The sequence below is a fragment of the Mastomys coucha genome, unplaced genomic scaffold, assembly GCF_008632895.1.
Source record: "Mastomys coucha isolate ucsf_1 unplaced genomic scaffold, UCSF_Mcou_1 pScaffold9, whole genome shotgun sequence".
Classification (NCBI taxonomy): Eukaryota; Metazoa; Chordata; class Mammalia; order Rodentia; family Muridae; genus Mastomys; species Mastomys coucha.
In genome coordinates, this window is record NW_022196915.1 from 17,158,741 (window position 1) to 17,230,197 (window position 71,457).

At 45.3% G+C, this 71,457-nt stretch overlaps 1 protein-coding gene across 2 annotated transcripts; it reads left to right on the top strand.

Moving 5' to 3' along the window:
- The first annotated feature begins 6,079 nt into the window (after positions 1-6,079).
- Rft1 (RFT1 homolog) lies at positions 6,080-43,549 on the top strand. 2 transcript variants are annotated; one of them, XM_031362099.1, is made up of 13 exons: positions 6,080-6,187; positions 10,238-10,323; positions 12,089-12,205; positions 13,137-13,326; positions 14,650-14,751; positions 18,915-19,052; positions 26,299-26,377; positions 29,215-29,265; positions 30,109-30,239; positions 31,582-31,726; positions 35,392-35,497; positions 42,488-42,737; positions 43,163-43,549. In XM_031362099.1, exons 1-13 carry the CDS (start codon positions 6,125-6,127, stop codon positions 43,328-43,330), a joined length of 1,626 nt encoding a protein of 541 aa, XP_031217959.1. In that variant the 5' UTR covers positions 6,080-6,124; the 3' UTR covers positions 43,331-43,549. The 2 variants fall into 2 exon arrangements, with proteins under 2 accessions (XP_031217959.1, XP_031217960.1); XM_031362100.1 differs by lacking the exon at positions 6,080-6,187 and adding an exon at positions 9,205-9,249.
- The last annotated feature ends 27,908 nt before the right edge of the window (positions 43,550-71,457 follow it).

Sequence of the window (71,457 nt, forward strand, 5' to 3'; positions counted from 1 at the left end):
CATTTTGTATACTTTTTCTTTTTTGGTCTTGATATATAGCCCAGGCTGGGCTTGAACTCATGAAGATCCTGTCTCAGCTTCCTACATGCTGAGATTAAAGATGTATACTAGTGTTTCATGGGTTTTCAGGCATGCACAACCACCCCCACATCCACACATGCTCATCTAAGAACTTCCTCATACTGCGTGCATTCAAGCTTCACATCCATAGACATAAATTCACAAGCATGGTTATTCACATGTGTGTACATATGTATCTACACATACTATCTCAAAGCATATTCTGGCAAGCAGAACAAACAAATTCACACTGACCCATTTGTAAACGTATGTGACTGATTCCCCCTCCCCATACAGCGTTCCTCTGTGTAACCCTGGCTGTTCTAGATGTCCCGAAACTCACACTGTAGACCAGGTTGGCCTCCAACTCAGAGAGCAGCCTGTTCTATCTCCAGAGTGCTGGGATTAAAGGCATGCACCACGATGCCCAGCTCAAAGATTTATTTATTTATGTATTTTATGTATATGGTGGGTACTTTGTCTGCAGGCACATCACACATCAGCATAGAGCATCAGACAGTTGTGAGCTGCTATATGATTGCTGGGAATTGAACTAGGGACCTTTGGAGGAGCAGTGAGTGTTCTTAACCACTGAGCCATCCCTCCGACCCTGGTGTTGTTTTGGGGGCCAGGGTCTCACTCTACAGCTCAGGCTGCTTCGAACTCACACCAAGTCCTCCGGCCTTATCCTCCTGACTGCTGAGATTACAAATGTGTACCACCAAGCCCTTAATTTGTATTCATTCACATGCTTGTGTTCATGGACTTGCTGTTCTCAGGACTGCCAGCTCAACACTGGCCACAGGCTGCTGGATACAAGAATTCTGCACCAAGAGTAGCTACAGCCAAATACTAGGTCCACCTCCAGGCTCACCAAGTTCCCTCTTCTGGGCTTCACTGACTGTTTCCTCTGTCCTACATGTCTCTCTGTTTGATCAGCTCTTCTTATCCTTCAAAAACATCCCCTGAAGGGAATCTTCTTTGATGCTTCAGCCAGAAATAACTCTCTACCCACTCCATCCCTATGTTGCCCTTGCATGTTTTTGGTACCTCAGTCTGTCTGCTCTCACCTGGGGTTCTTTCCAAGAGAGACCCTGAGGTCTCAGAGGGGAGTAATAGTGGCCCATTCTCTCTTGTACCCCTTCCAATCCCCAGCTCAGAGCTCTGGATCTGGAATGAGCCATATTGGTACTGTGGGTATTAGAGGCTACTCTGCACAGATTAATGCTCAGAGAAGCCAGGCTAAACAAGGGTCTTATGGCTGCCTACCAAGCTTCTCACACCACTCCATAGAAAGACGTGTGATCCAGTAAGTGTTGTACTAACAGTACAACACTCTCATTTAGGCACTGTCTCCAGGCCCTGATGTCCTGACCACTACCCTGGTAGCATGTTTCTATTGGAGAGTTGAACAAGCCCACGACAGCTTTCAGAGTTTGCTTTACCCACTTTGGGCAGACAGAGGGTTCAGACCACTGAGGCAGATAGATTTCTCAAGGTGCTTGAAGAGCTATCTTCAGGGAGCTTTTCAAAATTCTGCCCAGAGCATCATAACCAATCAGGGTAATATAAAGTTCCAGGCCAGCCTGGGCTACAGGGTAAGTAAGACTCATGGTCAAGGACAAAACAGACAAATACCACAAAACCAATGCAGATACCCCAAATCCTTCCTGAATTGTAACTGCTGAGGTGGAGCGCAGTGTTCAGAAGGGATGGCCCAGTTCACATTCCGGCGTTTCCAATCACCACTCCTCAAACAAGTCCCCTAACTTTGCCAAATCTGTTCCCAGGTCTGTAAAGCAGAGGGGACAGTGGTCTTGTTGGGCTGCTAGAGGAGTTCAGTGTGATCATGAAAGTACCCAGCATGCGGCATTGTAGACTCAACAACATGGGCTGTTATGACCACAGCAGCCTTGTCATGCCCTGGGACTTTCAAGTGAGGAACAAAGTGTTGATGTTCTCTATTTCAAGGAGGGGCCCTGTTGAAGGTTTTCTAAACAGTGGAAAGCCTTGGTCTGGGAGGACCCTTGTCCAGCAAGCCATGCCATCTAGTGGCTGTTATGTAGGACCGTGCCCAGTCCTGGTGCCTCCACTCAGCCGAGGTCCTGGTCTCAGCTTGCCATAGCTTTTACTCTGTCTTCTACCCACTGGCAGCCTCCCATCCTGCCCCATTGTCCTGGAAGTCTAACTGGCTCAGCACCAGCCCTGGAACCTCCCACTAGTACAGTAATGAAATATGAGTCCCAGATCAGGGTAAGTTCCCTGGCAGGGAGGTCACCTGGCACAGAAACAAGCGGAGGGAAGGAACCCTGAGAAAAACAGCTTGTTTAGCGACCACCACTTATAGTCCCGAATTCTCAAGGAGTCTTTTTTATTCTTTCATGATTGATTCCAATTTGGGATTTTATGATTTTTTTTCTTCAGATTTCACTTTTTAGTCTCTTAGTAGAATTTAAGCTACTTGTGGGCCAAGCTTGTCTGCTAAAATGATTACACCTACCTTAACAGAACAGACAATATCTATATTTATGTCTATATTCATATCCAGGTCAGTAACATAGATACTGGGGCATAAACTCAGGTCTTCACACAAACTTGGTTTATAGTTACTGAGCTATAAACCTAATGCTAATATAATATCTCTTTAAAACAATCAGAACTGGCCATGCCCTTCTCCTCCTTCTCCTCTCCTCCTCCCCTCCTCCTCCTCCTCCTCCTCTTCCTCCTCCTCCTCCTTCTCTTCCTCCTCCTCCTCCTTCTCTTCCTCCTCCTCCTCCTCTTCCTCTTCTTCCTCTTCCTCCTCCTCCTCCTCCTCTTCCTTCTTCTCCTCCCCCTTCTTCTTCTCCTTCTCCTTCTTCTTCTTTTTGGGGAGGTCACAAAGGTTTGGGGGTAGAACTAGGAAGTGTTACTAGGGTGCATTATGTGAATCAATAAAATGTTGGATTTAAACAAACAGGGAGTCCCCCAGTTGGTGAGCAGGAGAAGTCTGTCTGATGGCCAAACCTCACATTCTGAGTCTCATCTCTCAACAGAGGCCTTTTCGCCTAAGATGAAGACACAGAGGCTTTGAGCCATGCAGTCAATGCTCAGCAGTGCTAGCTACAATGATGCTCCAGGAGGCATTCGCGAAAGCTTAGGAGTGTTCTCTGTCAGTACATAGGAGGCAAATCCCGATGTGCTGACTCTGCCTGCTTGAAGCTCCAGCTGGTTCACTAGAGGTACGTACTTCTGCCTCTTCACTGTGATACAGTTCTATGAAGAGCTAGGCAAGAGTACAAAGTGCTTTAAGGCACTATCATAGTCAGCTTGAGCTGTTGTAACAAAACACCATAGACTGGGATGCTTAAACAACAAATTATTTCTCTAATCCTAGATCCTAGAAGTCCAAGATCAGGGTGACAGTCAGTTTGGAAGAGGGGACACTTCTTGGTTTGTAGATAGCCACCTTCTTGCTGTATCCACTCATAGTGAAGGAGAAATTATCCTACCCAAATATTTTTTTATGAGGTACTGAGGGTCAAAAACATGTGTTTGCACATGGTAAGCAAGCACTGCATCTCTAAGATATGTCACTAGCCCTCAGATATCATCTTTATATGTCCACTGATCCACCATAGCAGCCCTCAAATATCTTCTTAATATGATCACTGACTCACTTTAACCACCCCTCAAATATCTGGGCAATGGCCCTACCATAAAGGCTACATACATCTTTATTCCAATTACTTCCCAAGTACTCTGTATGTCTGTATGTGCATACAATCACATTCAGGACTGTCACTATGTGAATTTTGAGAAGACACATGTAATCCACAGCAAGTACAGACTGTGGGCAGTTAGGGGTCAGGAGGGGGACCCTGGAAAGATGAAGAGTACTGTCAAGGAAAAGATTTGGGCAGAGACCATGACTAAAACTAACAAACAAACAAAAACCTGACCGGGCAAGAAGTCCAGGTTTTTTGTTTGTTTTGTGACAGAATTCCACTATGTCATTCTGGCTGGTCTGGATGTATGCTATGCAGACCAGACTAGCCTCGAACTGAGAGATAGAGCTGTCTCCTGAGTACTGGGATGAAGGGATCCAAATGTGAACATCTAAAAGGCACTGATAAAGACAGTGATGGGCTGGTGAGATGGCTCAGCGAGTAAGAGTACCAACTGCTCTTCTGAAGGTCGTGAGTTCAAATCCCAGGAACCACATGGTGGCTCACAACCACCCATAATGAAATATGACACCCTCTTCTGTGTACTCATTTATAATAATAAATAAATCTTAAAAAAAAAAAGACAGTGATGAAAGGTGATAAGCAGTGGTAAGAGAGTGAGGAAGGCCTAAGAGTTTAGAAAATGGTGGTCCTGTATGTTAGGGACTTCTGGGGGAAAAGTATAAAACACTTCTAGTCTATCCTTTGACCCTGATTTGTTCTGCCCAGGCCTGTGATATGCAGATTCGAACAAGGCACTTTACATCTCCAAGGTTTACTTTTCTCTTCTCTGACAACCAAACACAAGTATCAGAGCTTTGGGAAGGTTTCTATAAAACTGCACACATGAAAATGCTGTGCCTGACTTTTAGTCCTCAGTTCTTCCTTTGCAAAATGGGGAGAAGTCCTGCCCAGCCCAGTTGGTGGAAGGGTTATGTAACTACATTTGTGTGAGAGTCAATGGCAAGAATCTAACTGATGAGTCTCTGCTGAACACTTAGAACTGATGGCACTGCTTATTTGTTTTGTTTTGTTTTGCTTTGCATCCTAGGCTGGCTTCAAACTCTTTATGCATCTAAAGATAACCTTAAAATTCTGATTCTTCAGCCCTCATGGCTGAGTATTGGACTTTAAGCACACAGGTGTATATAGTGCTGGGACTGAACCTAGAGTCTCTTGAGTGTTAGGTAGGCATGCCATGGACCCCCAGCCTCTGACCCCATTGTCTAATACCACAGTATTTGATTTATCTGCAAGAGAGACAGTTATAAAAGGAAACAACTTTCATTAAAAAAAAAATAAATAAAAGCAAGAAGAGGGCTGGTGTTGTAATGTCTGTGGTAGAGTACTTGCCTTATATTAATGAAGCTCTCGGTTCAATCCCCAGCACTGAGAAGCTGGGCAGGGAAGATGTTTAGCAGGCCTGCAAATTAGCCTAGCAGGTTAAGAGCTTACCATGTAAACCTGCCAATCTGAGTTTGATCACAGGACCCATGCAAAGGTGAAAAGAGAGAACTGACTCCCGAGAGTTCACTGATACACAATTACACTATGCAAAAAATTATATATATGTATATATATGTATATACATATATATACATATATATATGTATATATATATATATATGTATATATATATATCTTTATAATTAGAAAAACAAAACACAGCACAAAGACGATGGCAGCTCATCTTCTGGAGACAGTGGATTGGGAGTTCAAGGCCATCCTAGACTCCCTAAGTGAATTCCAGGCCAGCCTTGGCTACACAGAAAGACCTTATTTCAAAATAACAGCTGGAATCCCTGCACTTGGGAATCAGAAGCCCGCAGATCACTGAGTTCGAGGCAAGTCTGATTTACATATCGAGTTCCAGGCTAGCCAGGACTACATAATGAGACCCCGTCTTTAAAAAAAAAAAAAAAAAAAATCAAACCAAAAGACATCATTTGGGCCTGGGAGTGCGCCCCAGTTACCCCAGTGTTTCAGAGGCTGCAAGTTCTAGGCCAAAATGGACTACAGGGACCTGCGTTGAACACACTCTCAAAACAACAACAAAAAGAAAAAAGAAAGGGAAGGATGGAGGGAGGGAGAGGATGCAGGGAGGAAGGGGAGTGGGGGAGAGAGGGAGAGGGGGAAAGAGGGAGAGGGGGAGGGGGGAGAGAAAGCAAAACACCAAGCCTAAACAAAAGCAAGAAGCAATTGAGGCCCAGCTTCACAAGCTGTTTGGATTCGCAGATTCGTGTGCTCCGCCCCCGCTGTCAAAGACCCCAATCAGGAACGAGCCTTCTCGTGATGTCATTTTTCCGCGACGAGGGCGGGCGCCGGCCGCATTTCCTATTCTGAGTCCTGGCTCTGAGGCTATGGGCAGCCAGGAGGTGTTGGGCCAGGCGGCTCGGCTGGCCTCCTCGGGTCTCCTGCTGCAGGTACTCTGCTGCGCCCGCTCCAAGGCGTCGTGCGACGGCCAAGCCTCACGGGGAGGCTGCTCAGGGTCACCTGCACTGCACAGGGACCACGGCGGCGGGGAGGGGCGCCGGGTCTAGAAGTTAGGAGACTGCGGTCCCAGTCTTGGCTGATTACTACAAACATGCCATTTTCTTTCTGAGCGTTGTATTTCTGTGTGGTAATAGGAGATAGTTTAAGCAAGTGGTAGAGACGAAGGCTACTTTAATCTGATATTTTAAGGGGTTCATTTCTTGAGTGTTTCCACTCTTGGTCCTCAAAACACCGTTCAACTCTGATTCACATTTAGAGAGACCATATAGCATAGCTAAGAACAGGGATCCGGGTTCAGGCATTGCTTGCTGTGTGACCTAGGACAAGTCACTTGAGTCCCTGACCCTTTAGTCCCTTGTTGACAAAAATGAGTGTGATAGTATCTAATTCAGAAAGCAATTTGCAAGGATTGTTTGGGATCACTTGAATAAGCGCACTTAGCACAGTTCCTGTATCCTAGTGTGCACTTAATAAACTACATCTGCTATGTGTCCTTGGACAGACTATTTTTTTGGCTTTTAATTTTTTTATTTTGCAGATGACACTTGCCAGTTCATCTGCATGGTCCAGAATCCACCTTCATCATTATCTTAGAGAGGCACAAAGAGATTAGGAGAGAGAAGCAGGCTGAATTAGATTTAGGTTAGATGGCTGCTTTTTAACTTGGATTAGGTCTTTCATCCCAACACTCAAGAGGTTGAGTTCTCTGTGAGTTCCAATCTGAGCTCCAGTCCAGATAGGGCTACATACTTAAAATCACTTGACTTTTTTTCTGAGCATCAGTTTATTCTTTTCTTTTCTTCCTTCCTTCTTTCCTTCTTCGTCTTTGTCTTTTTATTATTATTATTATTATTATTATTATTATTATTATTATTATTATTAAAGACAAGATCTCTCTATGCCTCCCTGGCTGTCCTGTAACTCACTGTGTAGACCAGGCTGGCTTTGAACTCAGATCTGCCCTGCCTCTGCTTATAGGCGTGAGCCACCAGTCCTTGCTTTTGATTTTTTTTTTTTTTTTTTTTTTTTTTTTTTTTTTTTTTAGAAAAGAGATTGCTATGTAGTCCAAGCTGGCCTTGAATTCTTGATACTCTTGCTGCAGTTTACAAGTGCTGGAGTAACGAACATACCCCTACCCCACAGCTTCCTCATTTTGAATGGGAACAGTAACTTGGCTTTACAGGGTGATCAGGAAGATTAGATGAGATAATCTCTGCTGTGTCCTGGTGTGCTGCAAGGTGTGAGGTAAGTGGCAGTGTAGGGATAAAATAAGCTACATATAAAGGATATAGAAAAGTGCCTTGCATACAGTTCATACAGAATCAGTGTTGGCCACTCTTCTTTTAACTTCACTTGTCTAGTTCTTTGTTTTTCTGTTTCACAGTATAGGTTAGTTCAATGTGTTATACATGGTGGTTTTTTTTTAAGATTTATTCATTTATTTTATGTATATGAGTACACCGTCACTGTCTTTAGATACTACAAGAGGGCATCAGATCCCTTACAGATGGTTGTGAGCCACCATGTGGTTGCTGGGAATTGAACTCAGGACCTTTGGAAGAGCAGTCAGTGCTCTTAACCTCTGAGCCATCTCTCCAGCCCCATAGTGTTGATATTTTCTACCTTTGGTAATACCTTACTACCTAGATTGGTGTTGTAAGACAGAAACAGGTTATAGCAGGAGACACACTGGAGTAGAAATCTGTGTGAAGCTAAGCTGGGCCATTCGTTTGTTGTTTGATATTAGGCAAGATTCCTTCATTCTGAGTTCTGTTTCTGGTGAATTTGCCTGGCTGTCATTTGCTGTTGCGATTTGAAGCTAGGTTCCATGCATCCTAAGCCAGTACTTTATCACTGAGCTATAGTCTTAGTCCTGATTGTCTTTTGTTGTTTTGTTCTTGAAACAGGGTCCCACAATGTAGCCCTGGCTAGACTAGAATTCTCTAGGTAGGCCAGGCTGGTCTCAAATTCAAAGAGGTTTGCCCACTATTACCTTGTAGATACTGGGATTAAAGGTTTGTGTCACCGCGATTAGCCTGCTTGGTTGTTTTTAAGGGTCAAATAATTAACAGATGTAAAAGCTTTTATACGTGTAAATTTTTTTTTTTTTTTTTTGGTATTTTTGAGATAGGGTTTCTCTGTATAGCTCTGGCTGTCCTGGAACTCACTCTGTAGACCAGGCTGGCCTTGAACTCAGAAGTCCACCTGCCTCTGCCTCCCAAGTGCTGGGATTAAAGGCGTACACCACCACCACCCAGCTGTAAAATTTTTTATGAAAGCAAATGGAGGCTATTTGTTAATAAGGGTCCACTGGGTGGACTTAAAACTCTGAGTAGCCCAAGGAACCTGGACTTTATTAGCCCAAATCTTTATTCAGACCAACTAGAAGATACTGATATAACTTGAGACCGTTGAGTGCCTTGGACAATAATAACTTCTTAAATGTTCAATTTGTTTTTTGTTTTGTTTTGTTTTCTTTGAGAGAGGATTTCTCTGTGTATCCGTGACTGTCGTAGAACTTGCTTTGTAGACCAGACTGGCCTCAAACTCAGTGATCTGACTGTCTCTGCCTCCTGAATGCTGGGATTAAAGGCATGTGCCATGACTGCCTGGCTAAATGTACAATTTGCAATCAGCATATATTATTGTACAAAATGGTGGGTTTTATAATTTTGTGTGTATTTGTGTGTATGTGTGTATGGATTTTTAAAAATCGTAAAATGTAGGTTCCTTGAGTGTTTTAGTTCAGTTCAGTCCTTTTTTTTTTTAAAGATTTATTTATTTTATGTATAATGAGTATACCATTGCTTTCTTCAGACACACCAGAAGAGGGCATCAGATCCCATTGCAGATGGTTATGAGCCACCAGGTGGTTGCTGAGAATTGAATTCAGGACCTCTGGAAGACCAGTTGGTGCTCTTAACCACTGAGCCATCTCTCCAGCCCAGTTCAGCCTTATATACTTCCTTAAGTTACAATGCTGATGCTTAAGGTAGCTTTGCAGCTACATTTTATTATGTAATTTGTCTGAGCTAGCCAGGATATAAGTTTTATTGCCTTTAGTTTTTACATTTAAAGAATGTTTTCACTTTTATAATCTTATTTTAGCTTTGTAATCAACCTTATAATATCTTTAGCCTTGTTTGACAGAGAAAATTGAAGCTTATAAGAGTTAGAAGATGCTCCATGCATTTAAGAGCTAAGTAATGGGTGGAGATTCAGCTGAGTACTTTGTCTAATAAAACTATGAACTGGCTTCCAGCCACCAACACTGAGTGTGGAATTTGGTGTGTATATATGAACCTACATGATTCCCACTCCCATTTTACATTATCTTATTACTACAATTGTTATTTAAATGAAAAGTGGCAAGTGTTCAGTCTACAGTGTTTCCTTTGTAAGACAAGATTAAGTAAGTAAGCAGGAGATTAAAATGTCCTTAGAATCCCTAAATATTGCCAGACAGAGAAGAAAGATTCCTAGGGTTCCTAGTGAGCCTGCTATACTCTGCAGGCTCTTGCTTTACTGTGTACAGTTTCTAAGTGGGATTTGGGGAGTGTCGTCTTTTGATTTTGTCCTCCAAAAATGTGTTAGGCTGCATCCACAGCTATCTTGGGACTCAAGTGGCCCATGGCCCATAGGTTGGAGAAAGTTTTATCTAGAAGCCTGACAGTGTGAACCACTATCACCGTTCTCTCTCTGTCCCTTTGACTTTGAGCCTGAAGATACAGTCTGCTCAGGCTTCTCACCTCTTTAAATAAGGAAGATTCCCAGATACCTTCCTGGGTTGTTTGCCCACTGCTCAGGAGGCTGAGAGACTCTAAGGAATTATAGCTCACAGAAAGCAAGTATGTTGAGGTGAGCATCTTAGAGAAGAGTCTTCATAGCCAAGCGGCTCAGTTATCATCACATCTGGAAGGACAGCTACACGGTTCTCATAGTCAACACTTTAGATGTAACTCAAATGTATTTTCTTACAGGTCTTGTTTCGATTAATCACCTTTGTCTTGAATGCATTTATTCTTCGCTTCCTGTCAAAGGAGATTGTGGGCATAGTGAATGTCAGGTAAGAGGAATGGACCCTGGCGCTCTCCACAGCTCCCATCACCAGTCACGGGCTTTTCCAGATTGTTCCCATGTGCCCACTCAGATTTTAGAGGCATTTGCCTTTCCCAGGAGCAGAGCATTTCAGCAGTGGCTGAGGAGTGCAGGGCGGGGGATGATCAGGCACTGCTGTGCTTAATGGGCCCATGCAGTGTTTTCCATTAGCAGCCTTCAAATGCACATTTCCCCCCTAGTGTTCTGGTTTTTCTGCTCTTAGGGCCCAGGAGAAGAGTGGGAGTAATTCATCACAAACCTTGTCTCAGGTATAATCCTGTGTTCTTGTCCTGCTGACACAACACAGGAAGCAAAAATTGTGCAGTTCATGAGGATGTGCCTCAAAATTGCAGGGCTGGGGACAGCCAGATGCCTTCATTTCTGCCTCAGTGATTTTGTAGTTGAGCTGGTAACTGGGATCAGAGCTTGCATCCTTGTGATGAATTCTGTGGAAAGTAAACTTGTTTTGTCTTGTAAAACTCAGCTTGTTTCTTCTCTGTTCTAGGACACCCACACTTATTTTGTCTTCACAAGTGACACACACACAAAATGTATGAAATTATGTCTTTAGAATAGCTCAGCTTCTTAGGTGTTTCTTTAGAGCCTGATAAACAAAGACAGTGTGTTCTAGACAGAATCTCACGCCTGCTATTTACCAACCAAATGCTCATTGGAGGTTTTTCAAAAAGCCTAATGGCAGTTCTCAAACTTGGGACTGGCAATGCAGCCACCTGGAGCTTTGTACTAGGTAGGGTTCATGATCTCTGAGGCAGTGGTAAGACAGAGAGGAACCACTGAGACGTACTATTTAAAAAGTAGGAAGATAGAGGGAGCGGGTATTTCTCCCCATGCATTCTTCCCCAGCTTGCCAGGTGTCCGCCATGACAGGCTTTGGCATCTTCCACCACAGTAGGGCGTGGCTTTGTCTCCTCATCTGCTGTGCTGGGTGGGCTGCTGGGGAGTAGGTGCACTTGGACCACATCATCAGGCTGCTGCAGAGGCAGGGAAACCTCAGCTGCTTTTCTTTAGGTGCAGGAAGACTGGCTCAGGTGCTGGCCACCTGCACAGTACTCAGGCAAGTCTTCCTGATGGGGGTTGCAGCAACCTCTGTAATGGCGGCCTCCCATGGCGTTTGTCCTGAAAGTCTTTTGGCTAGGACCACTGTGTGGTAGAACCCCTGCTTCACTCAGAGGCTCCAGTGTCACCAGGAGGTCCCCTTATTATGTGGGGTGCTAAGCTTGTCTTTTTTCTCCTTACAGTCAGGACCACACCTCACCCTCTGCCATAAAGCTGCAGACTCTGATCACTGCAGCCCTTGCTATCTCACAGTCAAGTGTGCCTAGCTTGATTCTAACTCAGATTTTCATGTGGTTCAGACTGATGGGGGTCTTGTAAGAGTTTGAGTTTGTTTCTCTGAAGTGCTAGAGATGCAAGGCACGTGCTGTACCACTGAGCTATATCTTTAGTCTCCTTTGTACTTTTTTATTTTGAGATAGAGTGGAACTGGGATGCAGGCTGGCCGTGAACTTATTGTATAGCCCAGCAGGCCTTGAACTTGTGGTCTTCCTGCCTTAGCCTCCCAAGTAGCTGGAATCACAGGTCTATGACATCAAGCTCACCACAAGTGGCTTATAACCAATGACTTTTCTTATTCCTGTTGCTAGGAAAATCTCAAAGGTTCTTTCAGTAAAAAATGTTAAAAAGCCTTAGCAGTTTCTACATTTGCTTTGCAGACTGACATTGCTTTACTCAACTACCACCTTCCTGAGCAGGGAGGCCTTCCGAAGAGCTTGTCTGAGTGGAGGTGCCCAGCGCAACTGGAGTCAGACCTTCAACCTCCTGTGGCTAACGTGAGTTGTGCCCAGAGTGTGGTGGTGAAATGACAGTACCCGTTTACAGCAGTACAGTTACCTCCAGACTGGCTTTGTAGTGGGTTTGGGGGCTAATTTTAGTAGCAGAAGGGGAGAGTGTCTGGGTTGGAGATGCTGCTTGGCCCGTTTCTCTCCGTAGCCAGGAGGGTTCTGGCTGGGGTTCCTGGACTAGGTTTCTGGCCTGCTCCTGGACTGATTTTATTCCTCATCCTTATACCCTGTAGTTTCCCTGGAGCCTTTAGCAGCTACTTAATATTTTTACAAAGTCTGTCAAGGCTTTCTTTACATCGTTCTTCAATTCTTTAGAATGTTCTTGTAGACCAAGTATGTCAGCTGAAAATTAAAGTGGTTTTCTCAGCTGAATCCTTGCAGCAAGGCTGGTGGTCTTTCCCAGTGCCCCCCTTGCATAAACCAGTGTAACTCAGAGAGATGCCTGTCAGAAGGGTTGGCAGGTGTCCATTTTATTAGTAAAATGGCCGTGCCTTGTGATACACACATGAAATGAATACTGTGCTGGGGACTATTGGTTATTTGGGGTGCAAGACATTGTATAATGTCTGATAGTCAGTCTAAGCATGGGCAACAGGTTTTTTGTTTTTCTGGAAAGTTCCCTTATTGACTTAGTATAAACCAGTGGATACAGTGTAGGCTTTGGAGTCAGATCACGAGTGGGTGTTGCTTCTGGTCTTGGCCACTTGTTTATAACCTTGGCCATGTTACCAGCCCCTTTCAGCCTCAGGTTCCTTTTAAATGGGGAGAGTGATTGAGGATTAGAACATTCTCTACTAACAGATTCTTACTATGGTAATTATTTTTATTATAACTATTCTTTTCATTCGCTATTACTGTTTTAATGTATTTTTATACTCAAAACTTTGTATATTAAAAATTATCTTTTCTATTCTTCTAGTGTCCCCCTGGGTATATTTTGGTCCTTATGCTTGGGCTGGGTCTGGTTGCAGTTGCTTGAAGTGCCTGATCCAAATGTGGTCCCCTACTATGGAACTGGCGTGCTGTTCTTTGGTCTCTCAGCAGTTGTGGAACTTCTGGGAGAGCCTTTCTGGGTCTTGGCACAAGCACATATGTTTGTTAAGCTCAAGGTTAGTGACCCTCTTGTGACTAGAAAATGTGAGCAATAATGGAAAGTGTGGGGTTTTGTTGTTATTATTGATTGTTTTGGGACAGGGTCTTACCATATAGTCCAAGCTGACCTGGAGCTGACAGAGATCCACCCACCTATGCTTTCTGAATGCTGAGATAAAAGGTGTATGCCATCACACCTGGATGCATTGTTTGTTTATACATTATGCGTATGGGTATTTTGCTTGAGAATATGTCTGTGCATCATTTGGGTGCCTAGTGCCTCCAGAGACCAGAAAAGGAGGTTAGATCTCCTGGAACTGGAATTATAGACAGCTGTGAGCCACCATGTAGGTGCTGAGAACTGAAACCAGGTTCTCTGGAAGAGAAGCCAGTGCATTTCACTGCTGAACTCTTCAGCCTCCAGATCTGGGCTATTTTAAAAAAGCTTTTCATAGGAAAGAATGATGTTTCTAGATTTAATTGTAGAGAACTAATTGGGAAAAGGTAACATGATGAATTTACTATTTTAAATTTGTCAGATGGGCTATGCTAAAGTTTGTTTTTGCCAATTGAGGCATGGTAGGAAACATGTATAATCCTAGTACTCCAGAGGCTGAGGCAGGAGAATAGTGTATTCAAGGCTAGTTTAGGCTATATAACAAGATTTTATCTCAAAAAGCAAGTAGATGCCAAGGACATGGTTCAGTCAGTTGCTTGCTATACAAGAATGAGGGCCTGAGTCTCTATCCCTGTACCCGTATTGTAAGCCATGACTGTAATCCCAGCCATGGGGAGGCACAGGCAGGAGGATCCTGGGACTTACTGACTAGCAGTCTAACCAAAATAGGAAGTTCCAGGTTCAGTGAAAGACATTTGTCTCAAAAAGTAAGGTAGAGAGCCATAGAGGAAGACCTGACCTTGATCTCCAGCCTCTGTGTGCCCACACATGTGCACCTGCTGCACACACATGCACATGTATGAAAGCATTGGGCACACACACAAACACACACACAATCTGTGGTGGGGTGGTTACCTCTACCTCACTATATTGTAAGTGAAAAACAGGTTCTGTATTAAGGAAGATAAGAGTTAGAATAAAAACTTAGGAATGCTATAAAACATTTCATATTTTTCTGGTGATCTTGTTTAGTTGTAAATGATGTTGATGTTTCTTTTCCTCTTTTAAAATACATTATTTAATGCATCCATCTTAAGACATAGCACCCATTACAAGAAATAAGCATTACTGTTGATGCTTATGCCCAGCCATGCTGAAGTTTGTGTTCATTATGTCTTTTCATACCCACTCGTTGGTAATATGGCACCTTTTGTCTGTGCAGGTACTTGCCGAGAGCATGTCGGTCATCCTCAGGAGTGTCCTGACAGCTTTTCTCGTCCTGTGGTTGCCTCACTGGGGTCTGTACATCTTTTCTTTGGCTCAGGTGAGAATTATGGCCTTACCCTTTACATCTCTGTCTTCCCTTCTTGTTCCACTAGCATGTGACTTATGCTCCCGGTATTCATGCTGTGGGATAGTTGGAAACTCTAGAATCTTGGCTGGCTAACACTCTCCAGCTGTGCTGTCTGTCCTGCTTCACATACTAGTGTCCTTAGGGACCTGGGGAGGGCCATACGCTTTCTGATATCCAACACCAGAAATTCCTGTTAGACATTTTGTGAGCAGGTCCATATCAGAATGATCTTTGATTGTCTAAGAGTCTTATGGGAGAATGGGGGGGAGCAGGAGGGTGGAATAGAAATCAAATTGTATGTGTATTATCTTCCTTGATTTTCAATTAGTTATTTGCAGAATAGGAGGAAACACTGCCAAGTATATTTTAAACTTAGATTGAAATCTCACATAATTCAGAGAGAATGAATTAGTCCAAGCAAGCACATTTTCAGTTGTAGCAATTTCAGCTCCACCTTACATTCTGGTACAGCCCACAGTTCTAGCTCTAGTAAAGATACTGCTGGAATAAAAGTACTGTTTTTAAAAATGAGACCTAAAGCTGGGCATGCTGGCACACACCGTAAGAGACAGGGGCAGACTGATTTCGATGAGTTCAAGGCTAGCCTGCTCTACATAGGTCGTTCCAGGACAGCCAAGGCTTCATAGAGAGACCCTGTCTCAAAAACATAAACAAACAAACAAACAATAGTAGAAATGAAGCCTAAGGTCAGGTATTTACCACATATCAAAAAGACATGCGAGCGAAGTGGCTTGCAGTGGGTTCTGTTTTGTTGAGATAGGCTCTTTTAGCGCTGTCCAGCTAACCTTGAAGTCAGTTTACTTGGCTTTGGTTTGTAGGCCTTTCCTGTGTTTTTGGTTTGGTTATTTGGTTGGTTGTGATTTTTTTGTTTTAGGGACAGGGTTTCATACTGGTGCCCCAGCCTGGCCTTGAACTTGTAGCACTGCTCCTACATAAGCCTGGAAACTTCGAGGAATAGAGCCAAGAACTCCATGCCTGGATGTCTACTGTGTAGTTTTCATTAGTGGTTGAGAAGGCAGATGAAGATGCTGCTTAGTAATGATTTACTTGACATTCTTTCCTATGTCATCTGAAAAATACTGATTTTTTTTTTATGTAACACAAAAAGACTAGATATAAAATTAATTAGGAATGATGATTGCCTGAAAAACCAATTTGCAAAGAGATACATAGTTTAGAGAAATTAATTATCTAAATTGGTTGTTTTTCTATATCTTTTTGGATCTAGAACTGTAGCTTTCACCATTATCCTTGTTTTTAAGCATTCTCACTCATAGAGCAAAAGGCCCTCAGAAATGCCCAGTGTAGTTTGCTCTTACTTTGGGAAAGGCACTTGGCACCAAGTGTTTTTTTTTCCTTTTCTTTTTCCTCTTTTTGGTTGTTTTTTGTTGTTGTTGTTTGTTTGTTTGTTTTTGAAGATTTATTTATTTTATGTATATGAATACACTAGCTGTCTTCAGGAGAGGACATTGTGTTCCATTACAGATGGTTGTGAGCCACCATGTGGTTGCTGGGAATTGAACTCAGGACCTCTAGAAGAGCAGTCAGTGCTCTTAACCGCTGAGCCATCTCTCCAGCCCTCTTTTTGGCTTTTCAAGACAGGGTTTTTCTGTGTAGCCCTGGCTGTCCCGGAACTGACTTTATAGACCAGACTGGCCTTGAACACAGAGATCTACCTGCCTCTGCACCACCATGGCCTGCTAGCACTGTTTTTGATAATACAGTTTCTACCCATGATAGGGCCATAGTTCAAGGAGGGAAACAATGCATTTGTTTCCTTGCCATGAGACTTTTACAAGTTCCATAGGACAATCATGGCTGAATGTGTATGAGACAGTGACACAGCAGCGTGTGAGCCCTGCCCAGGGCACTGAGAGTCCCCTTATCAAACCTGTCTCCAAGGTCTTCCTTAAACTGCCCATAAAACTTGCCTTAGAATAAATAAGGAGTGCTTATTCCTGACAATAAAAGACACAAGCCACTCAGTTAAAAACTGGGCAAAGAATTTGAACAGACATTTCCCTAAAGAATATATAAAACAAATGGACAAAAAGCACATGAAAAAAATTTCAGGATCAATTATTATTAGGGAAATGCAAATCAAAATCATAGTGAAGGCCTGGCCTGGCCTTTAACCCCAGGCATTCAGGAGGCAGAAGCAGGTGGGATTATAGGAGTTTAAGGCCAACCTGGTGAGTTCTACATAGAGAAAATCTGACTAACAACAAACAAACCAACCAATAAATAAATAAAAGCAAAACCACAGTGAGGTATTGTTTCGTACTTACTAGGGTGGGTAATTTTTTGTTGAGTATAGAATAACAACTGTAGGTAAGGTTGTAAAGAATTGAAACTAGTACATTTCTGGTCTACACATAAAATAATCCAGCTTCCGTGAAACACAGTATGATAGTGCCTCTAAAAATTAAACATACAGCATATGCCAGCATCTCTCTCTTAAGTATATATACCAAAGAGAGCATTCATAACACTATTCATGGTAGCCTAAAGGTAGACAGTCTCAAATGCCCATTAACTAATGATTGAGTAAACAGAATTTGGTATCTCTATCAAATGGAGTATTATTAAGAGCTGCCATGTATAGTGGCATACGTGTCGTTGTAGCATCTGGAGACAGAGGCGGGGGGGCAGGACTAGGTAGGGGTCAGCCTGGTCTACAGAGTTCCAGAACAGTCAGAGGTCCACGGTACGAACAAAACATACTAAAGGAAAGAGGTAGTCAGGCATGAAAGGCCACACATTGTATGATTCCATTAATATATAATGTCCAGGATAGGCAGGACCACAGACAGCACAGTAGTGGTTGCTAAGTGCTGGAGGAGTGAATTGTAATTGCTTAAAAGGTACAGTTTCCTTTTGGGGTAATGAGAATGTTAAGGAATTAGGTAGTGGTGACTTTTCAATGGTTTGACAACAATGTAAGTGTACTACAAGCCTCTGGATCCTCTGGTTATAATGGTAACAGTTACTATGTGATTTTCTCCTGATGGAAATAAAGGGAAGGTCCTGTGGCTGTGGTACCCTGCCTTCAGATTGCCACGGTTTTCCAGAACTCAGCTTAGCAGGAGGGTGAAGAGAGATGGAGAAGCACACTCGTCATAAGCACAGGGGTAGTGGCTGCTGTGGCTCACACTCAGACTGCTTGGTTAAGGCCATGAGGCCTGAGTGAAGAAGCCTGGTGGATGGCAAGCTTCATGATTGAGATTAGAGCATATAGGATACTAAGCCTACGAAAGACGACTCCTTTTCCCTGCCGTGTGCCTGCCTTTTGACAGGAGTTCCCTTGTATAGACAAGTAGAAAAGGGGGCTTGGGCTAGGCATTGCTGGTGCTCACTCTCAACCCCAGCACTTGGGAGGCAGAGGCAGGCGGATTTCTGAGTTGAGGCCAGCCTGGTCTACAGAGTGAGTTCTAGGACAGCCAAGGTTACCCTGTCTTGAAAAATCAAAAGAAAAGAAAAAAGAAAAGGGATTTGGAGGTCCCAGTCCTGGAGCTAGGGTGTACTGTCGTTCTCAGAAGGGGGCTGGTAGCAAGGGGCTCCTTTGGATACTCATTTCCAACCTTCAAACAAAGCTAGCTGGCCACTACTGACCAAAGGCAATTCTTTTGTCTCAGTAGGGTGGAGGGTGAGGTAGACCTTCTCACAACCCCACCTTTTCCTCTTGGAGCTCAAAATAGCTGTCACCCTGCCAATGCCCTGGGTGGGAAGGAGAGCCAGTAGCTCAATTCTGCTTTGTAATCATAAATGACACAGGTTCCACGGTTTATGGAAAACCCAGTCCTAAATATTGGCAAATCCCCGCTGTCGGCACAGTCAAGAGTTTGCTGGGTGGGTATCTGACGTTGTGCCGTTTGAGCTCGTGGCTGTCTGCCTCGGAAGTTGTGTTCTCCAGGCAAGTACAGTGCCGGAGCCTTTGCAGAGGAGCCACGGTGGCGCTGGCTCTGAGTGAGCGGTGGGCTGCGCTTTGGAAGGTGAAATTAGTTAGGACACTTTCATGTCTTGATTGACCTTGGAGATAATATTGATAGTTCTGTTGTAATTATGCCTCTCTCAAAGCAGTTCAATTTCAACCCTTTGTTTTCTTGTTTAAGCTTCTCTACACAGCTGTTCTGGTGCTCTGCTATGTGATCTATTTAATAACATTACTGCGTTCCCCAGAATCAACCAAGCAACTGACTCTTCCTGTCTCCAGAGTAACACAACTGCTGCCCAGTATTTCAAGAAGCAGGGTGAGTAATGCATTTTGTTCACAGATGATGGTTATCCTGGAGATAGAGAACTGCAGCTGGCTTATTTTATCATAGGGAAGATAAATTTGCAGATTGTATTTATTGAGTGCTTGCCACGTACTAGCTCAGGATTTCCAAATCTTAGCACTGGTGACTTTTGTGCAGGGCAGGCTTGGTTATAGGAACTGTTTTATGCACCCTGGGATGTTTAGCATTCTTGGCTCATCATGCCAGTAGGTCTTCCCCCCACCAATGCAGCACTTACAATACCTCCAGACAACTGCCACATCTCCTTAGAGGCTAACCTATCACAGTAGAGAAAACCTGTGCTAGGCCCTATAAATCCTTCATGTACCTCATCCAGTGCTTGCAACTCTGAAAGGTTAACATTTTCACTCTTCATGCATTAGGGTTAAAGAGCTAAGGCTGAGCAAAAAGTACCCGTCCAGGGTGAGGGAGGAACGCAATTAGAAGTCCACAGGGGATCAAGTACCCATGTTTCCACTCCTGTGTCTTTCCTGGAGCCTTTTTCTTGGATTGATCTCTGGCAGAGACAGTCCAGAATTCTGAGAATGCAGGGATAACCCCCAGTAGTTGTTGACTCATTTTGGACCTTTTTGAGACAGTCTTGCTATTTATCCCATACTGGCCTCAAGCTTGCAATCCTCCTGCCTCAGCCTCTCGAGTGTTGGTATAAAAGATAAGAAAGATAATGTCTCGCTTTGTTTTGTTTTGTTTTGTTTTGTTTTAATCTTGGAGTGGGGCGCCGTTTCACATGACTACTTTCCCATCAGACTAAAGGAGAAAGCTGTATGCTGGCATGCAGGAGTGAAGCCTCAGCGTGCTCTACCCTCCTTCCCTCTCAGGGGCTTTGCCTTGCGTTTCCCAGCTCTGATGGAGTCAGTGCTACTGCCAGCCTGGAGCCAGAGCCTCTCAGGGGACAAAACACCATGCTGCTGCTTCATGCTGAGCACATGTCTTTTTCTCAGTACCTGTTTACTTGGTTTTTTGTTTGTTTCTTTGTAGTAGAAAGATATCCACTTGACTTCTCTTTTGTGATTACTTGAGAAGGTAGCCAGATATGTGGGAACAGAGTCTCTGAATTCATGGAGTCCTGTTACATAATGGTAAAGAAGGCCCAGGTATTATATGTCAGAGCCCACTGTGTTCTCACTTGTTAACAAGGAATGCTCTGTTCTCATCAGCTGGTCCTTAGCAGACCTTAACTGAGGACAATTTTGGCCACCGTTGTGTCTCATGTGTGGGCATAGATGGCTAGGACTCCAAATTAGAGGAGTCTCTCCCACACCAGAGTCTCCCAGTGCCCACTGTGACCTGACTAGCTTTTCATATTGACCAGCCTCTGTTCTCTAGCATGTTTTGGAAAGGAGTGTTTGTTGAATTGTTAATAGTTGCTTTACTAGCCGGGCGGTGGTGGTGCACGCCTTTAATCCCAGCACTTAGGAGGCAGAGGCAGGCGGATTTCTGAGTTTGAGGCCAGCCTGGTCTACAGAGTGAGTTCCAGGACAGCCAGGGCTACACAGAGAAACCCTGTCTTGAAGAAAACAAACAAACAAACAAAAAATACAAAACAAAAAATACAAAACAAAAAATCATTTCTTTACATGCCAAATAAGGGTAATAAGAATCTGTTCCGTAGAAGGTCTTGAGGGCCTAATGAGATGGAGCCTGTACAGGCTTACCACTGGCCTGGCACAAGTCAGCATCACCATCTGAGGCAAGGCTGACACCCTTAGCAGTGGTGTGAGTGCTTTATGCTTTAGCCGGCAGCTCACACTGAAAGCACCTGCACCCGTATCACTGGGACAGACGGCCCCATCCTGAAATGGCTGGCTCCATGCTTGGTGGGATTCGGGCTGCAGATATCCAAGAAGGAACATTTCTAGGCCTCAGAGAGTTTCCTGTTGATTTGGGAGGCAACTGGGATAGATCTAAAGTCTGCAGACTCTGGCTTTTTGTTTGTTTGGTTTTGTGTTTTATGGTTTTGTTTGCTTGTTCTTTTGCCATGGCCTAGTGCTACCTTTTGAGCTCAGACAGTCTTGTCTCATTGTCCAAGGTGTTGGGACTTTTAAAGTGAAACCATTGGCTTATGTGACTCATGCGGCTCTCTGAAGCTGTCAGGAGCTCTGTGAAGCCATTTGTACTTTGAAAAGAACCATTTAAGATGAGCGTGATAGCATAGTTCCAGGTAGAAAAATTACTCAGGCTTGTTATTTTTAAAGGGGTAAAGAGAGGAAGGGGTCTTTGGCTAGTTGTAGTGGTGTATGCCTTTAATCCCAACATTTGGGAGGCAGGCAGACCTCTAAGTTCAAGGACCAACCTGGTCTGCATAGTGAGTCCCCGCCCACAAAATGACAACAAAAGAAATACAAAGAAGAGACTAGCCTGCATTCAGCTCTCCCACAAGCAGCATACCTGCCTGGCTCCTTAGAGCAGCTTTCTGCACTAGACTCATCTATAAAACTATTCAGAATCACATGCAAGAAAGATCAGCTGGACCAAACAGTTTCCTTTCCTAGTCTTCTAGAATTCCATTTTTTTAAATTAGGTATTCATTTGGATTTATAATAAACTAATGGTACCTCAAATGATGACCGCTTTGTATATTATTTGGCATGTCTGAGTAACTTGAACTATTTAAGTAGAGCTGTAGGGTTCACCACAGCAAGCATGTGTTCAGCATGACTCCATGTTGAATACACTGTGGTAGAGAGACCTGATACACTCAGCCAACCACACTGCAAGACTGCATTTAGTGCCATCAGAACAGACGATCAGGGTGGATGGAGAGTTCTATATGCGAGCTTTCAGGAAGGCTTCCTGGAGGAAGCTGCTTTTGAGCTAGAGCTTAATGTGGGTGAGTGGGCAGAAGTGAACTGAGAATGTGGTGATATATAGAATCACGGAAAGAAAAAAGACATACTCAAGCCTGTTCTATGGCCCCTCTTGGGTTGGGATTGAAATATGGGAAGAGTAGGGGAATTGAGTAGACCAGATAGGGAGAGGGAAAGAAGGGTGGACATGGCATGTGGGCTCTCAGCAAGTGGCAGTGACGTCAGTAGAGTGGAGTGTGACCTTGTTAGAGCAGTGGAACTTATGGATGGTTTGGTTTGGTTTTAGAATGCAAAAAGATTTGCTATTTTTAATTTTTTAAAATTAAATTTGTTCTTTAACAATTTTGTGCAGGTATAATACTTTACTGAAAGGCTTACCCTCTCCCAGGTTCCTACTACCCTCATCTACCCTGCCATTTCCTACAGACCTCTTTCTCATTTCATGACTCAGATGGCCACATTCTCAGTCCCAACCCTGAATGCTCCGTCCACCTTGGCCGTCTGCTCCAAGGACACTAAATGATGCAGTGTGGCTGGATGAGTGTGTCAGGTCTCTCCACCACAGCAATTCAGCATGGACTCATGCCAAAGGCATGCTCACTGTGGTGAACTCTGCAGCTTCATTTTATTTTGTGACCCACTGAGTTTAGCAGGGGTTTCTTTGTGGCCATGGGTTTGGAGTTATTGTTGAAACCAAAAGAGCAGACAGTGGTTCTCCTTCTCCCAGAATCTAACAGGTCTAAGGTAACCCAAGCTAACCTCTAACTATGTAGCAGACAATGCCCTTGAACTTGTGAATCTCTTGTTCCCACTTCTTGAGTGCTGGGTTACGGCATAGGCTGTCACACACATCTGAAGGTATTTTTAATGGTGCCAAGTAGAGGAGCTTCGTGGTATCTTGCTTTTCTCTCATTCAGTCCCCTACCAGCTCCATCAAATAGGACTTGTTTTTCTCTTTTGAGACAGGGTCTCACTATGTAGCTGGCCTTAGGCTCTTAGTCCCTCCTGCCTTGGAAGTCGAGTGCTCTTTCTATAGGCATGTGTCACCATGTCTAGCTGACCTTAAATATGAGGTAGAACTTAATCTCATTTTGCAGATGATAAAAAAACAAGGCTTAGCAAAGTTAATTATCTTGCCTAAGGCTGTTGGGCTAAGTCAAGAAGCAGGTTAAGCCTTAGACTCCAAGCTTGATGCCAAAGCCTAAACCTACAGTGAAAGGATGTATTAGACAAGTTGTAAGACATCTCTGTGGGAGGCATGAAGTGATGAGGACCGTCCTGAGATGGGTGACCATGGGAGCTTGGGTAAGTCTGGGGCAGTCAGTGGCCTGTAAGGACTGGGTAGAAAGAGAAAGGGGGAAGGGGCGTGCTGTATGGGGTGGTGGAGGTGATGGGCTGTGGCCTCTGCTTTCCAATGACTTATCAGTGTGGGAGGCACACAGCTGATCATCCTGAATCACAGGAGCTTAGGAAGGGACCGGTGACTCAGCAGGATGAGCCTGGTTCTCTCAGCCTTTCCTACAGTTACTGCTGATCACCTTTCACCTCCCAAGCCTCAGTGTGTCCATTAGCACAGCAAGGCTTTAAAATGTCTGGTTAGGCACGCAGTGCAGTTGTACCAATCCAGCTTTGTTATCTAGTTTCCTTCAGCATCCCAGCAAGACTGCCTCTGAATACAAGTCCCCAGAATTCACTTCTTCTCTTCTATCTCAGTGGTCTGAGAACCAGAGCCTGAGAGAGGACTTCCTGTGAACGTGTCCTTAATGAACACTTGGGCTATAGAAAGTAGTGTGGCCATTCCTTCTGAACCACAGGCCATCAACACTGAAGCATTAGAAGAGGAAGTCCTTGATTATAAGCTTCCAGATTAGAGTCACTCTCCCAAGGACTTTCTCTTTTGAAAGCTGAATTATTTCCCCAAACACATTTACTACTTACTGGGAGGCAGACAGGCTTCAATAGGAGCATAATGGAGTCTGGACGGCTGGCTCAGACCTCTAATCCCAGCAAAGAGAGTGAGGAGAGATGCTGCCTGCAGGTTTTTGAGGCCAGCCTGGGCTACCTAAGTGAGACTGTCTTGGCAGGAGACACACCACACACACACAGACACACACACACACACACAGACACACACACACACATACCACACATACACACACACACACACACACACACACACACACACACACACCACACATATATATACACACACACACACACACCACACATACACACACACACCACACACACAAACGACCCAACAGCCCATGGGCAAATTTCAACTTTTTATTTCCTTTGAAAACAGCACAGGAGCTATAGCACAGATCCCTCAGAGGACAGCACTTTGCCAGGACAGGGGGGGATGTGAAAGAGATCCACACCTTCACTCACTTCCCCAGAGCTGCCCATGGACACAATCTGTCTGAGGATTAGTGGTCCACAGTGCCCTCTTGTGGTGATGTCTGGAAGCTCTTGTTCTGGAGAAAAGCAATGGTTGGGCAGTGTTAAAACATCGTGTGACTCAATTCCTTCTGCCTGGGGAAGGCTTACTTCAGGGCTACAGATGCTTTGACACCTGCTCAGAGCTCACTGACCCCCGCAGACAGTGCAGTCTAGTTGGCCTCAGGCCTGCGTTCACCTTGTCTGTAAGAAAAGGGAAGAGGAATCAGGGCTGAGAGGAGCCCTGTGTGCTTGGAGGTGTTCTAGTCATCTAGCCTGAGCTGCGTGGGACTGTAGAGCATTTTAGAATAATTGAAATTGAGGCAACAGTAAGGTTAGAATATTCACTGCAATTTAAAGGTTAGAGTGGAAAAAATAACATGACATGCTGCCATAGTTCTTCATATTCAGCACACGGCAAAAGTGGTATTTTGAGTTAAGTATACTAAAACTGGAAAGCAGGATGTGATGGTATGCCTACAATTCCAGCACTTGGTAGGCGCAGTCCGGAGAATCAGGTATGCAGTGTCATCCTCAGCTTAGCTACATATTGAGTTCAAGGCTACATTGGCCACATAAGACCCTACCTTAAAAATAAGAACAGGGCTAGCTCATCTGTTAAGGTTTTTTCTTGGTTTCAATTTCCAACATCATATGAACCAGTTATGGTGGTATGGGACTGTAATCCTAGCACTTGGGAACTGGAGGCAAGAGGATAGGGTGTTCAAAGTCATCTTTACCAAGTGAAGTGGCTCAGTTGTTAAAGTTGCTCTTGCCAAACAAACTTGGTAACCTGAATTCAAACCCTGAAATCCATGTAAACATAGGAGAAAACTGACTCCACAAAGGTGTCTCCTGGCTGCCACACATGTACTGTGGCATGCATGCTCACCCACCTGTATCATGCACACACACACAAACACACACACATACACACACAACACACACACACACACAGCATTTTGTTTTGTTTTGGCCAGACTGTTAGCTACTTTATAGGTTCCTGTTTCTATCACCCTTCTCTACCCTTACCCTTCCAACCCCCAAGGCTAGGTAGGATAGAAAGAAGGGTAGAGGGAGACGGAGCAGGATCAGTAGTGTTAGACTGCCTCCTGTCCATTAGGGGTATCAAGGCCCTTGGGGCAATTTTGATATTTGTCAAGATATCGTCATATCAAGCAAATCATAGTCTGCCACTATGGACAATCTAAAGCAGCCCCATATCCCACACCTGGGATTAAGACAAAAACATATTCCTATAACATTTCTATGTTTTTAAAGAAACCAGAATTCTCACTACATGTTTTAATTAGCTAGGTATGGTGTTGTATAATATTTGTAATCTCAGTAGGCTGAGGTAGGCGGGTCATAAATAAAACCAGCCTGGGTTACATAGTGTAATGGCTAATATTGATTATCAACCCAACAGGAACTAGAATCATATAGAAAAGGAACCTTTGGGCATGTCTAGGTTAGGTGAATTGGGATGGGAAGGCCAGTGAGTTGGGATCTGGGAGTTTCCATCCAAGGTCAGTTGGTCCTGATGCTCTGGGCCCATGTCAGGGTAACACACTGTGGCAAAAGTGTGTGACTGAGCAAAACAGTTTCCTTCTGACTGGGAAGGGAAAGAAGGGAAGGGGCTGGGGTCCCACAGTGCCCTTCAAAGCACACCTTTAGTAGCCTAAGCCCTTCTCACTGGGCACCACTAAAAGACTCTACCACCTTCCAGTCAGGTCCCACTGAGGACCAGACTTTCAACACATGGCCTTAGGAAACATTCAAGCTTCAAATTTTATTTGTCATATACATTTTCTGGTATTTTTGGATATCTTCTGTGTTCTTAGCACTGATTGAAGATTCAGTGGGAACTATTCAAGTTGGGGCCTTATGGACCTCTCAGGCTTAGATTTGAAATGCTGGAGATTTTGTTTTATGCTTTGTTTTTCTTTTAGGCATTTGTCAATTGGAAGGAAGCTAGATTGACTTGGAGCTTTTTCAAACAGTCATTCTTGAAACAGATTTTGACAGAAGGTGAGTAAAGTAAAAGTTCATATTGAACTGTCGGGAGATCATAGAAGATACAAAAGGATTCCACGGGACCACTGACACCAGAGCACTTGTCTGGGGCCCCCAGCAGAGGACCCTTAGAGATGTGCTTGCTTTATTTGCTTTTAAGTAAGACAGGGAACCAATATTTATTTAGCTTTATGTTTTACTTAAGTTGTCTACTTTAAATATCTCCACAGCCTTACAGAAGATATTCTCTCTCTCTGTTTAGGGATGTGGAATTGAAATCCAAGTCTTTGTTAGTCAGCTTTCTGTTACTGTGGCAAAATACCTGAGCTCATCAACTTAAAGGGAGGAAAAGGTTAGTGCAGCCTGCAGTTTTAGCTCATGGTTACTTAGCTTTGTTGCCAAGGTGACGCAATATGTCATGATGCTAATGTATAGCAGAAGAGGCTGTTGGGAAACAGAGTTTTAATATGTATGCTCCTGTGACCTGGCTTTTTTCTAGGCTCTATCTCCTGAGGGTTCCGGTAGGACCATGTGCTGGGCTCAAAGCTTAAACTCATGGGACTTTGAGGAACATTTCATACCTAAGCTGCAACAAAACCTAACTGGAAAAGCCCATGTTAAATCATTTAATACATTTATTATAAATGAGTTATATATGGCAGAAAATTAGAGAAAACCATAATCTCATTATCATATTCTAGCTTTTTATACATTTTATAGCCATTTTAAGAACGGCTTTGTTTGTGGTAGTGAGAGCATATATGCTCTCCCCTTCCACCCCACGTTTCCTGTACACTGTCAAGAGCTGAGAACAACGACAGATAAGCAACATGCCATGGCCTCAAGAAGCTTCTCTTGCCAAAGCCACTGCTGTGAGGTACTTAGCTGGTACATGCTGGGGGCTGTGCTTGGAGATTTAACTCAGCACAGGTTCTGTGAGAGCCCTCATTTACTAGAGCTCTGTTAAGGAGCCAAAGAGGAAAAGAGATGTGGATATCTGAGAGGTCTCCTGCCTAAGGGAGCTCTAGGGATGTGGAGGAGAGCCCATCATCCTGCCAGAAAACAGGGAGGGGCCTGAAAAAAACCCAATCGTAGGCTGAAGAAAGGAGGCCAAAAGAAAGCTGGAGTTAGCATATAAAAGGCCTCCAATGCAGAATTAAGGAACCTGGACACTTTGCAAGTATGAAGGAACTATTTGAAGACCTGAACTCAGGGATTGACAGGGGATTATACAATTGTCCCTTGGTATCAAGTTTTGGTTCTTAGACCAACCCCAGATATTTTAAAGTCTAAGGTGCTCATGTCCCTTGTGTAAAATGGTGTATTTTTTGTATATAACTTAGACATACCCTCCCTATGCCTTAATTGTACCTAGTACAATGCAAGTGCTATGCAAAGCTATTGTTATACTATTTGTTTAGGAAATAATTTATTATTTATCATCATATTAATAAAAGCATCAAGTAAAGTCATGTTCAGTTGAAATGCACTTTTTGGAATATTTTTGATTTACAGTTATTTGAATCATTAGAATCACAAACTCTCAGATATGGAAGCTGGCTGTATTTATAAAACCTGGAACTGTTTGAAGTTAGAGGGTTAGAATAGCACAGGGATAGAACCTGAGAAGTCCTTGTCACAGTTGTCTTTACAGGGAGACAGGACAGAGAGTCTTGAGAGAAGAGAGAACTTGGCCTTGTAACGATTTCTTTTTGAATTCCCAGGAGGTCAGAGCTTGCACTTTGGGGCTGTGGCCACTGTTTGGTGCTCTGTCTCTGTCATGGCCAGGGCATTTCATTTTGGAAAAGAAAATTCAAGCCAGACATGGTGACATGCACCTTTAAAAAAATCCCAGCTTTTGAGAAGCAGAGGCAGGTGGATCTCTGAGTTTCAGGCCTGCCTGGTCTACAGAGTGAGTTCCAGGAAACACAGAGAAACCCTGTTTTGGAGAAAGACAGAGACAGACAGAGAGACAGAGAGAGAAAGACAGAGACTGAGAGAGACAGAGATAGAGACAGAAAGAGAATCTGGCCTCCCTTAAGACTTGGAAGCCATTTCCACCTTTAACATTTGAGCAGTCTCCCCTTATTTTGTTGTTAATAGTATGGTTTTGAAATAATTTTTGCTTGTTTTTAATTTGGCTTCAAGAGTCTGTCAATAAAGACCTCAGCGGTTTCTGAACTGTTGCCATGAGATATTGCGAAATCAGTGTTAGGACATTGAACCGATCTTTAATTTGTTATCTGATGTTTCTCTGAGAGAATTTGTCAGCTGGAGCCAAGCATGGTGGCCCACATCTGTATGGCCAGCACCAGGAAGGTATGGCAGGAGGTTCATTTTTGAACTCAAACAAACAAACAAACAATCCAGGCAGCAGGGGTGGGGGATATTTACTAATTGAAAATATTGGGGCTGGAGAGATGGCTCAGCAGTTAAGAGCACTGACTGCTCTTCCAGAGGCCCTGAGTTCAAATCCCAGCAACCACATGGTGGTCACAACCATCTGTAATGAGATCTGATGCCCTCTTCTGGTATGTCTGAGGACAGCTACAGTGTACTCACATACATAAAATAAATAAATCTTTGGGGCTGGTGAGATGGCTCAGCGGGGAAGAGCACTGACTGCTCTTCGGAAGGTCATGAGTTCAAATCCCAGCAACCACATGGTGGCTCACAACCACCAGAAATGAGATCTGACGCCCTCTTCTGGTGCATCTGAAGACAGCTACAGTGTACTTACATATAATAAATAAATAAATCTTAAAAAAAATATTGACAGATCGTAGAGAAAAAGAAAGGAAAAAAATGAATGCTGCATTTGAAATGCTGATCACTTTGCTTTTCTATTATAGGAGAGCGATACGTGATGACATTTTTGAATGTACTAAACTTTGGCGATCAGGGTAAGATGTAAGTCTGTAGTTTTTTAATTACAGATGAACACCGTTAAGAAGTACTAGGTCTTTGATGATAACCTGTTGTGTGACTTGAGTGCAAGTCTTGTTAGGACCCTCCTTCTCTGCCTGCTTTCTCCAGATCTCTGGTAACCATTTTGGGGGTGGGGTTTTAGAAAGGAAGATACAGTGGCTCATCTTCATGGTCATAAAGATCTGCTGCCAGTCAGTGTGCTTGGATAATCCCTCAGGGTTTGTTTTATATTTATTTTTCAAGTGATACCAGAGTCATGCAAATAAAAGTAACAAAAGAGGAGAAAAAAGAAGAGGAAGTCTAGAAGGAAGCATCGGGTCAAATTGATAACAGTCCAGTTCGTATCGATGACATATTTTAAAGGGCTAATGATAAATGCGCCTCTGTCTTACTGTATTAATGGCAGGGTCGTAGTTGTAATGTTGTATAGGTTTTGCAAGATGCTACCATTTGGTACATAGATCTACCATTTCTTCAACCACATGTGAATGTACAATTTTTCTCAAAATTTGTAAACTTGCCTGGGGCAGCAGCTCGGTTAATAGAGTGTTTGCCGGCGTGCACAAAGCAAGTGCACAAAAGCGAGTTCAGCCCTTGGAAGTAGGTGTGTGGTGCAGGCCCTAGCATTTGGGAGGTACGGGTTGGGGATCAGAAGTTCAAGTTTTTCTTGGTTATATAGAGAGTTCAAGGCTGGTCTAGGCTACATGAGACCCTGTATCCAAAAGAAAAAAAGATTAAAACATTTAAATATTAAATTTGAAAAATAATTTTCACATAGTGCTGTTAATGACTGTTATTTCTCCCTCTTTGTTTTGTAGGTGTATATGATATAGTGAATAATCTTGGCTCCCTTGTGGCCAGGCTAATTTTCCAGCCGATAGAGGAGAGTTTTTATATATTCTTTGCTAAAGTCCTGGAGAGGGAAAAGGACGCCTCGCTTCAGAAGCAGGTGAGTTGGCTCTCACATCAACTCTCAGGTGACCTGGCGCTTCCTTTTGATCTCCTCCTCTGCTTTCTCCTGTTGGGCTTTGTGTTTTGGGTCAGAGTCTTGTATCCCTGGCTGGCTTTGAGGTTGCAGCCAAAGTTAATTCTTGAAGTTCTAATCCTCCTGCCTCCACTTCCTAAGCAGTGGTGCCAGCTTTTGACTTAGTCTGCTGTGGGCAGGACCCAGAGCTCCTGGCAGTCCTTTGTATCTCAGCCTTTGTCCTTCTGGGTGACCTTACTCTTTGTTTAACTTATTAGTTCCTGGGTTTTTGTTGTTTGTTTTTTTGAGACAGGGATGGCTTTGAACTTTTGAGCCTCCTGCTTCAACTTCCCAGGTGCTGGGATTTTAGAGTGTGTCACCATGGGCAGTTTGTGCAGTGTGAGGGAGCAAGCTCAGAGTTTTCTGCATGGCAGGCAGGCACTCTACCAGTTGAACCAGATCCCTAGCCCTGTAGCCACTGAAAATTCTGGCTTACTTTCAAAAGCTTTTTAACTTTTATTATTTTTTTTAATTTACCATGTATGAGATGCATGCACATGAGTATATACACATGAGATGAAGGTGTCGTGCATGCACATGTAGAGACCAGACAAGACCTCAAATGTCTTTTGTATTTTCTTTGCTTTGTGCCTTGAGATTGCATCTCTCACTGAACCAGAAGCCACTATTTTGCCTAAGCTGGCTGGCCAGCAGGCTCTTGGGGTCTGCCCATCTCCACTCCCCAATGCTGGGGATGCAGGGACATGAAGCCATGCCTGGCTTTTTAAATTTTTATTTTATTTTATTTTAACATGGGTGCTGAAGATCTGAACTTAGGTCCTCAGGCTCTCGTGCTTGCAGAGCAAGCACTCTTACCTGAGGGGCCTCTCCTCTGCCCCTTCTGACTTATTCTAGAATTAAAAGTTATCTAGATCTGCCTTTTACATGTCTTAGAAGATATTTTTCAAAATACAACTTATACCCAGTATCTAAAAGTAAGATCTGGTTCCCACTTGGGCTGAGGGACATTTTCCTAAGTGTACATTGACAATGACAGACTCTCAGGCCATCAGTCAGAAGCACAGACCTGGCTGTAGGTGAAAACAGGATAAAGCCTGTCTCCTCAGCAACCCTGCATTGCCAGTGTTGACAACTAAGCCTCCCATGGCCTCTCCCTTTCATTTGCTAATTGCCCTAAAAACAAATAAGGGCCCCAGAAAGGCAGCAGAGCCCTTGCTCTCCAGTTGCTCTCAAATGGTGCTGGAAGCAGGCCTGAGAGGCTCTTCAGGTGGATCCCAGCTCACTTCCTTCCCTTTCCCCGGCCCAGGATGATGTTGCTGTGGCTGCTGCGGTTTTGGAGTCCCTCCTCAAGCTGGCCTTGCTGACTGGACTGACCATCACCGTTTTTGGCTTTGCCTATTCTCAGCTGGCTTTGGACATCTATGGAGGAGCTATGCTTAGCTCAGGATCCGGTATGTGCTGGACTTTGTAAGGGGTTTGTTCTGAAGAGAAATCAGAGTGTCTCATGAAATTCAGACCATACATACAGTGACCTCTGAGTCATTATGGGGAGAATTTTTGACTAGTTGGGGCTTTGGGCTGTTCCTCACTATCAGTGCACAAGCAGGGTACAGTCAGGGGACTTCACCAAGGAGATCAATTCTCTACCCTCACTTCAAGGAGTGCTGAATCCTCCTTGCTGTTGGCTCTCCTCTCAGGCCTAAAATATATTTTGCCAAGTATTTACCTGTGTCTCCTCTAAATGAGGCGAGTATGAGTCTCTCCATGGTAGTAAACACATATGAGGATAGTCAACCCCGTGCAGATCTCAGGGTGTGATGAATCAGAGCCTTGAAAAGATAACCCATAGTTCTTTGCCTAGAATAAAACTGATCTCAGCAAGTAAAATTATATATTTAATCTACTGACTTGGTTTGGAAGGAGAAAAACGTAGACTATATCTACATTGAAATACTTGGTTCCCAGGCTGCTGAGAATTCCACTGCACTTGCTAGTCTTTGTGGATCTTCACCCATTTCAAAATGTGCTGATCTCTAGGCTGACCATGCATTTGCAGGTTTTATCCTGAGATGAGCAGGATGTCTTTACTTTCTCAGATCACTAGACAGGAACTGGAGGATTCTCTGCTGCCCCATCTCAGTATAAAGAGCCTTGTCGGGACAATTTTACACTTTCATGTTTCAGTTGCCACTGTGGGTATTGGAGAAAAAAGGACCATGTTTCTACACCATAGCAAAGGTTGTTAAAGTTGAGGAAACACCCACTCTGAAACCTGTGGTATATATCTTGGGATGTGTGCCTTAAGCAGTACATGTCCATCAGGCAACTGCTGGGAGGCTTCATTAGGAAGTTTACATGCAGAGACTGGGGATCCAACTTTTACACCAGTGCTGCCTCCTTCGAAAGCAATCTCCAAAAACTAGCTTCTGCTTTAACACAGCCACAAGATGTTGCCAAGAGGGGCTGGCCACTCACTTAGTAATTAATCACAGAAGTTAAGTTAAGTGCCGTTGTGTGGTCTCTCTGCCTCCTAAGTGCTGGAGTCAGGGCATATGCCACCACACCCAGCTCACTGCCTTTCCCTTGACCCAGATGCCCCCCAACAAGTCCATGTGCTGTCTGTGTGGCATCAGCACCTGGGCACACATAGCCTGTTGGGTTTCCCTCTTATACCATTCTCTCCTTGCTCTGACTAATGCTTTGTGTCCAGATGAAATTTTTTTTAAAAGATTTATTTATTTATTACATGTAAGTACACTGTAGACGTCTTCAGACACCCCAGAAGAAGGGGTCAGATCTCATTGCGGATGGTTGTAAGCCATCATGTGGTTGCTGAGATTTGAACTCATGACCTTCAGAAGAACAGTCGGCACTCTTAACCGCTGAGCTATCTCTACAGCCCCCAGATGAATTTCTTATGACAAGAAACATTCACACCACTGTTCTTCCCATCCCATCCCAACAAGTTCTCCTGATCACTTAACTATTTCACAATACCTGACTTTGCCTAGAAAGGATTCCTGTACTAGGCAAAAAACAGTGTCATGTCTTCACAGCCTGGCCTTATCACTTTATTTGTCTATATATGCCTGTATTGGTTTATTTAGGTGCCAAGAGTTGAATTCAGGGCTCTGCAGGTGCTAAGCAAGCATTCTCACCAATCTTAGCCCAAGCTCCATCAGTTTTTGTTGGTTTTGTTGTTGTTGTTGGTGGTGGTGGTGGTGGTGGTGGTGGTGTGTGTGTGTGTGTGTGTGTGTGTGTGTGTGTGTGTATGTGTGTCTGTGTATCTGTGTGTCTGTGTGTCTGTGTCTTTATGTGTGTCTGGACCTCAACTGTATAGATCAGGCTGCCCTAGAACTCAGATCCACTTGCCTCTGCCCCCTGAGTGCTAAGATTAAAGGCATGTACCATGATACCCAGAAATCCTTTCTTTTTTTTTCTTTTAAATTTATTTATTATTGTAAATAATTATACTGTAGCTGTCTTCAGACACACCAGAAGAGGGCGCCAGATCTCATTACGGGTGGTTGTGAGCCACCATGTGGTTGCTGGGATCCGAACTCAGGACCTACAGAAGAGCAGTCAGTGCTCTTACCCACTGAGCCATCTCTCCAGCCCCCAGAAATCCTTTCTTTTCTTTGAATAATTTTGTTTTAAAATTTCATGTGTATGAATGTTTTGCCTGTGTGTATGTATGTGCACTGCATGCATGCCTGGTGCCATTAGAGGGTACAAGAGAACACTAGATCACCAGAATTGAGAGTTTTAGACAGTTACCAGCTACTAGGTAGATGCTGGGAACCACACCAGGTCCTTGGAAAGAACGGCAAGCGCTCTTAACTGCTGAGCCATCTCTCCAGTTCCCTTGAAAAATACTCTTGCTTAGAAGTATTACTCTGTGTGAAGGCCCACAGTTTGCTTATCTGAGTTTCTATTGTTGGTCAGTTTGGGTGACTATAAATAGAATCACTGCACTTTCTATGAACACATGTGTTCATTTCTGTTGGATAGATACCTAGGGTGGAATTGCTGGGTCATAGTTTGAATGATCATTTGTTTTATTAGAAATTGCCCATTCCTCATTCAGGGAGCATGGTGTTGCGTGCTTGAAGTACCAATACTCAGGAGAGAGAGGCAGAAGGATCATCTTTGTCAACGTAAAGAGTTTGAGGTCAACTATAGCTCCATGAGAAACTGTCCCCTCAAAACAAAGCAATGCCAATAACAACAATGAAAAAAAAAGACAGAAAAAGAGGGAAAGAGGGAGGGAGAGAGAAAGAGAAAGAGAGAGAGAGAGGGAAGAAAAAAGAAACTACTTGTTCATCTCTTTTTAATAATAGCCCTCTGAAAAGAGAAGAATCAGTTTATTGGTAAAGCTTCTAGTCTGTGGTCTGTAGTTTTTAAAAATGACTATTTATTTGTATGTGCATGTGTGCATGTTTGTGTGTGTGTGTATAGGTATACAGATGTGTGTGGATATATACTTGTGTGGAAGTCAGGACAGCTTTCAGTGAATTCTCTTCTTCCATTATGTGGTTCACAGGGATAAAATTTAGGTCATTGGTCTTGGCAGCAAGCACCCTTACTCACTGAGCCATCCCCCTGGCCTTGATCAACAAAGTTTTTAAAAATTCATTGCTGGTTGTAATACCATATTACTTTAATTTAGGAAAAGTACCACTGGGAGCTCTGGTGCTCTCTCTGAGTTGTGAAGATTCTGTCATAGGAGTTTCCTGCTGGTCCTGGGCCCTGGGCCATTCCCAAAGGAATTTCAACCTGCTCAGTTGACAGTTCCCTTAAGACATAGAGCCACTGGTGTCTTCAGTGCTCAACTACCCAGTGTCCCCTCTGTGCTGACTGAAGATGCTCGAAGTTTTGCTAGATGGCCAGATGAGCTTTCAGCAGTCCAGCAAGAGATCTGTGCATTTATGCCTCACTGTCCATTTGATTTTATCTGAGTGTTGTAGTCAGTGCTGTGGGATGCTAGGAGTCCTTAAGTAGGCATGTAATCTGCCAGTGCTACCATTAGGTCCCATGACCCCGTTCTTTGAACACAAGCTAGAGCTAATGGTACGTCCCATTTTGACCCTGGAATCTGTGCATTCTTTCCTTGTAGGCCCTGTGTTGATGCGTTGCTATTGCCTCTATGTCCTCCTGCTTGCTATCAATGGTGTGACCGAGTGTTTCACATTTGCTGCCATGAGCAAAGAGGAGGTTGACAGGTGGGTAATCTAGAAGGTGCACCTTTAATCATGGTCTTTGGCCACAGTTAAGTAACTTGTGAATCTTTTTCATTCCATTCTGAGCATGGACTTGTCTACACTTTTCTGAGAGGCCACACGAGACCACTAGTGTGTAACCTCCTAGGATCACCATGGCCCTGGCACAATTAACCTGGTGTTTCCCACAGTGGGGCTAGGAGGCCAGTATTCTGCTTCCTTTAATGGGGGTGCGGTATCACCCTGGCAGAGTTGTATTTGTTCAGGTGTGCAGTCAACCTTAGGAGAAGCTAGCCATCCATTCCACTACTTCCCTGCTCAGATCCTGAAGGATGCCTCAACTCCAGATGGGATACTTGATTGCCTTTCTTAGGGGTTAGAGAGTTTGCTCAGCAGTTAAGAGGACTGGCTGTTCTTCAAGAGACCAAAGTTCGAGTCCCAGCATCCACATGACAGCTGACAATCATCTGTAACTCCAGGGATCTGACACAGCAGCCTCCTTTGGCCTCCTTGGGCAATGCATGCATGTAGTGTGTAGAGACAGGTGCAGGCAGGCAAGTCACCTGTACATCTACCTGCTACCCTCTGTGACTGTAACACATTATCTGGGGACACTATAGTTGCCATTGCATGATGGCCATCACTGTGGCCATAACACTCTAGCTACCATGCAGTGGCCATCACATGATGGCAATCACATAGTAACCATCATACAATGGCCGTCAAACAGTGGCTGTCACACACTGTCAATGACATAATGACTGTTAACAGTGGTCATCTCACAGTGGCTATAACACAGTGGTCCTCATGGTTATCACACAATGGCCATCTATGATAGTCATTTAGTCAGTGTGTGTGTGTGTGTCTGTGTGTGTGTGTGTGTGTGGTATATGTATATGGTATGTATGTGTGTAGTATGTGTGTGTATGTATGGTGTGTACATGTGGTATGTGGGGTGTGTGTGTGTGTGTGAAAATTCTTGTCCCTAAGAAATGAATTTGTAGTTCTTCAAGGACCTTGGGGATTCTGTGACATCTATCCTAAGAAGGCGGCTCAAAGATATATTATTTCAATACAAGCTTTTCTTCTCTCTTAGCTTCAGATTGGGATCCCTGCCCTAGGAGGGATTTTCACCAGTAGTTTTTTGTTTTTTGTTTTTTGGGGTTTTTTTTGGTTTTGTTTTTTTGTTTTTTCGAGACAGGTTTTCTCTTGTTGTCCTGGCTGTCCTGGAACTCACTCTGTAGACCAGGCTGGCCTTGAACTCAGAAATCTGCCTGCCTCTGCCTCCCAAGTGCTGGGATTAAAGGCCTGTGCCGCCACTGCCCGGCTCACTAGTAGTTTTAAGACAAGCTGTCATTTAAAAATCTCCCGTGGAGATAGTTAGAGTTTCTTGTTCACCCTACTTTACTATTCTCTCCCCTCATACCTATACAGTCAGTCAATAGGTCCTTGAGCGGATATTTTAAATTTTCCTTTATTATTCTGATGCGAAGTAGCTTAATATCTTTGGTCCATTACCCGCTTTTTATATCCTAAATGCCAAAAATACTAGGGCAGTATCTTAAGGTATCACTTGAAGGATAAAATGATGAGGGAGAGAGAACAGGAAAGGGCGGTTGTGAGTGACAAGGTGGGTGGCCTCCTAGCCACTGTCCCTTGGATTCTGCATCCTTGAAGCTTTCCATGCTGCCTCTGTTACAGAGTACTGTTGAGGACTTCAGAGGCTTGGTCTTAGGAGTAGAGTGAGGAAGAGGTAGCCCAGAGTCAGGGAGTCCTCCCTTTTCAGATCAACCTCTGTCTGTCCTCATCTTAGACTGCTGCACACAGGAGCCAGTGCTGCACAGTGACTGGAGTTTAGCCAAGATGCTAGCCCAGACTGATGCGGTTGTCTTAGGGAGTCTTCTGTTTGTCTCCCAGGTCAATAAATTGGAATTTTAGGAGACTTGAGCCAGGGAAGCTATTCATTACCAGCTCCAAGCAATTCTGAATCTGAAGCTGTGAAAACTGCTGGTCTCAGGTACAACATAACCCAATATACATGTAAATGTATATGACAGAAGCAAGGACCATAAAGCAGAAGCATCTCATTTATGTACAGGACTGGGTAAGGCTGCCTGCCACTAAGCCTGAATCCTACAGTTTTATCCTCCGGACTTACATGGTTGAAGGAGAGAAGTGACTCTTGCAAGTTGACCTTTGGTCTCTACAGGTGCACTACAGCACATGTGTACTCGAATACACACACACAGACAGAGATGCATGCATACAAACAAGATAAAAGTCTTAAAGACACAGTATGGCATACTGAATGAACTTGCCAGCCTGTTGGTAGGTCACAACCTGTCATTTTACAGTGGTTGTCAGTTCATGACCTTCATCTCAGCTAGTCAGCTTTGTAGCTGCAGTACTGCTTGGAGTCTACTCTCTCCTATGGATAGAAAAGACTAAGTTTAACTTTGAAAAATACCACATTTCAATTTGAAGCTGCTTCTAACATTGAGTAATTTAAAAATAAAATATAGAGCCAGGAGGTGGTGGCGCATGCCTTTAATCCCAGCACTTGGGAGGCAGAGGCAGGCGGATTTCTGAGTTCGAGACCAGCCTGGTCTACAGAGTGAGGTACAGGACAGCCAGGGTTATACAGAGAAACCCTGTCTCAAAAAAACCAACCAAATAAATAAATAAAATGATAATAATAATAATAATAATAATAATAATAATAATAATAATAATAAATATAGTCTAAGGCATGCTAAGTGAGAGGTATGGCAGTGTGTATGCATGGCTTCTGCCACACCTTCCTTCCTTTCTTTTCCCTTCTTTCCTTCCTTCCTTCCTTTCTTTTTTCTGAGACAGTTTCTCTCTATGTGGTTCTAACTGTTCTGGAAGTTGCTATGTAAACCTGCTGGCCCTGAACTCAAAGAGACCCACCAGCTTCTGTCTCTCAAGTGTTGGGACTAAAGGTGTGCACCACCATGCCAGGCCAGAATCTACATTATGAAAGGAATTTTAATTAACAGTAATTTTGACATTCATGTGGAGGAGGTGAGGCAATGCTAAACATATTTGAAATGTTTAAGAGAAACAGAAAGTATTATGACCAAATCATGAAGAAACTTGGGCAACAGGTGGTAGTTTTCTTTCCTTTAAATTAAAAAACAAAAAGTTAAGATTATAATATAAATATATCGTTTCTCAATCCCCTTTCCTCCCTCCAAACCCTGCTGTGTGCTACCCCTCTTGCTCATAGCCTCTCTTTCTTTAACTGGTGTGTGTGTGTGTGTGTGTGTGTGTGTGTGTGTGTGTGTGTGTGTTTTCATTCTTACATATTTAAATGGAACCTGCTCAGTCTGTACGTTACTATGTGTATATTTTTAGGACTGACCATTTGGTATCACATACCCAATTGATGTGCATACCCTAGGGAAGACTATTTCTTCCATTCTCAGCATTTCCCTAATTGGTTATAATTTAGTTCTTTGTGTAGGCTTGGGACCTCCTGAGCTTTCTCCTGTCCATTTTAGCATGCCCGTTGGCATTGTCTTTGTTCAGGTCATATGTAGGCAGCCATGTTGTTAAGAATTTGTTGGTGTAGCTTCTTATAGCTCTAGGGAAGTAACCTCACAGTGATCTTCCTGTTCTGTCTCTGTCTCGTACAGTCTCTCTGTCCCCTCTTCTGCTATGACCTCTGAGCCTTAGGTGCAGGAATTGTATTGTAAATGGGTCAGTTGGGGCTGAACTCCACAACTCTGCATCTTGATTGGTTATGGTTTTCTATACTGGTCTTTGATGCAAAGAGAACTTTTCTTGATCAGGGGTGAGAACTACACTTACATCTGCAGATTTGGAGCTTGGAGCAGTAGTGTGGAGATACAAGCTCTTGTGTATCTACTGCTCATGGCAACAGTTTCTACTGAGAAGTAAATACAGTATCTCAAATCCTGGGTGAAATTTTACCTTCTTTGTTGCAGTGTGTGTGTTTGTGTGTGTTTATGTGTGTGTGTGTCTGTCTGTGCCTGTGTCTATGTGTGTCTGTTTGTCTGTGTGTCTGTGTCTATGTGTGTGTACACATACATGTATATGCATTCCTTACCATGAACTCTGATAAAGCAAGCTTTTGTAGGTCATGACCTTGGTCAGTTCAAAGGTCTGTAACCAGCTATTTGGGAACACAGTGGCTTCTTCTGATCTGTAGTCAGACACATTACTCACTGAACAGTTGCTTTCTCACCACCTCTGATGTTAGGAATCTGGGTTGTGGCCCCAGAAGCTACTTAGTTACTTAGCTTAGTGGACATAGCTTAGGGACCTATAGGGTTTAACTCTCTCACCAACTGCATATTTATAGAGTACCTGCGTGAAATAGGCAGAATACAGATGCTGGGGGATTTGGCTCATAGCTCATGGCCTTTTTGAGGACTCTGGCAACATTTTTATGATGCCAGGATGCAGTTCTTTCCTTTACAGAATACTGATGATGGGTGTATGAAATGCAAATCAAAACAACCCTGAGATTCCACCTCACACCAGTCAGAATGGGTAAGATCAAAAACTCAAGTGACAGCCGATGCTGGCGAGGATGTGGAGAAAGAGAAGCACTCCTTCATTGCTGGTAGGATTGCAAACTGGTGCAACCACTCTGGAAATCAGTCTGGTGGTTCCTCAGAAAATTGGAGATAGTACTACCTGAGGATCCAGCTATACCACTCCTAGGCATATACCCAGAAGATGCTCCAACATGTAATAAGAATACATGCTCAACTATGTTCATAGCAACCTTATTTATAATAGCCAAAAGCTGGAAAGAACCCAGATGTCCCTCAACTGAGGAATGGATACAGAAAATGTGGTATATTTACACAATGGGGTACTACTCAGCTATTAAAAACAATGAATTTATGATATTCTTAGGTAAATGGATGGAACTAGAAAATATCATCCTGAGTGAGATAACCCAATTCCAAAAGAACACACATGGTCTGCACTCACTAATAAGTGGATATTAGCTCAGAAGCTTGGAATACCCAAGATACAATTCACAGGGAACATGAAGTTCAAGAAGAAGGAAGACCACAGTGTGGATACTTTGGTCCTTCTTAGAAGGGGGATCAAAGTACCCATGGGAGGAGATATAGAGACAAAATGTGGATCAAAGACTAAAGGAAAGACCATCCAGAGACTACCCCACATGGGGATCCATCCCACATACAGTCACCAAACCCAGACACTATTGTGGATGCCAACAAGGGCTTGCTGACAGGAGCCTAATATAGCTGTCTCCTGAGAGGCTCTGGTAGTGCCTGACAAATACAGAGGTGGATGCTCAGAGTCATTCATTGGACAGAGCACGGAGTCCTCAATGGAAGAACTAGAGAAAGGACCCAAGGAGCTGAAGGGGAAGCCCCATAGGAGGAACAACAATATGAACTAACCAGTACCCTCAGAGCTCCTAGAGACTAATCCACCAACCAAAGAGTACACATGGTGGGACTCATGGCTCCAGCTGCATATGTAGCAGAGGATGGCCTAGGCGGTCATCAGTGGGAGGAGAGGCCCTTGGTCCTGTGAGGGCTTGATGCCCCAGTGTAGGGGAATGCCAGGACCAGGAAGTGGGAGAGGGTGGGTTTGTGAGCAGGGGGAAGGGGAAGGGGGTGGGAAGTTTTCAGAGGGGAAACCAGGAAAAGGGATAACATTTGAAATGTAAATAAAGAAAATATCTAAAAAAAAAAAAGAAGAAGAAGAAGAAGAAATCACAAGTGAGAAAAGTAGCATAACCATTGAGCTCCACATCCAAAGAGCACTAGAGATATAAAGAACCCAAGGAGTCTGCAAGAGGTTGGGATGCACCAGGGAGTGTCCAGGCTTTGCTCACTGCTCATCCTTCATTCTGGAGACCTGTCACTTGCTTTGAGTCTCCTGCATGGTGGATCATTTCCCAGGAGAAGCAGGATGAGATATCGAAGCAATTGGCTAGTAGCAAAGGTGGAGTGTTGCCTTAGTCCTTGGGTTGGTTCTCAGCCTCACTGTGCTGGTTCATTTCTGTAGTGAACAACTTTAGCAGGATAGGAGCCATGTGTCCTATTGCTTGCCAGTGTCCCTAGCGCTCCCCACAGCTGTTTACAGAGTGTGCATTATTACCCAGGTCACATTCACTGGAGACTTCAGCTGAACAGGCCTTTTGTGTTTCGTTTTCAAAGTATCACCTGATAAATTATTTTCCTTAGAAGTGTAAGTGTTTAGAATTGTATGTCTTCTGTCTAGGGAGTCAGGAGAAAGTCACCTTTTCATATTAACTATGTAGTATTGAGTGTTACAAAAGCCTGGGTTATGGCTGGGCATGGAGGCACACAACTGTAATCTTAGCTCTTGGGAGGCTGAGGCAGGAAGTCAAAATGACTTTAAGGCCTGAGGGCTGCAACTGTTTCTCAGCAAAGAGTGCTTGCTTAGCTTGTACAAGCTTAGATTGCTTAGCTGGGTTCAGTTCTGAGGTCCTCAAATGGGAAGAGAGAGATAGACAAACACAAAGACAGAGAGAGAGAGAGACAGAGATAGTAGTCAGAGAATGAGAGATTCCTGAAGGCCAGCCTGAGCTATATACTAAGTAAGAAGTGAGCCTAGGTTACATTTTTTTTTTTTTTTTGTCTCAAAACAAAAAACAACAAACAGCCAAGAGCTGAGCCAGGTATTGCAGTTCAGATGTGCAATTCTAGTTCTCAGGATGTTCAAAGTCATCCTGGATTACAAAGTGACAGCCCATAAAAAAAGAAAAAACTTACAGAGGCAAAGGAACTTGTCTAGCATATATAAGGCACTGGGTTTAATCTAGCACAAGAACCATAATAAACCATCCTTGCCCACAGCACACCTAAAAACTAAAACCACTGGATTATGGGAACTTATCTGGAGTAATGTGAACTCAGGGATGTTCCTGTGAGTTGATATGGCAGCTTTTGGGGGTAAGATACTCACCTCCCCATTCTGCTTGTCTCCCAGGTACAATTTCACCATGCTGGCACTGTCATCCTCGTTTTTAGTCTTATCCTACCTGCTGACTAGTTGGTGTGGTAGTGTGGGCTTCATCATGGCCAACTGCTTTAACATGGGCATCCGGATCACACAGAGCCTTTCCTTCATCCATCACTACTTCCGAGAGAGCCCCCACAGACCCCTGGCTGGCCTGCGCCTGTCACCAGTTCTTCTTGGGGTGTTTGTCCTCAGTGCTGGGATTACTAGTGTCTCAGAGGTAAGACTCCCAGCAGCCTTTGCACCACTTCTGTAGGCTGTGCATGGTTCTTCCCTCTAGACCGCCATCTTCCAGCCAGTCTAAACACATTGGCCATCTTCTCCCCCTTGCCTCATCACCATGCTTTGTATCTGACTTAGAAGCTGGATAGGGCTGGGGAGATGGCTCAGTAAATAAGAGCCTAGACTGAGGACCCAGGTTCAGTTCTCAGCACCCATATCATGACTCACAACCACCTGTAACTCAGTTCTAGGGGGTCCATTGCCTTGTCTGGTTTTTAAAGGCACAGGGCACATACACAGAGCACACTTATGCACATGTGTTTATACACATAAATAAACCTTAAAAAGAAAAGCAGCAGCAGCAGCTAGATGATAACTTCTTTCCCTGGTGTGTCTGGCAGTGACTCTAATTTCTTTCCCTAGGCATTCCTCTGCTGTGAGCGGGGCTGGCCAGCTAGGCTGGCACACATTGCTGTGGGGACCATCTGCTTAGGAGTGACTCTTGGGACAGCTTTCCTCACAGAGACCAAGCTGATCCACTTTCTCAGGACTCAGTTGAATAGACCCAGACTCAGTGACAAAATGACATGACTTTGGTGATGCTTTGGCACTTTTGGTACCTGGACCCAGCATAGAGCCGTTCTTGGAAATGTGTTGCTGTGCCAGAGACCTGCCGTGGAATCAGGATCACCCTGGAGGTGAGACTGCAGAGGAGAGATCGTCCAGTCGGAGGCTTCCTGCCAAAGGAGAAGCTTTCAAGTGAAGACCAAAAGCCCTTTTTGTTAATAAATTAGTTCCCTTTGAGTGTGATTGACCTTTGAAGTTGCATCTTTTAACAAACTCTCTTAGATGTTAATATTTAACCATTGTTTGGCCAAGAAAAAGCAATGTAGCCATTGACCTGCTACAAAGGGGTTAGTTTCTTCTATAAAAAAAGTAAGGAGCCCCTGAAGTTACACACCAAACAAGAACAAATCTTGGCGTAAGATTTGTGGCTTTCAGTGGTGGCCCATGCCTTTAATCCCAGCACTTGGGAGGCAGAGGCAGGCAGATTTCTGAGTTCAAGGCCAGCCTGGTCTACAGAGTGAGTTCAGAACAGCCAGGGCTTCGAGGTGGGGGGAGATGAGGGGGTGCAGGGGGGGTGGGGAGGGAGAATGTGGCTTTCAGCCATAGTGGTGGCACACACCTTTAATCCCAGTACTTCAGAGGCAGAGGCAGGTGGATCTCCAAGTTCCAGGACAGCCAGACCTGTCTCAAAAAAACAAATATAAATAAAAATAAAAATGTGTCTTTCCTTGTATCAGTCCTGTGGTTTTAGTTTTTAGAGAAGAAAAATGTTGCCGGGCGTTGGTGGCCTTTAATCCCAGCACTTGGGAGGCAGAGGCAGGTGGATTTCTGAGTTCTAGGCCAGCTTGGTCTACAGAGTGAGTTGCAGGACAGCCAGGACTATACGGAGAAACCCTGTCTCAAAAAAAAAAAAATACTACTCAGTGAGAAATATTTCTGAAATAACATTTGCAGTCCTAGGCATTGAACCCGGCCGGGGCTTCACTCATGTGAGCCAGTCTCTCTACCACTGAGCTATATCCATATCCCCAGCCTACACATCCATACATCCAGGAGATGCAAATCTCATTTCCCAGAAATCCCTGGGGAGGGTCTTTGCTGTCATGGTCATGCTGTATCTCCCAGAGCAGCTCATGTCCCAGAATGAGTTACTCCAGATTTCTTGACTGTAGAGTATATGAAAACTGCCTGGTGGCTTTAGATCTAGAGATGGAAAGTTTGAGCTGCTTTGTCACCTAAGGGGTGCTGCTTTCCAGCTTGCTTTTAGTTTTGCCATGAATGTCGCACAGATGATGATCATAGTTCCATGGGTATCTCCTTTTTCCTTAGAATAAAACAAGGCACATTGCATATGGCAAAAGTCAGAGTCAAACCCTCTGAACTGACTCATTATTTCCAGTATTGGTCAGTACAGCTGTTTTCTAGCCAGAGCAAGAATGGCATGCCCAGAGGTGTGGGCCTCTGGGTTACCTCATAAGCGAGGTTCCTACGTCCTGCATGCTGCTCCTGCAAGGAACATCGTCAGGCTTTTCTCTGGGGTGTAAAAATAAGTAAATAGGTTTCTTTTCCCCCTTTAATTCCCTTTTTGGTATGGTTGCCCTTGGTGCTATACACACAGACTTTATCTTGATGCCCAATAGTTTATAATCTTCTGGCACAATGTCCCCAAATCTTCCATATTTGCCTCTAGAGAGCCAACAAGGGTAACTAGAGGGCCAGATATGTTAGCACACATCCTTTTTTTAAAAAAGATTTATTTATTTTATGCATATAAGTACACACTGTAGCTGTACAGATAGTTGTGAGCCTTCATCTGGTTGTCGCTCTAGTCAATGCTCGCTCCGGTCGACCCTGCTCTCATTTCGGCCCAAAGATTTACTTATTATTATAAATAAGTACACTGTAGCTGTCTTCAGACACACCAGAAGAGGGCGTCAGATCTCATTACAGATGGTTGAGAGCCACTATGTGGTTGCTGGGATTTGAACTCAGGACCTTTGGAAGACTTGTCCATGTTCTTACCCAATGAGTCCTCTCACTAGCCCTAGCACACATCCTTAATTCTAGCATTCACACTTAGGCAGTTGGATCTCTGAGTTCAAGGTCAGTCTGGTCTACATAGGGAGACTCTGTCTCAAAATGAAAAACAAAAACAAAACCCATGTATTTACCTTTTTTTTTAAAAAAAGTGTGTGTGGCGCACGCCTTTAATCCCAGCACTTGGGAGACCAGAGGCAGGCGGATTTCTGAGTTTGAGGCCAGCCTGGTCTACAGAGTGAGTCCCAGGACAACCAGGGCTACACAGAGAAACCCTGTCTTGAAAAACAAAAACAAAAAAAAAGTGTGTGTGTCTGACTTGTTATGTTGCATGATTTGTGCATGTGTGCTAGTGTGGGCACCCATGTGATGGAAGTCAGAGGACAACTCGTAGGACTTAGTTTTTTCCTTCCAGGTGTCAGGCTTGTGTGGCAAGCTTTCTCATTTAGGAGCCCTATTGCCAGCTCCAAGAGCATCATTTAGAACCATTTGCTTGGAGTTAATACCAAGAGGTCCAAGCACAGTAGGACTGGGCCAGTGACCTTGACATGTGCTTTGTCGTTCTGTGCTACTGGGGACTAGGCCAGTGCTCTGACACTGAGCTACACTGCCAGCCCTCTGCAAGAGTTTTATTTTGAGAGAAGTTCTTGTTAAGTTGCTTTGTTTGGCCTTAAACTTGTGGCCCCCCTGCTGCCTGAGTAACTGGGATAGGACATAGAGCCAGTGTTCAGGCTACCTGGGTGTGTTTGTATCTACTCAGAGGCTTCTCCGAGTGTCTTCAGGGACAGTATTTAGATGTAAGGTATCCTGGGCAACTAGAAGTCCTCTAAAAAGTATAGTTTCAATTGTGTTTTTGTAAGGCTGGGTCAAGCTAGCTCAGAAGTGAGTAGTTCCTTGGAGTATCAGGGAGAACACACGGGAAGAAGCAGCTTTCCTCCTCGTGTCTTCTTGCTGCATACAGGAATAAGCATACAGGAATGGGCCATCAGAGCTCATGAGCCCCCTTCTCTATTGACTACCCCTGTCTCTTCCCTAGAACTCTGTCACCACATGTCCTCTTAATCCCAAACCTAGAACATAGTCCTTAGGCTGCCTTCCTCAGAGTCTCCTGGCCCCAGAGGTTTTCAGAGGGGAGGTTCCTGGATCTATGCCACACCTTCAGAATCCGTTTGGGGGCAGAGCTCAAGGATGAGTTTTTCAGCAAGCTCACCTGACTATGATGCTGGCAAGCTGAGTCGAATGTGTCATCCTCTTTCCTAGCAGGCCAGGACCAGCCATGCCCACACCCACAGTATTCGTTTTCTGCTCCTGGCACCAGCAGCCTGTGACTTCTGAGTCTATGGGAGCAGAACCACAAGATTCTCAGTCCGGGGTAGAGAGGAGGCTCTACAGCTGACCACAGGCTCCTTTCTCTACTCACCTTTCCGAATGCCGTCTACCATATGCTACTACATCAGGGCCCATTTTATTAAAAGATGGACGAGCAGATGGACAGCAGCTCAGGACTCCTTCCCACACCCTGCCACCTTCTTTCTAGAAGTAATGCACAGCCCTGCATTTTCTCATTACTAATACCTGCCTTCTCAGCTGTGGCATTTTGGACCAGGCCATGTACGGTTTTCAACTGCTTTCTGGACTCTCTAAAGTGCAGGTGAATATAGCCATGGCCTAAGGAGTTGAGGAGACCACTTTATTCTGAGATTGGCAGAGGCTGGACTCGAAGCTCCTCCTAGCTACACAATGGGACACTTCTCATCAATATTGGGGCCCAGACAGTGACAGCAGGGAGCAGGCTGGTAGGTAACTGGAGGAAAGAGGAGGGCCCAGAGCCAGGCACTGCTTTCCAGGAAGTGGCTCTATTTCTCCATTGCTGAGACAATCATTTTCACCACTTTTTGCCTGGAGCCTGCCATCACATCTTCCATCTGTGTGGTCAAGCACAAACCTCTGAAGGAGAAATAGAACTGGCTCTTTGGGAGGCAACTGCCGTAGGTGATATATCACAAGAGAGTCTGCGGATGGGGCACCCTGGCATCAGGTGAGCCCTAGCCCACCTGTTTTTAGTTAGAGGCTCTGTAGAGTAACATGGTTCATCTAGGGTTGCCTTCCAGCTCCTGGTGCTCAGTGAGGTCCTGTAACAGAACAGCTTCCCTGCAAAGGAGTCTTCCATCCTCATTTGTTACATTCTGTCCTTTTCTGCAGTAAAAAGTGCCCTCAAGTTATGAAGTTGTTGCTACTGTCACAATTGTGGGACGACTCTGAGGTGAAAGGTTTTCCCCAATGCAAGTGTTACAGCTCTGAAGGGAAATGTATCCTGGCAGGCAGGAGCCAGGGAATACCAGGAAGTCACTGCACAACAGACCTCACACAAGAGGTTTATTGGGAACATCACAAGAGGGTGGCTGCCTCTGCTCGGCTGAGAAACAGCTGGAACCTAAGCAGAAGCCTGAGCAGGCGTTATATAGGTGCTTCCTAAGGGGGAGGGTCTTTCCAGGGTGGCCTAGGATTGGTAAGATTTTGTGGCCTGATCTTGGCGCAAGCTCAGTGATTGGTGGGATTTTGAGCTCAGGGATTGGTGCGATTCCTGTGGCTTAATCATAGACATTGTCCTGTAGGGTGGAGCTTGCTGCCTGCATCTTGATGGAAATGGCCATAAGAGTAGTCTGGGTGAGGGGCCTGACCATCATGATTAGAAGGGCTTGCAACAATGTCTCTCTGGCTTGGCAAATGCCTTAGGCAGAAGCCACCTGTCCTCCTTGTGCTCCCTGGGGATGGAAGGTGAAAATTGCCCAGCCCCAGGCCTTCCTTCCCACTAGACTCCTACTCTGAATCTCATCTGCACCACTTTGTCACAAGCCTGGGCCTTGTGGAATGGAGTTGGGTACTCCATCAGTGCCCATCAGTGGACATTGACTAAGTAAGACATGACTGTTGTACTCACTTTGGAAGGTGACAACTGAAGACACGTTTCTAGTTCCTGTCTGGGAGATCCTGGCACTCTTTCCAGTGTGTGGAATGAGTAGTGCGTTGCTTTCTCCAGGCCTGCTGGCTTTCTCCAGGCCTGCTGGGTGAAAGAAAGGCAAGTGTGGGGGAGACCAGACTTCACCCTGGCTCACACACTCCTCACTCTTATGAACCTTCTTTGAAAATCATGACATAGTAGGTATGATGGCCTAAGCCTCCAATCCCAGCACTCAGGAGGCGTGTCAGAAGGAGACCAGCCTAGGCTACAGAGACCCTGCCTCAGGAGAAAGAAGCAGAAGAGGAAGAGGGTATTGTGAACAGTGATAGAGTGAACAAGGTTGCCAGAGGTCCCTCTCAGAAGGGCTTTCATTCTTGGGAGAGTTAGGAATCAGCTCACAAAGGGAAGCTGGCAATCCTGGAACTTCAGACTTCAAGGGTAAAGGTCTAGCCTCAGAACATCATCTGCCCCACTCCTCCAGACTGAGCCTGCCTTGGGTTCCACAGGAGAAATCACAAAGACTCCAGAGAATAAGCCATTGTAGCCAGAAGACAAGCAGCAGTGTTTTTCTCTGTACATACTTGGACAGAATAGAAATTTTGCTCACATATTCTTCCTTGTTTCCCTAGCGCGTTGACATAATTTCAGAAAAAGACAGATTAGCATAGTACATCTTTATGTTCTCAAATTAGAGCTGAAGATTACTCTCTTCCCCATGTGGCCTCTGATGTCCCCAAGAGGCATGTCTGTAATGACAAGAACATGTTCTGCAGGTGTGCAGATGTCAGACCATGGGGGGCAATTGAAGGACAGAGCCGCTTACATTTGTTTCTTTTGTAACTGAAATTGTGTGGTGCTCTGACTGCCAGCAGGGCTCATGGGCATAGTGCCCAAGTCCATGGGTTATTCTTGCCTCTGCTTCCTCTTGGCTATCCTTGCAACAGACTGAGAAGGCCTGACACTGGATGGAAGGCCACCAGAGGGTGTCCTGTTATCTTATTTCATCATTAGTGGGAAATTAGCTTATGTTCATGTCTGTATTTTCAAGTACCCATTAGGGATCTCTCTCTGTCTCTGTCTCTGTCTCTGTCTCTCTGTCTCTGTCTGTCTCTGTCTCTGTCTCTCTCTCTCTCTCTCTCTCTCTCTCTCTCTCTCTCTCTCTCTCTCTCTCTCTCTCTCTCTCTCTCTCTCTCTCTCTCTCTCTCTCTCTCTCTCTCTCTGTGTGTGTGTGTGTGTTTGTTCACAATGTGATACCAGGTATGTAGTACACAGTTCTAATTCCAACACTTGAGAAGATGAACGGGAAGCTTGTTTACAGCCTGGGCTATGGAGTGAGATACTACCTCAGAACAACAGCAAAAACAAAAACCAAAAAAACATCGTAGAAGCCCAGGGGAGTCAGAGTTGAGCAGTCCCTCAGTGGTGGGATGGGGCGTTAAGAGCTAGTGGGCCTGTGTACTCCAAGACCAGAGCCTGGATACAGCCACATCCACATGAGTGCTAGATCAGCATCATGCTCACCATGGAGTCTGAATATGTCTATGTGCTGTGTTTTTTGATGATAAATGATGTTACCTCTTGATATTGTATATTGCACTATTACATGTGTATGTGGTATGTATACATGTATGTGTATGTTCACATGTATATGAATGTGTTTGTGTAGATGTGTGTATATGTATATGTGGAGGCTACATGACCTCAGTTGCCTTCTTTCCTGATGTCTCTCCCTGAACCTGGAGCTCGCAGATTCAGTTCAGTTACTCTAACTAGCCAGTTTGTCCTGGGCACTCCCTGTCTTTGTTTTCTGAATGTTAGGATTACTGGGAAACTAAGGCTTAGAAGAGTAGAAAGATGGAACAGAAGTGCAGATCTAACTAAGAGATACAGTCATGGTCATGGACCGCCTCTGACCAAAGGATGCTGTAGCCCAGTGAATAGGACCTCTCACATGTAATCCCTACAACACAGAGCAGGGACTCCTGACCCTCACTGTAGAGGACAGAGGCAGGTTTTGTGTCCATCCTAAGGGACTTGTTCTGGTGAATCCCTCCAGACCCATTTCTTATCTCAGACCGAGAGCAGGCTAGACTGACCTTAAGTTTGGCTTAGCAGAAAGATCCGTGCTTTTCTAAAACTACCACATAGCTGCTTTGTGTTAACATGCTAAACCATCCCTACCTGACTGCCAGGCTGAGGCATCTCTCTGGGGTCACCTGCACCATGCTCGTTGCAGACAGGGCTGCTCTTTGTTACTGTCTTTCTATCCAGCAGGGCTAAGCTATAAGCCCATTGCCAACATGGGTGATTCTTCTCTATACCCAGTCAAAGGATGCTGAGGTTAATCATGGGAACCATATAAAAGGTTCAGGCTAGAAGCCCTAGGTCCAAGATCCCAGTCATACAAGAGTGCTCATTCACACAGAGGCAAGTCCCAGACTTGGTGAATCAAGTCCTTAAGGGTGCATCCTAAACTGAGAGATCTAAGAACCATCCTTCAGTTACAAAGCCTGCCTAGCTTATCTTAGCCACCGTGTACAGTACTGCCATGCGCATGCTTCCACGGCCATATCTCAAGTGAGCTTTGCGTTTATTTCTACCCTAGGAGCATAGGGAGAGTGTACAGATGCATCTTCTTTGCCTTGGACAGCAAAAGAGGGAGGGGGGCAGGTATCAGAGGCATGGATGAGATGGGAGATGCACAGATCTTTTCATATGTCTGAAGACAACTCACCAGGATTTAATCTGTAACTCGAATTCAGTCGGCTAAGTAAGGAAGAAGTGTGTGGTTGTCATGGCAACACCAAATTGCCCAGGACCAGGTTGGTCTCTAAGGGGGGTGGGGTGTGCAGAGCCAAGCCTCTATCTCCTGGTTAGAGATTGTTGTGAAGAATAGAAAGCATTCTTCCCACTACCACAGCTCAGGCTGTCTGAACTGTCGGTGAAGAACAAATAAGCCAGGCTGGCTCTGCTCCTCACTCTGAGACAGAGGGCCCACATCGCCCAGGCATGCCACCACGTTCCAGAGGCAACCCTTTGTTCAGGGAATACTGACTAGATGTCTCAGGCTGTACCCTTCTCCTGAGGGCTAGCCCCGCCCCAGAGAGCTCATATTTGGAGCCTTTTGATTCTAGTGTTCAGCTTCCACCTGTTGCCTGGGATATGAGCACAGCTTGGCTCATTCCTAGAGTCTAGTCTGAAGGATCAGAAGACCAACAGCCTCACCCAGAACACCAGCAGCTGAGGCCTCCATTTCCAAGCACATAGCCTGGTTACCTGGCCCCTTCCTCTCTACCAAGCATGAAAGGGCCAGCTGGGGATTCCCTTGGCCTAGGTAGCAGTAGGCAAAAGAGGGGAGAGGGCTGCTCAAGTGGGGAAGCAGTCAAGCATGGTCAGCCTTCTCTGTCCCCCAGCCTCACTCCTTATATCTCTGTTCTCTTCTGACCAATCTGTGCTTTTGGGCCCTTAGAACAAGGGCCTCACCACTCAGCAAGCCTCTGAGGCCTCCCAGCCAGCCAAGTTAGGCATGTTCATCTCCATGGTCCCCAGGGGGTACCCAAGAAGGGACTCCAAGGACACCTAAAACATGAACAGCTGTATGAATGGTTGACTCGGGTAGTAAGGAGCAGGAACAAAAGAAATGAGACAGTCCAGATTTGAGGAGAGGAATCTGGTAGGCAGAGTTCAAGAAGCTGTAAATATCTGTCTGAGAAAAGGGCATTTGTTTGGCTCCTCATCCGCATCCACTGTCCTGCAATGACTTCCATCTTCTAGGAGGCTCACAGGGGTCCTTTGCAGATGTGGCCCCATTAGTTCATCTCCTTCAGAGAGACAGACACCTGAGGCCCCATGCCCCAAAGCCTATCTCATGTGGCCCTTAAAAGACACTGGCTCCATGAGATCTAGCAGACCCTGTTGCATTTGCTGCATGGTCTGTGGGCTTTCCCACTTGTCCAATTAGTGCTAATTGGAATAGGGAAGTGTGCACATGAGACAGGTACAGAGCTGGAGCTCTGATGCCTTGTCAGAGCTTGGTGACATCAAGCTTCCAAGGACAGGCCATTCCCTACAGAGATCCCTTGGGAGGGCCGTTAGTGTTGTTCAGGGACTCCCCTGGCTTCCTGTGCACTAGGGTCAGGGACAATGAATCCTCTGCTCTCCAGAGGGCCCAGGCTGCACTGAACATCTCCAGCCCACCCCAGAGGCCCCACAGGGCAGGGCAGGCCCACCTTCCTTTCTAAGGAGTCTTCCTCACCTGACCAGAGCTGAGGCTCTTCTCTATTCTCAGGTGCTGAAGCTGAGAGACAGGGTGGTTAATAGAGGCACAGAGGGTCCGGGAGCTTCCAGCTGAGAGACGGGGGAGTGATTAATAGAGGCACAGAGGGTCCGGGAGCTTCCGGGTTGCTCCACTGACCAGCTTGACAAAAGCAAAGAAAGCCTGACAGTTCTGATTGGTTCACATTTGCTTGTGGGGTCCAAGTCTCAGAGGCCCAGGGTCTCTTCCTAGAGAGCTACACTTTGCTCCCCACCCCCCATCCCCACTTGTGTATGGAGAGCCCATAGGCAAAGCGTGTTTGTGTTAAGCCCAAGTTGGGTTCTCCAGATACTTGGGTATCCTTCCTGTCAGGCTAGTACCTTAACCGCACCCCCCACCCCCAACCATCTCACCGCCATAGGAGGTTTTTGTTTTGGTTTGTTTGTTTGTTTTTTGACGCCCGGAGTCCACATGGACTTCTGACTAACATAACCCCTGTTGGACCCTCCCTGTTGATTGCCCTTGCTCATCTGCTCTCAGCTTTCAGAGGAAACACATGGGAGAGTCCTGCCCCCTAGCGGCTGCATTGCTGGGCCTCTCCTCTCAAGGATCCCAAGGTCCCTCTGCTCTCTCTAGTGCCAGGTACACAGGTTCAGACCACAAGGGCAGAGTCCCAAGAAATGCGACCCAGGAATCCTGATCTGTGAGCACCCTTGAGTCCCAAGGATCCTGTTTCTAAAGGTGACTACCAGTTAGAGGCCCTGGGTGGTCCGAGGTTGAGTCACAGGGTCTCAGGCTGCTGAGAGGGAGGCCCTACAGTGCCCATGAATAGTGAGTGATCAGCACAGTTAATGAGAACTAGGCCCAGCTGGGATGGGGCCTTGCGTTCTGCATTCCCCCTTATAGTCGCTGTGACCAGAGCCACACTGCCAAGACTCGGACAGCTTCCTTGGCCTCCCTAGCCTGAACCCTCACAAGATATCTGCTGTGCGAGGGTAGTCTGCCATTTAGTGCTTTCCAGAGAAAGAAGTTCCTTAGTTTCTTAAATTTTATTTGGGTGTTTCGATTGCCTATGTGTCTATATACCACATGCATGTCTGGTCTCTGAGGAGGTCAGAAGAGGGCATTGGCTCCTCCTGGGATTGCAGATGGTTGTGAGCTACTCTGTGGGTACTGGGCCTTGAACCTGGTTCTTTGAAAGAGCAGCTGTCCTTTTTTTATTTTTATTTTTATATTTTTTAAAAGATGTATGTATTTATTTATTTTATGTAAGTACACTGTAGCTGTCTTCAGACACCCCAGAAGATCTCATTATGAATGGTTGTGAGCCACCATGTGGTTGCTGTGATTTGAACTCAGGGCCTTCGGAAGAGCAGTCAGTGTTCTTAACCACTGAGCCATCTCTCCAGCCCTTATTTTTTTTAAATGAGACTGGGCCTCTCTAATATATCTCTCTGGCTGTCTTGGAAGGCAGATGCCACCAAGTTCTGTGGAGCCATTGATCTTAACTCCTGAGCTATTTCTCCATTCCAGTCACCGAGTTTTTAATTACACTAGAAACATTAGTTCAACCTCACTATAAGTCCTGAACAGCTGAAATGGGAGCTATCCAGAAAGCTGTTGCCTATAGATGGGATATGTTCTTCTAGCTGGGCTGCCTTGTCTGGCCTCAGTGGGAGAGGAAGAGACTTGAAATGCCAGGGTAGGAGGGATACCTGGGGGTTGGGGGGGAGGCACCCACTCAAAGGAGAAGGGGAGAGGAGATGAGGGGAAGAATTGTAGGAGGGGGTGGTCAGGAGGGGGGCACTGAGCAGGATATAAAGTGAATAAGTAAAAAAAAAAAAACTTTAAAAAAGAGAATGTAATACAAGGGCTGGGTATGGTGATACATGCTTTTAGTCCCAGCATTCGAAAGGCAGAGGCAGGAGGATCTCTATGGATTAGAGGCCAACCTGTTCTATATAGGGAGTTCCAGGCCAGGCAAGGCTACATAGTGAGACCCTGTCTCAAAACAAACAAACAAACAAACAAACAAACAAATAAACGGAATGTAACACAAACCAGGTTTTAATCCTAGTACTCAGGAGGCAGAGACAAGGTGGGTCTCTGTGAAGTAAAAGGCAGCCTGGTTTATAGTGAGGGACAGCCAGGGTTATATAGAAAGACCATGTCTCCAAACAAACCACAAACAAATGAATAAATGAAAAGGGAAAAAAGTAACACAAGCCAGTCAGTGCACACATCTGTGTTCCAACTGTTGGAGAGGCAGGAGGATTGCCTGAGCTGAGCATGAGGCCTGCCTGGGTAACATAACACCACCACAACCCAAACTCCAAACCCCAAACCCCAAACCCTGGTAGATCAGTGGTGGCCAATGCCTATAATCTTAGTATTTCTAATGTAGGAAGACCTCAAGTTCAAGGCCATCCCAGACTACAAAAGGACTTTAAGGGCAACTCTGGGCTTCATAGCAAGACTCTGTCTGAAGAGAAAAAACAAAACCAAAAACAGAAGCAATACAATGAAATTAAATCAAAATACTCCTTTTGTCTGTCTCCACAGGCTAAGAACTCAGAAGGGTTAGCAGTTTGCCACCCCCCCATAAGGAGAGCAGAATACTAGTATTATAAAACAAATTATTGTATTTCAAAGAATGAGTTTTGGTGGTTTGTGTGTCTAAAAGGTATAACTCATTTAGGACTGGCAAGATGCCTCAGCGAGAAAGCACTTGTGGAAAAAGCCTGACTACCAGAATGCTCATAAAGGTGGAAGGAGAGAAGTGAACTGTATGTTTGTCCCTTGACCTCTACAGGCGCACTTTGGCATGAGCACTCCCCACCTACCACCCATCAACAGATACACAATAATAAAATGAATTAAGAAACCCAAAGGGGCATATAACTGGTTTATTAAATATTGGGTGAAAGTTTAATTTATCTTCCTGAGGTCACGCCTGTCTCTGCAGAAGACCCGCCCCCAGGGCAACAAGACCAGTGACATCATGAGACCCCTTACTTTCTATCTCTGTCCATTCATTTTGCTATTCAAAATTAAATCCTTAAACCTCAGGTGGTGGCCTTTAATTCCAGCACTTGGGAAGCGGAGGGCAGCCTGGTCTACAGAGGAAATTCCAGGATAGCCAGAGCTACACAGAGAAACTCTGTCTGGGGCAGGGGCTGTGGGGGGGTTTGGGGGAGAGATAACAACAACAAAAACAACAACAAAATGGCTAAACCTCTGGCCAGCAAGATAGTTAGAAATAAACACACTTGACACTGAGCTTCATGGGCAACCCAAGTTGATCATAGGATCCACGCACGTGGTAGAGGAAAGAACCAGCTCCTGTAGTTGTTCTCTGACTTCCACACACACAAATGAATTAAAGAAAGAAATTAAACCCCATTCTGTCAAGCATGACGCTTCATGCCTGCAATCCCAGGACTCGGGAAGCTTCTGCAAGAGGACTGTTGCAAATAATGAGTTCGAAGCTAGCCAGATTGGATTGAGACATTATCTAAAAATGAAAAGATCCTTTAAGCCTCAATTTTCAGAACTTATTTTCTCCTTTCTTCTTGCTGAGCATGGCTAGGCAGGTGGAGAGGTGAGGGGAACTGGCTTCCAACCTCATATCTTAGAGCTAGAGTGTTTCCAGGAGAGTCTACGGAACTCTTGCTTGTCTTATGGAGTATGCTCTTTCTCTGTAGAGACGGCTCCCCTAAACCATCCATTTCCTTTCCCCTCCTCTTTGGTCCTTATAATTGACACATGACTTCTGCGTGTCTGGACAGCGGGCACAATTAGTCCAGTTCCCTGCTCCTGGACGTCTACGCTGTTTCCAATGGAGTGCTGTTACAGACTGGCTGTGGGCACTGCCCTTCCCGCTCCTCCCATCCCCGCCCCATGCAGGTCCTTCCGTGACACTGTCTACTGAGATACTGGGGGGTAGAACTGCTGAGCTGTGTAACAGTTACCACATCCTACTCTAAAGAAACTGGGTGGGACTTCTTGTACCTCTCATGGTGATGTGACATTTTCTCAAAATAATGCCTTTAATATGAGTTTCTCTATTAATTAAAAGATTTTGTTGCTATTGTTTGTTTGGTTTGGTTTGGTAATTCTGAGATAGGCCTTCACTATGCAACCTTGGCTGCCCTAGGACTCATAGAGTTCTGCCCTTGCTTCCCCAATATTGGTATTGAAGGTATATATCACCATACCTGGCCCACTTAGAAGTTTTTAAAAATATACTTGTAGCTGGGTGTGGTGGTCCATGCCTTTAATCCCAGTGCGTGAGAGGCAGAGGCCGGTAGATCTCTGTGAATTTGAGGTCAGCTTGTTCTACATAGCAAGTTCCAAAGTTGCGAGAGGTACATTTGAGACCCTGTCTCAAAATAAATAAGTAAAAAAAAAAATTTTTTTAAAGATTTATTTATCTTATGTGTACAGCTCCTGCCCCACTCCCTCCGGCCCGGCTCGCTCTGGCATAATCCACTGTACTGTCTTCAGATGCACCAGAAGAGGGCCTCAGGGCATCAGATCTTATTACGGGTGGTTGTGAGCCACCATGTGGGTGCTGGGATCCGAACTCAGGACCTTCGGAAGAGCAGTCAGTGCTCCTACCCGCTGAGCCATCTCGCCAGCCCCCTAAATAAGTAAAATATTAAAACGTGCTCCTGACAGAGCAGTAGCACATTGTTCAATCTTTTGCAGTTATATTAACAACTCGCCAACATGCAGAGAATAAGGGTCTGTGAACTGCTCAGCTCTAAATGAGACACCTGTGTTACTGTTACGTCTCCTTCCTTGAAGGCTCAAGGCAGAACGATTATAAGAGCCAGAAGTAATGGATGTTTGCAGTAAAACAGTAGTATCTAATCACTACAGTGCTGTTGCACACACTTGAACTCAGTGTTAGTGACCACATGCTCAAGATCAAGCCAACTAAAAGCCCGCATGGATGGGGAGGAGCTGGTGAAGCCCCACCCCTAGAGGTGGAGCTATTGGCTGCTGCTGGCTGCGGAGAGTGACAGTTCTGGAATGACCCTATATTCATGTACACACATCAGTGGAAGGGGACTCTGAATTTTTTTTTTTTTAAAGAGCACATGAAATGGGGAAGTCAAAATAGTGACAGGATAGTTGAGGATTGGAAGAGATAGAACAAGGAATGAATTTGATTAAAATGCATTGTATGGGGCTGGAGGGACGGCTCAACAGCTAAGAACACGAACTGCTCTTCCAGAGGTCCCAGAGTTCAATTCCCAGCAACATGGTGGCCCACAACCATCTGTAATGGGGTCTTATGCCTTCTTCTGGTGTGTCCAAAGACAGTAACAGTGTACCCACATACATAAAATAAATAAATCTTTAAATATATGTGTGTGTGTGTGTGTGTGTGTGTGTATAGGTTAGAAGGTCTCAAGCAGTAAAGTTATTCAGTGACCAGTTAAAAATTGCAGTTACATTTTTTTCCCCACACAACATTTTCATTGATTCTCTGGGAGGGTCTCACATCCTGCACCCTGATTACAATCCCTTCCCAGTCCTTCCAAGTTTGCAGCCCACCTCCCTGTTACCTATGGGGGGAGGCCCCATAGGTAAAAAACAAAATTAAGAAAAAAGAAAAAGCAAACAAACCAAGTTCACTTTGCATTATCCACACACTCAATGGAGCATGGCAAACTGTCGGTGGCCAGCCTCTTAAGTAGAACTGAGTCCTCCCTCCCACAGTTCCTGCCAGAAGCCATCAATTGTGAAGAGTTGCTAATCCTTTCCTCTTTTCCTCTTCTTCTTTTTCTCCTCCTCCTCCTCCTCTTTCTCCTCCTCCTCTTTCCCCCCCCCTCCTCCTCCTCCTCCTCCTCCTTCTTCTTCTTCTTCTTCTTTTTTTTTTTGGTTTTTTGAGACAGGGTTTCTCTGTGTGGCCCTGGCTGTCCTGGAACTCACTCTGGAGACCAGGCTGGCCTCGAACTCAGAAATCCGCCTGCCTCTGCCTCCCAAGTACTGGGATTAAAGGTGTATGCCACAGCCTTCTTCTTCTTCTTCTTCTTCTTCTTCTTCTTCTTCTTCTTCTTCTTCCTCCTCCTCCTCCTCCTCCTCCTCCTCCTTCTCCTCCTCTTCCTCCTCCTCCTCCTTCTCTCTCTCCCTCTCCCTCCCTCTCTCTCTCTCTTTCTCTTTCTCCCTCTCCCTCCCTCTCTCTCTCTCTCTCTTTCTCTCTCTCCCTTTCCCTCTCTCTTTTCCTCCAGGAGTTGGTGGGGGTAGGGTTGTCACAGAAACCTTCCATGTTCTGCCTCTTAACTGTGTGCATTTGCAGTCATGGATATCTCAGCAAAAACAGCCTTCCTGAGCTTCACAGTCAGCAGGAGCATGGGTGATGGGCCTCCATGGTTTCTGATGGCAGCACAGACCTCGAGCACAGCCCCCAACTATAGTAGAATCCTGGACCCAGACAAGGCCCTCTAAGGATTCCCGACCCTGGACATCAACTGGTGTCAGATGGCAGTGCAGGTCACTCTCATCAATATAGCCCCTGGCAGCAGCACAGCCTATGGACGGTGGCATGGCTTCATGTGGCACCACAGACTGTGGACTTCCGAACGGCCTTTGGTGGAAACTAGGACCACGGACATCAACATAGAACCTAGCCTCAATGTGGCCCTAGGCAACAACAGGACCCTGGACATCACCAAGGCCTAGGTGGCAGCTGAGGCCACCCACATCAATATGTCACCCTCTCCAAGTGACGCACATCTACAGACATGGCTTCAGGCTCTAGCACAAACCATGGAAATCTACACAGCCCTCAGTGGGAGCAAGTCCCACAGACATCACCCAGGCCCTCAGCAGGGTGGCTCCGAGCAGGGGCAGAGGCAGGGGCAGAGGTGGTCACAGGCCCAGCTGCTGACTTTCCCACCCATGCCTTTGAACCCCAGGCCGGGCCATATTTATCTATTTTAAGATGCACGTGTGTTCACCAGGAGGTGGTGGCTCGCGCCTTTAATCCCAGCACTTGGGAGGCAGACGCAGGCAGATTTCTGAGTTCGAGGCCAGCCTGGTCTACAGAGTGAGTTCCAGGACAGCCATGGCTACTCTGAGAAACCCTGTCTCGAAAAAAAATCGCGTGTGCCATGATGTACATGCGGAGGTCCTCTTCTTCCACCATGCCAGTCCTGGGATGAAACTTAGGTCATTAGCCTTACTGGCAGACACTTACCTGCTGAGCCATCTTGCCTCTAGCCCTTAAATGATTATTTTTATTTCCTTTTCTTTTTCATTATTAAACTACTATTTGAAATTTTTATTTATTTTTTATCTTATGTGTGTGTTTGCCTGAAGGTATGTATATGCATCATATGCATGCCTGCTATCCTTGAAGGCCAGAAGGGATGGATGGATCATCAGACTCTTAGATCTGGAGTTACTAGAGTTTATGAGCCTTCCAGTGTGGAAGCTGGGAACCAAACTCTGGTCTTCTGCAGGAGCAGTGAGTACTCTTAGCTACTGAGCCATCTCTTCAGCTCCTTTATTTCCATTCATTCATTCATTCATTCATTCATTCATTCCAGATGGCAGTTTCCTTGCCCCCTCTCCTCTCAGTCCCTCCCGTTCATTTCCCCAGTCCCCATTTATTCCTCCTCTCTTTCTCTTCAGAAAATGGCCGGCCTCCCAAGGTTATCAATGAGCCATGGCATATCAAGTCAAAACAAGGCTAGGCACCTGTCCTTATTAAAGCTGGATGAGGCAACCCAGAGGAGATAAGGGTCCCCAAAACCCAGCAACACTCAGAGACAGCCCCTGCCCCCACTGTTAGGAGTCCCACAAGAAGACCAAGCTACAGAACCGTAACATGTGCAGAGGGCACAGGTCAGTCTCATGCAGGCTCCCTTGCTGCCAGTTCAGTCTCTGTGAGCCTCTGTGATTATGTGGCTTGACCCCTCTGACTTCTGGCTCCTATAACCCATCCTCCCTGTCTTCCACAGGACACACCCAAGGTCCACCTAATGTTTGGCTGTGGGTCTCTAGGCATCTGTTTCCATCAGTTGCTGAATGAAGTCTCTCTAGTAAGAACTGGGCTAGGCACCAATCTGTGAGTATAGCAGAATATCATTAGAAATCATTTCATTGATTTATTTTACCAGTCCTATTTAGTTCTATCCTACATTTCTGGGCTATCCAGCTCTGGGGCCTGGTCCTCCAGGTAGTGTTAGGGGTTGGCACCCTCTCTTAGCATGGGTCTCAAGCTGGACCAGTCATTGATTGGCTACTCCCATAATTTCTGTGCAACCTTTACCCCAGCACATCTTGTAGGCAGGACAAATTGTAAGTTGAACATTTTGTGGTTGGGTTGGTGTCCCAATTCCCTCCACTGGAAGTCTTGCCTGATGAGAGGAGATGGTCAATTCAAGCTCTGTATCCACCATTCTTAGGAGTCTTAGCTAGGGCCATCCTCATAGACTTCTGGGAGTTCCTATGCACCTGACCCCATTCCAGTTGTCTCTTCAGTTCTTACGCCCTTGTTATTTCCTTTTCTATATGAGTCTGTTATAGGGCTGGAGAGATGGCTTAGTGTTTAAGAGCACTGACTGCTCTTCCAGAGGTCCTGAATTCAATTCCCAGCAACCACATGGTGGCTCAGAACCATCTGTAATGGGATCTGATGCCCCCTTCTGGTGTGTCATATACGTAAATCATTAAAAAAAAAAAAAGAGTCTATTATAGCTTTTGCCCATGTTTTTACTATATATTTATGTTTTTCTTATTGATTCCTGGGCCTTTATATATCCTGGACATAATTCGTTTATTATATGTGTTGCAATCCCCCTCATCCCCAATCCCTTGCTTGTACCGTGACTTTATTTATTTATTTATTTATTTATTTATTTATTTATGTTTTTAGAGACAGGTTTTTTTTTTGTGTGTGTGTGTGTGTGTAGCCCTGGCTGTCCTGGAACTCACTCTGTAGACCAGTCTGGTCTCTAACTCAGAAATCTGCCTGCCTCTGCCTCCCAAGTGCTGGGATTAACGGCGTGCGTCACCACTGCCCGGTGTTACTTTATGTTTATGTCACCTGTCTTATAGCTATTTACTTTCTTTTTGGATGTGTGTCTTGTCTTGTGATGGTCTTGCAAAAGTTCTTTGATGTATCTAACAAACCAATTCCAGGCTTGCCTGCGGTGGAGGCAGGGCAGGGGTGAAAAGCATGGGGTTGCCAAATCCTCATAGCGTGACCTGTCAAGGTCTCAGTTTTCACTGCTATTAAGGGGACTTGGGGTGAATTTGTTCCTGCTCATTGAGTTACTGTGGAGATCAGAGGTGCCCCTGGTAATAATAATAAGCTAATATAGTGAGCTACTAACAGTATCTGTATCTGCCATCACCACCACAAACTGTTCTCTGCCAGTCCCGTCCCACTAGCGCAACCCCAAAATCTCACTGGTCCAGAGGCCTCATTCTTCTTTCCTATTAGGCCACACAGCGGGACAGTGTTGGAAGGTCACCCCAACCCTTGACCTTTGCCCAGTTTTTCTCGTTATACCCAGATGCCAGATCCTGCACCAGCCTACATGTCTGCACACTATTAATGCTGCAGCTACCTGGGCAGCCTGTGACTCCTCTCCTTAGCTGGAGTCCAGAAAATCCTGCAGATTCGAGTCAGCTGTCTCTCTGGTTCCCTCCTGGAGACTACACCTGCCTCTACCCAGCTCCAGGTTCCTGCCTCACATTTAATATCTGTCTGGCTGAAGTTGTGGCAGTCATGGTCTTTGCATGGGCTAAAGCCAAATTAGGGTTACTGTCCCAAAGCGACTCACTTGAAAAAGCTGACTTTTCCTGACCTCTGGCTCTTCATGGGAACATCACATTCCTTTTCTTCAGAAACTGGGCAAAAAAGGATCTCAGGGGGCCAAAGTAGAGAGGCGATGGGCAGCTGCTGGCAAGTGAGGCCCAGATGGGCAGCTGCTGGCAAGTGAGGCCCAGATGGGCAGCTGCTGGCAAGTGAGGCCCAGATCCTTGGATCCTTGTGACCAGGGTCTGAGAGAGGCTTCAGGGCCTTTTGGGACATTTCTCCCAGCATCCTCTTGCTCTTTTACAGAGTGCTCAGGACTTCCTGTCTAGTAGCCACCAAGGAAGGCCTCCAGGGAAATAAAGGACGAACAACTGAAGACTGAGATAGCCTATTGGGAGGTCTTGATCTAACTCTATGGTGACAACAGAAGGACTTACCTGAGAAAGAGAATGTGACCAGAGAGGCGTGGGGGGAGGGAGGGGGCTGGAGGGGGCGGGGATGGGCAGCCTTTCTGTTTGCCATAGCTCTTGAGAGTTGCATTGGAGAACGCCCAGGGCTCAGTGGGTGGGTGGGTCACAGGTGGGTGGCTTTTAAGTCTGTTCTGTCATTTATAGGCAAGATGCTGCCTACCTCCCAGGTGTATGATGAGGACTAAGAGGCCACCGGAGGACATAACATCTAAAATAACATAGTATATGTAAAGCCCGACCAACTCCGTTTTTTGAAGCTCCAGGGGCTAAACTCCAATTCCAGGAGGAAAACCACAAAGTCCACTTAAGCAAACATCCCATGGCAACCTCCCACCCTCACCCCACCCCCACCCCCAGCCAGTCAGGCTACAACAGCAGGGTCAAGGGACAGATAGATAACCAGAGACATCCCGCAGAAAATAGACAACTTAGCCATTCTGTTTGTCAGTTGTTTGGTTCCTGCAGAGTACTCCAGAAATGCAGTTTTTAAAACACTAATTTGCTGACCTGCATGGAAATTCCCTAAACTTTCTGTAACTACAATAAATACCCTGCACCTCTAAACTCAAGACTCTCGTTTCTGACCCACTGCAAGGGTGTCCATGAGTCCTTGCTAGCGAGCTCATAACAAAGACCCTTATGTATTTGCATTGGAACTGGCCCCTCGGTGGTCTTTGGGGTCCCTGTAGCTTGGGCAACAGGGTCTCACTGTATAGCTTTGGTTGTCCTTTAACTCACTATCTACACCAAGCTGGCCTCAAAAAAACAGAGGTTTGCCTACCTCAACCTTCTAGATGCCGGGATTAAAGGGGTGTGCCACCATGCCCAGTTCATGAGCCAATCCTACTCTCCCTCTCTCACTCTCCTTCTTTTTCTGTCTATCTCTCTGTCTCTCTGTTTTTTTTGAGACAGGGTTTCTCTGTGTAGCTCTGGCTGTCCCGGAACTCACTCTGTAGACCAGGCTGGCCTTGAACTCAGAAATCCACCTGCCTCTGCCTCCCGAGTGCTGGGATTAAAGGCATGTCCCTCTACCAACTGGTTTATAAGAAATTCTTTTTTAAAAAAAGATTCATTTATTTATTTTATGTGTATGAGTACACTGTAGCTGTACAGATGGCCGTGAGCCATCATGTGGCTACTGGGAGTTAAACTCAGGACCTCTGCTTGCTCTGGCCCCACTCGCTCTGGCGTAATACACTGTAGCTGTCTTCAGATGCACCAGAAGAGGGCGTCAGATCTCGTCACTGATGTTTGTGAGCCACCATGTGGTTGCTGGGATCTGAACTCAGGACCTTCGGAAGAGCAGTCAGTGCTCTTACCCGCTGAGCCATCTCACCAGCCTTTATAAGAAATTCTTAATTAGAAAAGCCAAGTATTTATCAAGAGCCAGAAGAATAAAGACTATTACACTAACTCTTATTCAAACGTATGCCCATGTCTGTGGGTACTGTGTACATCTGTGTGTTCATGCATGTTGCTATGGGTGTGGTGTTTTCATGTGTGGAGTACCACGACAGCACAAATGACTCTCCTGCAGAATCAGTACTCAGAAAGTAGCAGGTCTGTAGAGAATCTGAAGTTCAACAGTGCTTGAAGGAAGGAAAAAGTAAGCAGAGAGGGCATGATGGTGGGAAATGGAGCTAGTTCAGTCCAAATGGGGCAATGTTAAGGTCTGCTAAGGTCTACCTCCTGAGCCAAGTGCCCTAAGCAAGGTTGGCTCCAGCTGGCCCTATCCCAGACATGGATTCCCAAGACCTCAAAAAGCCCAGATTTGGAACTGGGTCATGTAAGGAAGTTGGTAGAGTATTTGTCTAGCATGCTTAAGTCCCAGATTTGATCTCTAGCACTGTCTTAGTCAGGGTTTCTATTCCTGCACAAACACCATGACCAAGAAGCAAGTTGGGGAGGAAAGGGTTTATTCAGCTACACTTCCACGCTGCTGTTCACCACCAAAGGTGTTAGCATTCAGAACCTGCAGTGATACATGGGCGGGTCGTCCACAGACCTGTTGCTGGGGCAATGGCCACCATAGTCCCAGAATCCATTGGGTTTAGTTCCCACCTTTAACTGGACTGTTACGTCACAACCCATATATATATGGGTACTTTCCTCCATCTTGCTCTCTCTCTCTCTCTCTCTCTCCTCTCTTTCTGCGCTGCTACCCTCTACTCCCTCTCAATTAAACCTCTTACACGTGGAACTGTCTAGGCCTGGTGTGATACTTGCAGACACGACCGCCGCCGCCGCCGCCGCCGCCGCCGCCGCCCAAACACATCAAAAGGAAGTCAGGACTGGAACTCAAGCAGGTCAGGATGGAGGAGCTGGTGCAGAGGCCATGGAGAGATGATTCTTACTGGTTTACTTCCCCTGCCTTGCTCAGCTTGCTTTTTTTTTATAGAACCCAAGACTACCAGCCCAGGGATGGCACCACCCACAATGGGCCTGTCCCCCTTGATCACTAATTGAGAAAATGCCCCACAGCTGGATCTCATGGAGGCATTTCCTTAGCTGAGACTCCATTCTCTGTGATAACTCCAGCTCGTGTCAAGGTGACACACAAAACCAGCCAGTACAAGCACCATAGAAGACTGGTCCTGGTAATGACTGCCTGTAATCTCAGTACTTAATAGACAAAGGTTGGAGGAGCAGGAATTTAAAGTCATTCTTAGCTTACATAGAGAGTTTAAGGCCAGCCTGGGATACTTGGCTCAATAAGAAAGGAAAAAAAAAAAAAAAAGGAGCAAGTCCTGGTATCTGGCAGTGCCATGTGGTGACTCTCACCCCTTTACCCATAGCCAGGAGGTCAGTTGGTTCCTCTGGCTGTGATCTGCTACAACTCTAATAGGAGGTATATTTATGAGTGCCATAAAAGGCACTGGCATGCTGGCGATAAAAGCTTCCCAAGTCCCGTGGTAACCTGCTATTTGCATGTTTATGACCTCATTCACTGGCTTACACATTCTGGTGTCCTAACACTACACCTGGAATCACAGCTCCCATCCAGAGTCCTAAAGGGTGAGAGGTGGCAGCCCCAGGGTACTGCTGTGGGACCTGAAAGGCTCCTCTGGGAGCATGTCCTGGAGGCTTTTTAAATTTTTAGTGAGGAATAATTTACACTTGCTAAAATGCATGAAGCCATTAATGGATGTCCGGGTGACTGACTAAACGCTTGCCATATTAACTATTGACCCCAGCAGGTTCTGCCACTCTGAGCAATTCCTTTGGGCCTTTTCAAATTTCTGTGTCCTTTGCCCCAGAAGTACCCACCATATGGTCTCTACCCACAAAGGGCAGTTATGCTGTCCCAGGATTTTGTTTATTACCTTCTAAAGGTAGTCAGCTCTTCAGTTCTTTGAGCAACATGGCATTATTTTGTTTCATCCTTTGGGCCCAGTGAGATAGGTGTTCATCTGTATCATCTTTGATAGCCATAGCTGGCAGAATAGGTGTCCCACATTTGTTGATCTAGTCTGTTGTGTATATTGGATTTTAATGAACTAAACTGTTCTGAATATTCCAGTATGCGTCTGGGTGTGGGATGCACAAGTGTGTGTGTGTGTGTGTGTGTGTGTGTGTGTAAGTGTGTGTGTGTAGTGTACATCTATAAATGCATATTCACCTGTGTATGCATGCATATGAGTGCATGTATATATGTGTAGGCCAGAGGTTGGCATTAGGTGTCTTTCTTGATTACTCCCTGCCTTCTATTTTGAGTCAGAGCTTGCTGATAGTCTACCTAACAGGGTTGCTCCTGGAATCCCATCTCTGCTTCCCAAGCACTGGGCCAACATAGTATGAGTGGGCACTGGGGCTCTGAACTTGCTTGTGTGGCAAGTGCTTTGCCCACTTGACCCATCTCAATGGCCCCTTTAAAATAGTATTTTTATGGAGTCTTTGAGAATTTCATATATGTACAAATATTTTATAGCTGTTTTGAGATGGGATCTTTTTATGTATGGAACTTGCTATGTAGACCAGACTGGCCTTAGGCTCATAGATCCACCTGCCACTGCCTCCTTAGTGCTGGGATTAAAAGCATCCACCATCATGCCTAGCTATATACAATGTATTTTGACCAAATCCACCTTCTTTCCCCTTCTAACTCCTCCAAGACCATGTCCCACCAGATCAACTTTTTCCTTCCTTCCTTCCTTCCTTTCTTCCTTCCTTCCTTCCTTCCTTGTTCCTTTCTTCTTTTTTAAAAATTATTTATTTTATGTATATGAGTACAACTCTCTTCAGACACACCAGAAGAGGGCACAGGATCCCATTACAGATGGTTGCATGCATATGAGTACATGTATGTATAGGCCAGATGTTGACATCAGGTGTCTTCCTTGATTACTCCCTGACTTATATTTTGAATCAAAGCTTGCTGATTTAGATAGTCTAGCAGGCAACCATGTGGAATTGAACCCAGGACCTCTGGAAAAGCAATCACTGCTCTTAACCACTGATCCATCTCTCCAGTCCCAACTTTATGCTTTCTTATTTGTTTGTTTGTTTTTCAGAGAGAGTTTCTCTGTGTAGCCCTGGCTGTCCTGGAACTCCCTTTGTAGACCAGGCTGGCCTAGAACTCTCTGAGATTCCCTGTCTCTGCCTCCCAACTGCCAATAACTCCTAAGCTAGGCGTTGGGCCCTGTGAACTCTTCCACCATCCATGCTGGAATTTTGAGTGGTTTGATCTTGTGTGTGTCTTAAGCAGGTAACCACAGCTAGTGTGAGCTCCCAAGTGCAATGGTCATGACATGTACAGAATGCAGCATCGCCCTCCATACATCATTACATTCTTTTTATCCTTTCCTCTCTGATGTTCTGAGTCTTGTGGGGAATGGGGGCCTTATCTATACTAGGCAAGCACCCTAACATGGAACTACACCCGCATCTGTTGTTGTTGTTGTTGTTTTGGTTTTGGGAGACATAGTTTCTCTGTGTAGCTCTGGCTGTCCTGGAACTCATTGTAGACCAGGCAGGACTTGAACTCACAGATCCACCTGCTTCTGCCTTCTGAGTGTTGGGATTAAAGGCGTGTGCCACCATGCCAGGCTCACATCCCCCATCTTTTAAATTAAGAAAGAAATTTTTTAAAAGATTTATTTATTTATTATATATAAGTACACTGTAGCTGTCTTCAGACACTCCAGAAAAGGGCATCAGATCTCATTACAGATGGTTGTGAGCCACCATGTGGTTGCTGGGATTTAAACTCAGGACCTCGGTGCTCTTAATTGCTGAGCCATCTCTCTAGCTTGAAAGAAACTTTTGAATCAGGGTCTTGCTAAATTGTTCAGGTTGGCCCGGGGCACGGGCATTCTTTTGTCTGAGCTTCCCAAGTAGCTGAGAGTATAGGCACATGCCACTACGCTGGTCTCATGCTGCCACAGCATTGGTTGTGGTAGTGACTTACAGGGGATATTCCTCTGCCAGCAGGAAAGGAAAGCAGTCTGTGGATGTGCTTTGTTGTCTAGAAATTACACCTGGAAAACAAAAGAGAGTGTGTGGTGACTGTGTTGGTCTCGCAGAGCACCGTAGGAGCCACATCTGGCATAAGGGCTGCCAGTCTGTGCCATCTATAACAGTCACCATACACATTTCTCATGCTATTTAATCCAGACAGTATTCACACAAAAAAGTAAGCTCACTTAGTGTGTGTATGTGTGAAGGTGTATATGTATATGAATATGTGTACACATGCACATGTAAGCAAAAGCACATGTGTACAGAGGCCAGAGGATGACATCTGGTGTCCCTCCCACCCCAACATCTGCCTGGTTTCATGTTTAATTTAATTAATTGATAAATGTACTTATTTGTTATTGTGGTTGGACACAACACACAAGGGATACATATACTACCATGTATGTGTAGTGAGCAGAGGATGATTATGTTGGGTTTTCTCTTTCCACTTTTACGTGGATTCTGGGGTTTACAGCTAGCATCTTTAGCCTCTGAGCTCTCTCACTGGTTTTTTCTCTTGGCTTTTCGAGACAGGGTTTCTCTGTGTAGCCCTGGCTGTCCTGGAACTAACTCTGTAGACCAGGCTGGCCTCGAACTCAGAAATCCGCCTGCCTCTGCCTCCCAAGTGCCAGGATCAAAGGTATGCACCACCACTACCTGGCTTCACTGGCTTTTTAAAAAAGACATTCTCTCACTAGCTTAGAACTCACCACGTAGGCTAGGCCTAGTGATCCTTTGTCTCCACATCTCCAGTACTGTGATTACAAATTCATGCCACTGCCCCTTGCTTTTTATATGGGTTCTGGGTATGAAACTCAAGTACTTGTGAGTTACCCAACTGAGCCACCTTACTTACTTGGTTTTACGAAGAGCTTGAGGACAGTGTGGACTACATGACATCCTGTCTCAAAAATAAAAGAGTAAAAATGACTTGTATGTATATGAATTATTCTCAGTCCTCCCCAATATACACACACAGAGAGAGGGCTGTGGCTACAAAGTGGGGGCTCACTGGGCTTGTGGTGCTCAAGGATGGAAAATAGACTCTGAGAACCTGTGCCTGTGCCAAGGTAACTGACTGGGGATAGAGCAAGATAAGTGCCTTAGGAAGACAAGAAAGAAAGGCTAGCCATTTTCCTCTTTCACCTCATGTCTCCCTCTCCCTCCATCTCCCCCCTCTCCTTTCCCCTCCCCTCTCTCTTCTTTCCTCTTCCTTCAGCTACAGTGCTGAAATGGAACTCAGAGCTTTGGGAAGATCTACCACTGACCTGTGTCCTCAGCCCCTCAAGACAATTATTTAATTCTGTTGTGATTTTTAGTTTGCAGAGTGATTATAAACATTTTGTTCTTGGATCCTTGGGGCTTGGCAAGGTAGGAGGTTTCATCCCTGCCTATGGAGATGAGGAAACGGAGTTCCCACAAGGAGAGTTCCACTGAAGGTCTGAGAAAGCCTGACTAAGTCCACACTTAACACAAAGCTCTCTATCTCCAAACCTATTACCTTTCCATTCACATAGTGCAGAAAGTGGGGATAGGAGCATGTTTGCAGGTGCCAAGCCAAGGATATGGAACAGGGTAGGTGTTAGAGGTCCCTTAGCAATGGCCTGTGATTTCCAGGGCAGCAGAGCCATCTATGCCATCTGGGCATCAGCAAGACTTTTTGGTAACAATCACCTGCTATTGGCCACATGTGACTGGCCACACGAAGTCACTATATGATCTGCCTACTAATCACCTGTGACTGGCCATAGGGAGTCACTTTTGTGCTCTGCTTCTCCTGGGGGTGATTATAGGGAGTTGATTGGTCAGTGCCAGTGGTAAACCTCTGGCTGTTGACAGCAGATCGTAGCAGGCTTGAGGATCTTGTGTTGGGAAGGATCTGATGGATCAGGATGCTTTCAGTTCCTTGGGTCCAGACTTCACATTTTCTCTTGATACAAAGCTCCAACTTGATACCTATTGCCTATGGGTAGACCCAGCATTGGGAAGAGAGGTCTGCATAAGATGGAAAAAGGTCAAGACCCCTCGATCATTGAGGGCATGGTATTTATTGCAGGTCACCACATACAGAGCCAGTGAGGAGTGGAGACCAAGCTGGGGGTTGTCAAGGATCCTTAGGGGTATGCCTGTCTCTGCTTCCCTACCTGTCTGGTTTTTTGAGACAGGGTTTCTCTGGCTGTCCTGGAACTCACTCTGTAGATCAGGCTAGCCTCAAACTTGAAGATCCGACTGCCTCTCAAGTGCTGGGATTAAAAGCATGTGCCACTAATGCCCAGCACCAGCCTCTGCTCTTAAGTGCCACCGTTCAGCATACTAGCTATCTTATCTACCCTCGCCTCTCTGGGGATTGGGCTCAGTGGTGAGTCAAACATGTCTCTTCTCTTAGGGGGACTCTTGTCTTTCTCAGGGGTTGGAGAAATGGAGAGAGGCAAATGGCAGTGCAGGTATAAACTAGTAATGGAATGAGGAGAAATGGAGAGAAGGAAGAAGAGAGGGAGGGAGGGGGGAGGCCTGGCTCACACATGTGGATGAGTAGGCAGGGGCCTAAGGAAATTACTTCATTATAGAGATACTGGAACAATGAGATGGTCGTAGCTATGTGGAGGTGGGTGTAGGAGGCAGGATGGAGAAGGTGCCAGTACCCTGTGGTAGGAAGGACTGAGGTGTAAGCTTGGGAGGGAAAGGAGATTGGTGCGGGTGCAGCACCCACTGCCTCTGCGGATCAAGCTGACAAGCATGGCTGCAGCAGATCAAGTAGGTGAGTGGGACAAAGTGGAAGGCAGGTGGGGCCAATCTCACAGCATCTTGAAGTAAAGCTCTCGAAAGTATACAAACGCACCAGGAAACCTTGGAGAACCTTTATGGGGAGGGTATCATGTCTACACAAACCAGCCTGCCATAAGTTACCCCTGCCTCCATGTGCTTCTTCTAGAACCCACCCCAATCCAAGTTTCCCAGAGGTGGAAGGCTGAGGAGCTGGGGCCGGTGAGGTGGCTCAATGAGTAAAGGTGCTACGAGCCTGAGGATCTGATTCAAGCCTCAAAATCTACATGGTTGAAAGAGAGAGCCAACTCCCTAAGTTGTCCTCTGACCCTCTATATAGGTGCTGTGGCACATGCTCACCCCGCCCCCCATAAATACATATAAAAAGTTTTAAAAGAGTTAAGGAACTGGTTGTAGAGAATGCAT

Bases quoted from the DNA above. Each gene is read 5' to 3' on its own strand.
- Rft1 (XM_031362099.1), top strand. From the start codon at position 6,125: ATGGGCAGCCAGGAGGTGTTGGGCCAGGCGGCTCGGCTGGCCTCCTCG. The intron at 13,327-14,649 runs GTTAGTGACCCT...TTGTCTGTGCAG, and splicing joins ATATGTTTGTTAAGCTCAAG to GTACTTGCCGAGAGCATGTC. The intron at 35,498-42,487 runs GTGGGTAATCTA...CTTGTCTCCCAG, and splicing joins AGCAAAGAGGAGGTTGACAG to GTACAATTTCACCATGCTGG.